This window comes from Adelges cooleyi, unplaced genomic scaffold (assembly GCF_023614345.1).
Source record: "Adelges cooleyi isolate 19-005CV unplaced genomic scaffold, UGA_ACOO_1.1 ACOO_flye_CR_arks_rails_tigmint_CR_PRNA_651, whole genome shotgun sequence".
NCBI classification, from domain to species: domain Eukaryota; kingdom Metazoa; phylum Arthropoda; class Insecta; order Hemiptera; family Adelgidae; genus Adelges; species Adelges cooleyi.
The window spans coordinates 15,189,102-15,242,187 of NW_026096352.1; the positions used below are offsets into that span (position 1 = coordinate 15,189,102).

Here is a 53,086-nt window from a genome sequence, read left to right on the forward strand (position 1 = left end):
ATATTCTGTTAGATTATTAATTTTAGATTTTATACGTAGATAACATAATTTGTTACACAGCTCGTTTACACTAATCGACGACGATTTTGATAACCGATATATGAAATAGTATATTATCATATAACTGTACAGGGTGATTATTTTATCATGAACCACTCAATATCTTACTGGGTTTAATTAATAATTAAATTTTTTTTTTCGATTTTTGATCACGAAACACATGCATCACAGTCATATTTGCACAAATAATAATAATTCAAAAAAAAAAATATATTCGTAGACGACAACGTAGTATTTTTTTTTTTTTTTTTGCATATAATTTTCATTTTACTATTGTTGAGCTAGCTTTTTCTTTTTTTTTTTTACCGCCGGTAAAATAATTTGCTGCTATATAAATAATGCAGAGAATTATGCTTTGGCTAAATATTGTACAATAAGTTTGCAACTTGAGAATATAAAATAGCCCTTTGCAAGATAAAGAAATTATTTTTTTAATTTAATAAGCTCATACTTCCTATCGAATACTTAAAAGAAAATCCAAAGTTGAATTCAACAAATGCTTGTTTAACATATTTTGATTTTCAGTTGCTTTTGTATTTAAATGTTTGACCTATTTTATTTTTTTATAATATTTTACAATATTTTCCCACAATTTGTATGGTTTTAAAGTGCACGGTTATTTTTCAACATGAAAACATGTTGTTAGCTAATGTAACATGTCGTTTTTTACAACGGCAGTTTCGATGTAAATAAATACAATGCCTCTAAGATAGTATACTTATAATTTTTAACGACTTAAGATTTAAGAACATAATTTACTTAACTTAGACTCTCAAAAAGTAAAAAAAAAATCATAACGATTATTTTAAAATTGGCTACAATTCCTATTAAACACATTATAACACTTAAGGAAAAAAAACCTAAATCTACTACAATCTATTAAACGCAAATTGAGTTGACGTATTAAAAATTATATTATAGCTGATATTATGTAACATAGTAATGTTGTTTCACTTTTAAATTTGTATAGCTTTATGCAACAGCTAACAAGTCATTAATTGTCTACTTGATCGTCAAACACTTGATATGAACAGCTACAGCGAATATAATTGGAGCTGTGATATTTTAGCTTTGTTGTTCTGTATTTTTTACTACAACATAAAATAAGGGAGGGGGGTATGTAGGGGCGGCAATACAACTTTATCTGGGGCGTCAAAACTCTTAAATATGTCTCTGAAAATTTAATATTTAGTAATTTATCTAATGCAGTGCATTAAGGTAGGAGCATATAGGGTTAGGGATACCGAGTGGTTACAGACCTTCAAGCAATATCATTGTTTAAGTGATAAAATCAATTTCAAAATAACGCATATCTAACGGGCACAGCTAATCCTCCTGTGCCGCCTAACAGCTAAAGTGTCTTTTGCGCCACATAATAACCTTAATTAATTGTTATTATTTTAATATTTCTAAAAAAAAAATGTAATAGTTAGGTTTATAATTTATAATATGTATTAAATACATATTTAAAAATTCATCTATAATAATTATTCTAACATCAGGGTTCTACAATGCAAGAACATAAAGAGTTCAAACATACACAAATGATAAAAAAAACTTTTAATATAATGTGTTCCACTTTATTTGTATAGTATGTTAAAGCATTTTTTTTTTACATTTATATTACAAAATCAACAACATATTTTATTGCATTAAACAGAGTTTTTGCTTACAAGGATTGTTTATTACATTCTTATGTTTTAACATTATAAGAATTGGCAACACTTAAAAAAATAGTGTATAATTTTATAGTGACAATTTAATTGAAAGAAAATTATTGCCTGATATAATTGTCGTAGTGTAAACTAATGAAAATACAAGCTGTCTTTTATAACAAATTTTATTTTGTTGCTTGCAGTTTTAAATGTTTAATTGTATTGTAGAACCCTATTGTTATAATAATTATAACGAATACCTGTGTTGTAATGATTAACAAATATATGTACTATATTTTATTATAGCAAAATTGTTTTATAAATATAACGAAATTATAAGGATTTTTTGTAAAATTTGTAGTACCATAATTAACCTTTTAAGGTTTACCATTATCAAAACGATCATAAATAACAAAACATTTTATTAACATTTTGTTTTATTTAAATAAACACAAGTGGATTTTCACAGCGACTGGCGTAACGTAAACAAATGATGAATTCATGTAGATATCTCATACTATAAAATTCAAAGGAAACTGCATACTTTACAAAAACAATTCTTATTGTTTCTTTTATTTTGTTTATTCAGATTACTTATTATTATTTTTTTTTAATTCAAGTTATTAATAATAACGTATTTTGTTCTGCGGTTATGTTTGTATTTTAACTTTTGAACTATTTTATTTCTAATCATTAATAATAATTTAAAAATAGTTATCCAAAACTTTTTATCGACCAGTCAACATTTTTAGTACATTATTCCCAATTTAAAAAGTTAAAGAAATGTATGCGTTACCATTTAAGTTTCAATAGTTGCTTTTAAAAAAAATTGAGATCACATTGTATAAAAACATTATAAAAAACAATTAAATTATTAATTAAACCCAGTAAGATATTGTGTTGTTCACGATAAGTGTATATCAATTTTTATTGAATATAACATTATTTTTCGTTGAGCCTCTGACCCGAATTTCAATGACACCTGCCTCATAGCTTATGAGCAGAGTTTGGCATTATTTAGTTTTTTAGTAATTTTTCGAATCAAGTTGATTATTAAACAAATAATCATATGAATAATGAATAAATTAACTATTATACGTGATTAATTCCATTTACTCATGACTAATTTAACTATTGGTCATGATTAATTTTTTCAATCATAATTGACTCAACTTTTTCCCATGATTATCATTTTCAATCATGATTAATTTAACTAATACCCATGGTTAAATTTTTTAATCATGATTGATAACTTTAATCATTGTTAAATGTAATTAATAAATTGTTTTTTATGTAGTACTCATTTGATTAGGATCATTTAATTACTTTATATTAATCAAGTAGTTTTACGGAAAACAGAAAAAAAAACACTCTAGATAAAAATGTCTTATTTTTAAATCTTTCATCTCTATATATTATTTAAACCAAAATGATGTGCTACAAAAAAAAAATATTCTATACATTTTTTTTAATTTTTGTTTTTAACATATTTTTTACCTATCACTCAAGGTTAAATAGTATAGATAATAACTAATAAATGTAATAACAAACAAACAAAAATCCTTACGTTCAAGAAATAATAATTTTACGTACAACGGCTACTCTCATATAATATATACATTTGTAATTGTTTAGTGTTTACGAACAACTATAACAAAATGTAATTTATCCAACATAAAGATAAATGAATAAGTTATAACACAATATTTATTGAATAGGTACTATACAACACTAATATAATTGAAAAACTATTTAAACTTGAGTGGGATTTTGTAATTTTACTGATTACATATTGATATAATTTTCTAAACAACTATTATAAATGTGACTTTAGTCCTACTTAAGTTTTCAAGTTAAAAAAAAATCATACATTATAATATTAAATGGTGAAAACAATCTACACCCAACTCTGTCTCCAGCTGTCTTTCTCTCACCTGAGTTGGTGCCACCGATCGCACACGAAAATGTGTGCTCGGCGTCATGCCAGGAATGCTGACAGTACACGCATGCTGGACTATCTAGACGTTTAAACCTGTAAAGGTATGCACCAAAACAGCCATGCCCAGTCAGAAACTGAGTCAGGTGATAACCATGTGATTCCGACACCCATTTTTTAGCACCAGGCAGCAGTCGACGGGTCCGAGAGCGCTTAGTTTACAAGATCCGATGGCTTGCTTTTGCTGCAGCGTCTTATCTGCAGCTCTCGCTTTGGCCTCCGCCCTCGCTAGGCCTTCCGCCACAAGGTCCAGTGCCCTACCTCGCTGTCGAACAAGTAGATAAATGGGAGTACGGCTATGGCAGAGACCGTCCTATAGGCACTTGCCACCCTTAACGCCATTGTATACTGCGGGCTCTAGATGGTGACCCTGTTGCGTTGGAACACTAGCGCACTGCTCTATGTTTGTAATGCGTATAACAACTGACTATGGACTACTGACGTCAGAAGGGCACGTTTTGCTGGTTTGGGTCCTCCAACATTGGACATAAGACGGCCAAGCGCGGCTGCCGTCATCGATGCCTTGTTCCTGACAGCCAGACGATGGTCGTGAAACCCCAGGTTAGAGCTCAGCTCAACCTCCCAGGTATTTGGTTGTCTTGCTAAGTTCTATACGTTCATTCTGCAGGAAAATTTCTGGTTTCCTAAATCTACTCTTGTTTATCATCACCATGGCCACTGTCTTTCAATGAGAAATTTTAAGTCCATGCGCCTCCATCCAATCGCCTACCATGGCTAACGCCGTGTTTATCGCGATCTCCAGCAGATCCGTCGTGATCTCATTTATATAGTTAATATGGACAGTGCGCGGGTAAAAGGGAATAAGTCCATTTTTACGAAAAAAACTGCATTCTATTTTCTGATAAGATTTTAAAGAGCTACATAGATTATGTTAAAAAAAATTGTAATATTCAATTAAAACCATTATTTATTATTATTAAACATGAAATATGTAAAATGTTTAATAAACTAATTGGACTATTTTTATGATTTTATAATAAATTTATCAGATAATGTTTTATATTGTAAGTTCTTTTGTAATTTAAATTTGGTTCAATATTTGTGTGTGGAACAAACATTTCATAATACTTAACTCAATGAATTTGGACTTAGTTGAACAAGGCCCACGCTTTTCTTTTTTAGTTAACAATTAAAGATGTTTAACATTATATAAAATTGTAGTTAATTTTCGGTTGTTTTCAAAGTAATTGAGATTTTAAATAAAATGCGCTTCAATTGATTGGTAAATTTTTCTTTTAATAAAAATATTTTTTACTTTTTAGCTCACTTTTTACTATTTTTTAGAAAAGCATGTTTTTAAAAACGTTGTTTTTAATTAATTAATTTTATTTTTTACTTTTTAGTCCTATTAAAGGTACTTAACTGTTGGTGAATAGATTACTAAATTAATTTTGGAAAAAAATGAAATTTTAGTGAAATGACCCCCACATTTGACTCTCTGTAGGGCGACCTGGATGTCCGAGTCCCAATATGATTACAGCGTATTGTATTGTCATCTAAAGTGAGTGTCTGTGCCAAGTTATAGCCCTATGCGACATCGGAAAGTGGGTTAAATTAATTTTGCAAGATTTGAAAAATACCCGTATAAACGTAGGTACGTACGTACGTACGTATTAGCGAGCTAAAGAAAAGCATGTAAAAATGACTATCGAAGAGGAGCATTCTGGCGTGCCTAATTTTCGATTAATTATAGCGATGAAATCACATTCAAATTAACGCTTTGATGTCAATCTGTGGACACTGCAACTCACAACCTCACATTACTACTTAAATAATACGTAGAGGACGTGTGGCCAAGTCGGCAAGGCGGCAGTGGGTTTAGCTCTCACTGTCGTAACCTGTTTGACAGTTGGTCACAGTTTGCTGGGCGAGCCCTCTCTGGCTAGAGCCTAACGACCCGTCCCGTCTAGAAACCATCTAATGATAGCAGGGTTGGACCTCAAAAGACCAACGTTATACTTACCGTACATGATGACGACTGAAGTTATATAATTGCTTTTTTTTTTTTTAATTTTAATAGTATTCAACTTACGCGTCTATATTTACACCGTCGTACAATGGAGTTCAATGGCTTGAGTCTTTTATCCGTGTTTCTAGTTAGTTCTTTGAATGTCGTTTCGGGACACGAGTGTCTTAATCTTTCGCCTATGGACGGTTTCGAAATGGAAAAGGTAAGTTCAAGTAATGCATTTGATACTTGATAGGATATATTATAACCAAATAAAACAATTGAATACCAAATTTGGATAATCCTAAACCAAAACTATGATAGTTATCGGATATGAAATTAACTGTAATTTTAAATATAGCTATATTTATTTAATTTGGTACACATATGACTTGTATACTAGTACTAATCCATCATTTTTTCTATAGTTGTATGGATCATGGTACGCCATTAAAACGACGTCACCATGTATTCGATGAATACATGAATTTAGTAATTCATTTTAGAAGATTTGAAAAAAAAAATGAAATTTTAGTGAAATGACCCCCCGGCATTTGCGACCTGGATGTCTGGGTCCCAATAATTTGAAGGAACATAGTATTGTCATCCAGAATGAGTGTCTGGGTTAAATTACATCCTTCTATGATATCAGGAAGTGGGTTAAATTCATTTTGGAAGATTTGAAAATTACCCGTACAAACGTAAGTACGTGTTAGCGAGTTAAAGAAGAGCATGTAAAAATTGGCCGGTACCCAATAGCTTTAAGAGTAGAGACCGTAGAGTTAGTTTCGAATAATAGTAAGACTGATATCAAAAATTACATAACTCACGAGCCATGGACATATTGGTTAAAAAGCACCCTGATAACACAGGGAAATTCAGTAGATAATAGGTAATGCCCGTTTTCTTCACTAAATTAAATAGGAAGCCAATATTACTACCGACTACCCTACATATGCCGAATGTACTCAAGTATTGACATTTGGCATTTTTTGTAACTTCCAACTTCCTGGTGCTAATAAGGTATCCAAGAAAGAGACTAAGGGAATTTTTAAGCTTACCAAAATTTTTAGTTAAAAATCGAGTAATATTAAAGGGATCTTTAGTATTAAACTGTTATTATTTAACTAAATTAGATGTATTGCATACAATCATCGACCTATAATTAATTATGTGAATCATAAGACACATTTTCTAAATGATTAATAACATAATTTACCCAAATCTAAAGAACCAAATTTACTAATAAGTAATATTGTAGTCCCAATTACGTACAGCAACAATGGTGCATTGAGGGCGAAAGGTAGGTAAATATAAATAACTAATTATGTAAATTTGAGAAATATACTGAATATTGTATTTATGCATGATTAAAAAAATATATTAATATATAATAATTTATACAAAAAAATGTTTTTCTTTATTATAATAGTTATACTTTAATTATAACAAAGTATAATGTAAATACAATTTTTAAAAAATAAAGGAAGAAGTTGAAAAAAAAGTGCATTGGCCGCCCAGTTTTGAACCGGTATGTCGTGTGTCAGAACACCATTTTCGATCGAATGAACTACAGATTTAGCGCTCTCTTTGGTTCGGCTATCATACTACTCAATTTCTGGCTCCCATTTATGAGCGGCTAGCTCTAAACACGGCTTGGGCTTTCTATGTGTATTTAATCAATGGTTTAGTTAAAACAGTAATTGTTAAAAATAACTAACGTCTGATAATTAAAAACTTAAATACTAATCTAACTTTACCACATATAAATGTTTAAAAATAAATCAAACTGTAAACAACATTACCCAAAAATGTTTTGCCTTTATGTTAAATTTTTTATTTACAACAAATAATAATTGACAATAATATAATATGTTTGAACATACTTGAATATTAAAAAAACAAAGTTTGTTAAACTTTTAATGTCTCGGCATAGATACACATTATAGTCATTGTTTGTAATTTGTACTCGTTTTATTTGTACTAATTTAATTTATTTGTTTCGTGACTACGTGAACATATTACTGTTCAACATTTGTAATTACATATATTTTATAAATAAATGTATTATTCTATACGCTTGACAAAAAAAAAAATGCGTAATACGTAAAAAATGTACGTCGTAAAAAAAATTGTAATACAAAAATGTACTAGAAGCACGGCTTAGATGTTAAAAAATCAAATATAATAGTATTGGCCCCTTCTCGTGTAACTGTACTCGAGGAACATAAACAATTATGTATTACTTATTTCTAAAGTGGAGGTGCTAAGCTCACCCAAGCCGCTTCCGAATCACACATTTAGTAAAATAGGCAGTAGTAATAGGAAAAATACTTGGGCAGTAAAATAAGTAAAATATTTAAAAAAAAAAAAAAAACAAATAACAAGTTCCAATTAATCAATATGTTTCAGTTTGGCGATATGTTACGATAAACAGCTAACTGCTGCTAAGTCAGCTACTTAATTACAATACTTAAAACACTTTGTCTGCCTCTCGGTTGAGCGGCTACCGAGGAATTCAAGCTAAACGGTAAATAATTGAGGAGACCTAGTAAAAGTTTGACAAATAACGATCCGACCGGTTGGGAAATTACAACAAAAAGCCCTGTGCGGATTGAGTATCATAGTTTGGAAAACACTAGAATACTCTTGAAACATCTCCGTCTGCTGTTCAGAAATGTCGACTTTAACCTCATTAGGTTACTCATAGAATATATCTATGTAGTAAATCCATGATAATGTACTGATAGACTGGAAAGAAGCTAAACGGTGTTTGGTAAAATGAGTTCCTACAAAAAAGCTGTACACATATCTGAAATTCTTGTGCAGTAATTGTATTTGCTGAATTCGCTAAATATTATTACCAAATCATAATCTAACTATGACCATACAGGTTGTTTCGTTAAGGACAAGACAAAGGCTAATGGCCAATTAAGATATTGCAATTATTTTAAGACAAAATAAGCGTCTCGTCCTTAATGAATCATTCTGTATATCTTCTATAAAACAGTAATTTATATTTTTAAATATAAACACTTGATGGTGACAATAATGCACAAACGATACAAATATTTCATGCTGTGGTGGTTTTTTTTATAATTTAAAACTCGTTTCACTTTTTGTTGTACTTTATTTGCACAGCTTATGGTTATGAGGTAGCATACATTTATATTATTTTATTTTTGATACACTAATGCATAGATTCTCGTTTACTGCTAAATCTAAAATGAAATAATATTTTATTTATCTTATTATAATGTTCTAAGATATATTTTTCTTTAGTAGTAGTTTTAATATTTAATTTAAAAAAAACTATTAGGTTTGTATGCACCAAGACGCTACGTTTGTGGATATTATCATAAACGATTTAACAATTTCACTACACTCTATTATTTTATTTTATTTTTTTATTTTAATAATACAATACAGGCCAAATCCCAGTAAAATATGAAATGTGTACATTAGTTAATTACAGTAAATAGTAGAATGTATGCATAATAATAATAAATAGAAAATGATAAAAGTGTCGAAAATGGAATGCTCAACGGAAAATAAGCTCATTTTAAAGAGAAAAAGAAGAGTCAGTATTGGCAATGCGCATAAGACGGATGATATTATACACATATAACTTGAAATTGACATCGATAATAATTTAATTTCAATAAATCCGCTATATTTTATTTTTAGTTATCAAATGAACAGTATAAAATATAAATAATTACAAAAATGAATTAAGCATTCTCATATATTCTCCTATATGTATACAACAAGAGCCATGACTCAGATTTCACCAAGCGATAACTTTAGAACCACTGGACCATCTTTCCCCAGTTACATCCCTCTCGATTATATAACACATGTTTTGATTATGATAATAATATTCTACATAGATACACATGCGTTATGTGCTCCAGGCAGAATTATATTAGCAATTTTTCTAGAATTTTTCTACAAAAAAGTTGACACTAAAACATAAAAGCTAAAAGCTACTGCAGTATGTAAATCAATTGATGTTCAGTAATTAGGACTTTTTTTTTCTTGTTAATTATTTTATATCTACTGCCGCCAAGTTTTGTCGACTAAAGCAAAATAGTTGTAATCTTTCAAACATAATAGCCTTTTTTTTGTAGTTTCCACAATTGGTGTAATAATTAGACCCTTCGAAAAGCAACCCCCGACCGCATTGTGCCACAAGTTTCATGGGTAGACACTATTTTTTATTATTTTTTTTTTTTTTTGGCTTTTTCAAGGTGTGGCTATAGTGTAGATCAGACTAGTGACATCCACATAAGTAGCTTTTTTTTTCCGATGCATTTCAATATTAAAAATCTCTTTTTAAAAAAATGTTAATATGCGGTGAAAAAGTCTTTGTTAAATTGGTTTTTGCGAAACACTTCTTGCACTCTGACAGTGTATTCAAGGCGTTAGAGTTTGATTAATTGTTCACGTTATTTGATTTTTATAAAAAAATGTATAACCCGCTATAGACGACACACACACGTGTACGTCTTGAACAATTAGACACTATCGCTTATGCGTTATACGAATATAATTATTATTGGCGTGAGTTATGAATATTCTCACCGAGTCGCATATTACAAGCATCATATTATTTTTGTCATTATTATTAACGGCATATTTGTTTTTGCCGAATAATAAATTTTATTCTGAACAAATACAAATTTATATAAAGTGGGAAATCGAAATGACTAGTCGACGCAGTCGAGTGTTGTACACCAACTTATAAACTCGTTTAGATTGAAGAATTGTTGAATTCAAACCAGACATCATGAAAACCGCCGTTCAATTGGTTTTTGTTTCGAGTGCAGTACTGCTGTCAGTTTTTTTGGGTAACGCACATTTTTTTTTTTTTTGTCATTTTATTTACAAGTTCAACATTCGATTAAGGTACAACTTGTTTTCTTCGGATTTCACCGACGCGTTTTACCATTTATTTTACAGGTACTGTAACCGTTTGTGACGCCACTATCTATGCAAATGGCGATATCGTAGTTTTCCTCGACCAAGCAGGTAAATATTTTGTACATTTTAATATAATATATTGTATCAAGTGTACGTTTTATATTTTATTTGAAAAATATTTATTTATTTATTTTTAGGCGCACAAGCAGTGAAGTATGATGGTATACAATTTTGTTTTATTTTTACCATGTATTGTTAACTATATACATTTTTGTTAATGTACAATTAAAATTCTATTCTTGTCGACAGGATCGAATATTTTAGAAAATACAAGTATGTTTTTAAAAATTATTATACACAACACTTAGATCTTCGATAAAATACTAATTTACTTGGAAAAATAATTGGAATTGGAAAAATAATCTCTTATAAAATTAAAATGTGTACTTTGCCTAACTACTTAGTCGTCTGCAATGGCCGACAACCTGTCTTGTTCTTGTTAAACTAAGTCACTATCTATATTATTCTTGATTATAGTACTGCGTTCAACGTGTAACTTATAAGTATTATTTATTTACTACAAAATATATTATAAGTTTTTTAATTTCTTGCAGGCGGCACTATTGTTGGATGTTTACCAGTAACGTGAGTATTTACAAATTTAGGTTTATAAAATCTCAATTATTTTTTCTTCCATTACATTTCCAACTATTATTAGGGTAATTTTTTTCGACACTACTCGCCAGACTCTATCTAGGTATATTTCAAGAAACCTAATCCTACTAGTATAGTTGGGTGTTTCATTTGCAATAATTAAATAAGTGCTAACAAAGCCATTAATTCATTGAGTGCACTATTTTTATTAAATATTAATAGCGTAAGAATTCGGAAACTATAAATAATCAAAGACCTTAGGAATATTCTATTATAGTAATTAAGTAGGTATTTAGATATTATACAACAAACTTTTAATTAAATATAGTTAAAGACTTTTTTCCAATATTGTTTTATCTGATTTGTTTTTAAACAATATTTTTTTAACATCATATATAATAACTGTTTAACATAAACAGATGTAATTTTGATCAAGTCTAGTAACTGCCAAGAATTTTAACCTTACCACTAGGGTTGCTAAGACCAATTTTTTTTTCAAATATTCTCCAATTCCTATCTGAATAGTTGTTACCTTTATTATATCCATAAATCTAGTGGTAAATTGTGAGATATCTCGACCTTTTCGTTTAATCGATTACCGTCCATAAGCTGAATTTATTAGGCGTAGTTCCTTATACCTGACCCCATTTATTTCTAAGAAGGGGGAGGGGAGGCCTGCCAAAATTGTCGAAAATTCCCCATGAATTAAGGTGACCGAGGTGACCATTGTTTTTTTTAATGTAGTCATCAAAATGTTGTATAAGTATGTCGATCAATTGTGGTCGAGACAACCCACAAGTACCGTGCATTTCGACAATAGGTATTAAAAATGAATATAGATATGAACTATGAATCGCTTGTTTTCCAGGGACGCTCGTCACGAATTTTATGCAAACCTGGTCTTAGGAACCGAGAAAACTTATGGCCGTGACATCTCACATATATTGCTGGGCATTGTTAAAGATATCAACGAAAAAAAAAAAGCTAAAGAGGAAGAAAATAAAGTTGAGAGTTCGGGTGTATCGGAAAAAAAATAAAACTAACTGTCATTGTTATCTAAGTTTGAATAAAAGCAACCGGTAAAAAAAAAAAGTTCATGTGTATATTTTTAATAGCTTTTCATTTTTACAAAAGAAATGTTCTTATCTCGCCTGCTTACCCTTACCAACTCATAGTACTTTGAAAAACAAATATACATAAAAATTGACTTAGTGTTATATCCCAGTACCGAGTACGGCTGTCACAGCCTCTTTTTATTCAGTTTCGATTTTATTATAAGAAAATAGTAATTACATTTTGTATTTGGTGTATAATCAGGTACTTAAACTACATAACATACTTGGGAGTTATGTAATTTATTTATTATTCAAGTCACGCTGAAAAAAATGTCAAATAATAACGTTCTAATATTATTTTGTGGTATAATAAATAAACAAACTTGATAAAAAATGTACTAAATGTATATATATGTATGTAAAAACCAATTTTAATTGTAAATTTAATCAAATATATACGTAGCCATTTAAGTTTAAAAAGTCGACAAAGCTTTGGAAAATAATAAAAAAAGGTAATGTCATGTAATATGTCATAACATAACAAGACATTGTGCTGGTTATTCCCATAAAAGGGTCAACAATGATTTACCTTTATAAACTGAAGTTATGTTACTTTGTTCACGTTCAGATAATAATATACTCTATCAAATATAGAGGGTGTAAGTGGACTTTACAAGAATGATATGGAAAAATTAAGTAAATTGAACGACGGACAAACGTACAAGTGATGTAAATTAATATATTATAAAAATCACCAGTTAAATAACTTAAATTGAATTAACCTTCAATGTGAAATTTGGAAATAGAATGTTTATAATGAAAAACAACACCTAAGGACCTTTTTAATTGATTTACAACACTAGTTTATACAATGTACATTTAAATATGATATAAAGTAACCCCAATTAATTTTTACCTAATTAAAATAAGTAAATTGTAATGTAATCTGTAACAATCCACGTAGGTACAAAGTAAGACATTTAAGAAAAGTAAGAAACAAATTTACTAATAAGTAATATTGTAGTCCCAATATTACGTACATCAACAATGGTGACTTGTGGGCGAAAGGTAGGTAAATATAAATAACTAATTATGTTAATTTGAGAAATATAATTTAAATTGGTAATAATGTGCATACAAATTCACAAGAACTCATATATAGTATACTAAATATTGTATTTATGCATGATTAAAAAAATATATTAATATATAATAATTTATACAAAAACATTTTTTTCTTTATTTTAATAGTTATACTTTAATTATAATAAAGTATAATGTAAATACAATTTTTAAAAAATAAAGGAAAAAGTTGCAAAAAAAGTGTACTGGCCGCCCAGTTATGAACCGGTATGTCGTGTGTCAGAGTTTCAAAAAACAACTTGTTTTTTGAAACGTATTCTGTTTTGCAAACAAAACAAAAACACTAAATACATTTTTAAATGTGAGTTGTAAAATGTAATAACTATTTAAAACCAATACATCCAGGGACGAGAGGAAGGGTGATAATCACGCTGCGTCAAAATAAAAATTATAAGCTATCGAGGCACTTAAGAGGGCGTCGCACCGCCCATTTTTAAGGCGTAAAGTATAGACAATTTTTTACAAAATCTTAATTTAAAGGTTAAACTATGATATGTTATTATTGGCTCAATAACTAGGACTCTATTTTGGTAGTTAATTATTTTTTTAGACTATCAGAGCATCCTTGAAAGCGATTTAAAAATGCTTTTTCATCTCTACATGTTTAAGCAGACTGAAAATAACTCGCTTTTAATTTTGTAATGGTTGCTTTTACACTAAAACCAAAATTAAGCGAGTTATTTTCAGTTGGCGTAAACATGTTTTTTTTACCACTGAAAATCACCGGTGCGTAATAACCTAAACTAGAAGTTGTGAACACACGTTATAATTATGTGAAATGAAGCATCTAAAATCGTAATGCGTAATTGGTTCTATACTTTTCTGTTGAAATTTAATAAACCATTATGTGTTACATGTTGTAACTTTTTTTTTATATTACATAAAAAGTAAGTGTTAACTCAATGTCATGTCATTATTTTCTAAAACAACCTGAACTTAACCTACAATGACATAGTTTTTAATATATTTATACATAACATAATAAGATAAGATTTGTTCGAAGTAGAACCATATGTTTTTGTACAAAAAATATCCTACATGCATTAAGTTGAAAAAAATAAACATTAAAATATATGTCTTTCCTATGGCAATATGTAGGTCTACAAAATGTTATCTAAATGTTATGCTTCAGTAAAAAAATTGCCTATACAATGCGCATTAATAAATACTAGTGTAGAGGCCCCTCAACTATTGTTTTTAATTTCCATACAACAACTTATAAATAACTATGTATTAACAAATGTTCATTTTATTATGCTGTGTCTATTAGCATCCCACACATACGCATGATTTATATTTATTAACACATTTTGCCCGTCCCCACGTTGCCGGCGTTTCAATAATCATAATTCGTATAATAATAGTCACTGGAGTTACTACCGACGTAGGACCAGATCTGGCCAAGTGAACCATTGTCCACTGGCAGCCACGGCTTACGCTTAATAATGTAGTGAAAAGACACCACCGGAATAACTTTTCGACGCAAATCTAGATACCGAGCAACGCCACCCCGCCCCCCCCCCATTTTCACCAAAGTTCTTATTGTTTTGTAGTAGATAATTATTCATATACCAAAATATCTACATAGTTTTAATTATTAAAAAAATATTACTTATTTAATATTACTGGTATTTATCATAAACACAAGTCAAGTCACACATCTTAAATACTTTTTACCGTCGTGGTTAGGATTTGCTGTCCCGCCATCTTCGGTCGGCGTGCAAACGAAGACGTTTCCAACAACTGCGGCCACCGGGACCCAAACCGAGCTGGGAAACGGATTGGACGTCCCCATCCGCCAACGCGACGAGGCAGCGTGGGCCGCATAGGCCACGGCGGAGGAACTGCTACTACATCCCGCGGTCCAGGTGGCTCACGTACAACGGGCAACCAACAACGTTGCCGCCCGGAGACTCGGTATGCCCCCGGGAAAATCCAGCCAATCGGAACGCCGGGCAAATCCCAAAGCGAGAAGTTCAGGAGCTGGACGCCGTGGTCATCGGACCAGAAGCCCGAAAATCTCTCCAAAAGTTTGTATGTGATGCCTCCTAGTAGTGACACTGGTCGGTAGTTTGACACGCGGTCCCTCGTTTTCCATGTTTTAGAATAGCTATATTACTTTTGCCTTTTCGAGCAGCAATGAGAGATGTGACGATTCCATGCCATTTGCCGCCTTGACTTCATTTACTGAGAAAGCATAGTGCGGGCTAGTTCTTTTTTTCTCATTTTGGCAATTTCGTTTCACAGTCTCTTTGTGTATTTTATCTATTTTCGCCTTGGCAACGTCCATGCGTAGCCAGGCTACCACATTGTTAGAGTTTTGTTGTTATGGTACTATATTGGGCAGGCTTAGGAAATTCCGAACCGAGTTTCCTTACCAAGTCCCAGGCTTGTCGGCTAGAATGGGTAAAGTTTAGGTTGGCAGTGGTTTTGTGACATTTATTTTCATTCATGCTTTTATTTTTTGTGTGTATAAGTTTTCTTGATTTAAATTAAATACGTTTTTTTTTTACTGATTCTGTAAATAATGAACATTTGACTCACTTTTCTGTTCATATATAAACAACAATTTGTCCCACATTTCCTTTGCTCTCTCACAATTAACATAAAACACTGTTCGCAAAAGCTTGTCATTTTGGAGGAAAGAATATTCCTTTTACTACTAAGATTTACTGAACACTATATTTAGATTTAAATAGAAGTTCTGCATTGTCAATTTTTTTTAAACTGGGAATAAAACTATGTGTTAAATTTATCATTTTTTTTTTCAGTCAATTGTACTATCTTAAGTAAAGAATATCCTTCTCGAGCTTTGTACTAATTTGACTATTTTCCAAAAATTTGTAGCTTAAGAATTATGTTATTGTAGTTTTATACATCATTATAAAGGCAATAACTTCATGCTTTTCTACAGAGCAAATATTGTTACCTCTTGATTTTACTTGCTGCGATTTTTGTAGCAAAAGCTTTTACCTTTTATGTAATATAAAATAGCTGTAACTTATTTATTATTGTTTAGAATTTTTATAAACATAACACAAGTTATAAGTACAATTTATTTAACTCTGAACTCTACTTAGTTTATCGAGTAGTAGGTATTTTATATTATAAAAAAATTATTTCTGTAGTTTTGTTGAATTCAATTTATATTTTATCGCAAAATCTACAGATTCCTATCAATGTGAAATGTTATCAAGTACAAGTGATACATTTCTTTAAAATTGTTTTTTGTAATTTTGACACAAACGTTTTTAACAATATACCTAATTTTAAGCCTGTTAAATCAGGCTATGTTTGTCCCGCTCAACACTAAAAGTCAATTAAAAAAAAAGTAAATTTAACCATACGATCATATAACATAATATGATTATCCGATTCGTTATTAACTGGTTTTATGGTGATTCAATAAATATAATCAACACATGACCACAAGAAAATATTTGTTAAAGCAGTTAAAAAAGATTTTGTGATTATTAGTATTTATGTGATATGTCAACATTTGAACACACAATTCGTGTCTGGGCTTGTCACTATAATAATATCATATCTTCTAAAAAAATTTGAAACTTGTAGGTACATATTTTATTGACTTTTTAATCTGAGAATTATTTGCTGAACATGTTTACTGGTTGATAACCGGTTTTGCATAAACAATTTTTAAGTTATTACATTTTTTAATTTAGGACAGGAGGAAGAGTTAAGTGTTGAATTATATTCATGTTAATATCTAACGCACTCCACCTGTCGCCCTACATTTTTAACTAGAATGACTTTAATAATAATTACTTAAAACTGGTTATCGAGCATTCAAAATTGTCAGTTAAGTATTCTTAAATTAAATATGGTACATATTATGTTACCATTTAAATTTCAAAGCTTTAGGAAATACTAATGTAACTAACAAAGTAAAATATAATAAACTAAAATAAAAGTAGTGAAAATAAAAGTTTCTAAAAAATCAAATTCAAGAAAACGCTTTGATGCGAGCCTGTGAACAATGGACTCCACTTTGTTATTTTTTACTGTTCTTGGTTTTAAGTTCTCATCTTTTTTAATCTGGCTATTGGCCAGATTCACCACCTGTGTATTGTTTGGCAGACCATTTATATAGTAAAACTTGATTTTGAGTAATACCTTTTAAAGTTGAGCCTCTGCCATTTCAATGAGATATTTTGATGATTACCTAATTTGTATTATCCGCACTGGGTTTGAGTCTGTGTGATATTTTTTGTACAGTCTACTCTACCTATTCTGTAATAAAACATTACATTAGAGATAAATTATTATTATTAATTGGTGTATTTGTGTATATACATTGATACACACACGGTTATAAGCATCCTTTTAAAATATTTCTGTTATAAAATATTAAAGAGACTTACTCAAGTTTCAACTTTATTATTTAACATGTTTACAAGCTTCTAAAACGTTTAACCGATTTAGCTTCAAATACTATTTGCCAAAGTTAGATGATTTTTTTAGCAAACTTACAGCTATTACTAAAAATATATATTTAATTGATCCAAAACGGGTGTAATAAGAAGTATTACAATATTAGATAATTTACTTAATAAAAGTAACTCGTTATATATATAAAAATAACAATAAAAGTTAGAAATTATTGTTTTTTTTTTTTTAGTTGATATTGTTTTTTTATATTAATTTATTTTTACAAGGTGACATCACAAGGTCATAGATTAACATCACTTGTGTATAATTTATAAAAACAAACAATTGCAAACAAATTACATTTTAAACGTGTTTACTATACTTCAGTAAAATCAGACTTTTTAAAAATAAAAAAGTACAAAGATAATCTAATAAACAATTATAAATAAAGTAACTTTTTAACATTTTTATTATACTAGTTAATTCGGAATTGTTAAAAATTAAAAATAAGAAAGTGTATTGTCACTTATCGTAATACAAATTTAGAATATAAGTAATTTTCTGCGTAAATGTTTAGTAATTAGGGTTTTTTCATTATTAAACAATTTTGCTTTTCATCTTCGCTGTCAATTATTTGAACTTCCAAGTCGAATAAGCTCGCTTTACGCTTCACAAGTTTTATATCATCTGGATGTGCGATTGAAACTGTAAATATATCATCGACACCATTGTTGAATTCTTCCAAATGTTGGTTAAATATATCCCAAAATTCAGGTGGCAGCATCTGATTAAATTCTTTTTCAGTATTTACTCCGTGTTTCTTCAAAGTAAAAAATTCAATGTTTGTATTGAACTCTTTGTCCTTTTCTAGTTTCTGTAGTTCGTCTCTAATTTGTACATCGTTAGGTTTTATTTTTTGGGCGTGCAAAAGTTTCTCTTTAGCATCGGCAAAACTTTTAAGCAAACGTAAAGCTTTACCCCAAGTATAATGCAATTTGGCATTGTGTTTAGAATAACGATCGGCATATTGTCTTGCTTCTCTGGCCATACAGCACACTTTGCTAAATGCACATTGTTTTAAATAACATATACACAAGTTTGTGTACAACTTGCACAAGTATTTCATTACTTCTGTTTCTTCGGCTTCCGAATGGGTCGTTATAATGTGCAACAGTTCTTTAGCTTTGTTGTATTTAACAGTAGCTCTTTCGACATTTTTCAATTTGAACAGATCGTTTCCTTCCGTATGGTATTTCTTCGCCTTGTTCAAGACTTTATCATATCTGTTAGGATCTCGTGCGTCCTCATCGAATGCCAAACTTTGTTCTTGCGAATAATAGTTTACCAGATCGACCTCAAAATGAATGGTTGCGTTTGCCGGTATACGAGGTGGGCAGCCCAATTCTTTGTACGCCAAGTCCGGATGAATTAAAAATCTAGCGTGTTCACCCTTTCTCATTGTTTTAATGGCGATTTCCAATCCTGGCAGCAGCTCACCCGTGCTCAGTGTATAACGATGTGGTCGTTTACCGTGTAAATACGTCACATCAAATGGTTCGACAATATTCTCAAAGTGGGCGATATAATGAACCATCACGATACTGTCTTCTGGCACAATTTGACCGACTCCTAAAACAAAAACCATTATTGTACTAAAAATCACAAAATATACATCATACATAAGGTTAATTTTGTTTTGTATTAGTATGTTTGTTGAAATCAGAAAAGTTGGTGAGCAAGACATCCTACTATTATGAAGGATAATTTTATTTTTAATAACATGCATAGTGGCAGTAATGAAATCACTCTCGATAAAACGGTCTGATGCGAATCTGTACGAATGTTGAATATAAATGAGGGGTGAAATTTTTACATTTCGACACTAATAAACGAAAAACCTAACTTAACCAAATAGAAAAACATTTTTTTTAGATATCATAAATATCTTTAGATTTGCCACATGGAATTGGTTCAGCAATTTAGCAAATATTGTGGATCGACAAAAATAAAAATAAAAAAAAAAGGTAATAATAATATAATCAATGTACAAACAATCCGTTCTCAGCTGCGCATCGACGCTAAATTACCAAATCAAATACCCAAAATTGAACTGGTAAAATAATAACAAATTGAACTGAAGGTAAAAGAGTTGCAAAAATATTTTAAACAAATGGAGAATATAAAGATTTACATGACGGAAGGAAGGGACTACAATCTGTTTTGTTTATTGTTACTTCATAATGCCATAACACCTAACTAATTATAGCAGCATGTGTATAAAGATACTAATTGAAATAATTAGAAAAATAAAGTCTTTCGATCCAGTCTGCTAAGTAAAATATTTGGCGCCTTGGTTATTTGAAAAAAAAATAGGCCCACTTTGTTTTTTAAAAATTTAGCCTGGCTTTTTCCTCTTAAAAATAATTTGTTCAGATTTGTTTTTGTCAAGTAGTATGTAAAATTGTTTTACATAACGTTAACATTTTAAGCCAAGTACAAGTCTATTTTAGGAAAGCATCCAACTGTATTCATTTTAAATATCAGGTAGTGTCTGATCCTTTGTCTCGAGTCAATTAGTTTTTAGTATCCGGTCTGGCCTGGCTAAATTAATTTTAATGATCAAGTCCAGCTCGGAATGACATCGATACTAGCCCGGCCAAGGTCCAGTCTAACAATAAAAACTATTAGGACTGACCCAGCCTGAGAAACTATTTTGTGCACTAAACAAAAGCCGTTGTTTACTATCAATCTTAGGGGTTGCCCAAAATGTATACGTTTTATTGGAAAATTGACATTTTGTAGTTCAATAAAAACATGATTTATTTACAATACGAGTCTAATGATTATAAGTCAAACCCTATATTGATAGTGAAAGTGCAAAAAAATCCAAATGATTTTAATTATTGTTAATACAAATTGTATTTGGAAAACAATATTAAATTACACGGTTCTAAATGTATTTATTGTCTATATAATTTTTATATTTACAGTTATACATGTTTTTACCATCTACACAGCTTGGCGTCAATTAGATTTTTTAATTTACAGTTATAAGTCCCGGAGGACTAGTGAATTTTTTTAATTACAATAGTGGTTCTTTTTTTTTAAATAATATAAATTTCTTAAGTTATATAAATAGTTGTACCTTCTTCGGTTATTTCTTTCAAAACTTTACGGTCGCCCGTAATATCCGTCATTCTAGAAGCCAATTCTGCAAATGGTTCTATGTTTTTTCCTTCTTCGCCTAATAGACTGAAATTAAGGAATTCACTAACTTCTTTCTGATCATAAGACCTAAAAAAATTATCTTCAGGGTTATCCATATTTGGCTCAACACTAAAAGAATAATCTGTCCTCCCCTGGACAAGCTGTTCGGCTGCATTTTTTAAAGTATTCTCTATATCTGGAGGTAACATAAAATCAGCCATTTCACTTTCAACCTATAGAAAAAAAATTCTCAATCATTATAAATATTTGAATAATGCACTGAAAACATTTAGGTATCTTAATAATGACAATAATAATAAGGTTATAGCACTAATGTGAAACTAGCAATTCCGTTGTAGCAACCTTAAGATCATTATTATTATTATTATTATTAAAACTATAAGTTGCGATATGTTTATGGAATAAATAATTGTACATTTAAAACATTACGGTCAGCCAAGTTATACATAAAAATTATGTTTAAAGGATAAAAACGTACCTTGTAGTTTGTAGGTATCCTTTGAATGGAAAAATTAATAACTTTATACGACAGCAGGAGTCAGGACTTGAAAACAAAATTGAATTTCAATAGCATAAAAAGATGTATCAGAATCATAACAGCTCGAAAACGAAAAAACTAACAACCGTGAACCGATCGTCTACAGCGTCTATATGATAAGAGCACAGAATAAACAGAAGGGAAACCTAGACCGGGACTGATAAGTGTGCGACATTTTGTTTTTGCCATAACCTCATCTTCTAACCGCGTCTGGTAACTATGTTAATAACCGTATATGATAACTTCCTATACGGAAAAGCGCGGCAGCCTAAAAAAATTGCAATTAAACTCGGTACGTTTTTAATACTATTGTAAAAACATACTAAGTGAGATATTGAGTAGCCCACGATAAAAAAAATTCACCCTGTATATATATATGTATACATATTAGTTCTATTCAAATTAAAAGTTGTTTTTCTCGATGAAATTTAGTATTGCCTCGAGCGAAATTTTGTAGTGATTTTTTACCGAAAGTCTCATCAACAATCACTGTTTTCCACCGCTCTTTCATTAACAACCTATAACTTTTTTAATTATCTGATAAAGTGAGAGAGAGAGAAGCAACTTTATTTAAAAAATCAAGCGGGCTGCCTAAAACATAGGTTGCCGTATAAGACACAGCATACTAGATCAATACAATAGTACAAAACACAATTTTTCTTTTAACATTGATGGTAATAATAGTAACACAGGTAAACATAGATTCTTTAAGACAAAAATTAAAAAATGAGTATTAAGACCAATAATCCAATAAATGGACGATTGATTAATATTCAATAGATATAATTTGGAAATAATTTAAAAAGTGTAAAAATGAATAATGATTCTAATTCCAACTATCTATGTTTAAAACTAAAAAAAGTTACAAGTCTCTTGAAACGCAAGTGCGGTGATTATAATATAAAATTAATTTTATCATATTTGTAAATAAAGTTTTTATTTGTTTTCTTAATCATTTATTTAACACACATAATTAATATAAAAATAACCATGAAGATAAACGCTAATAATAACAAAACATTTTTATCAGTCTTGGTATTGTCTTAGTACATATAACATAATAATATAATAACTTATAATCAGACTTGTAAATTTAATACTTATATCACATTTTCAAATATTCCTAAGTGGTATTCTTGAACTTTAAAAATATCTCCGCCTCACTAGTGGAAAAACATTACATATTCCTTTACTGGCATTACTTATGAAATATCTTGCTTTTTTCCAATAAATAGTGAAAACTGCTCTATTTAATGCTTCATCTACACTTGAACTATAATTTAACGTACAAAGAAGTCTAGTCAATAATTCCTAAGCTCCACAAGGTAAAATACCACAGTTCCCAAATCCATTTTTTAATATAGGTAACAATGAATATTATATGTTATATTTTCATTTTTTAATTAATGAAGTGTTATAAAAATTACTGGTAATTCAATTTTTGTTTCATTTCTTATTTTTTTTAAATATACAATAATAATTTTAAGTGTAATTTAAATAAATTTACAGTTATTACATTTTATATTCTTTACTACTTAATTCAACTATATTTTCTGGTAAACTTGATTAGTTTAAACCGTTTTTCAGACCAATAATGTCTAAATGTTAATAATTGTTGTGAATACCCAATGTAATAAAATGTTTTTTGTATTATAATATGCGATTTTATAATTTGAAATATTTATTTCATTTCTATACAGACTAGCATTTGAGTGCTCCGAGGAGCTCTTTATACAACTTCACTTTTTTTTATCATTAAAATAATGGCAGATATGAAAGTCAAAACCAATATCATCTCAGCTAAGCATTTAGTATACATTAGTGCACTTTAAGAAGAATTTCTATACTATTATTATTTATCACATCTATTCTGCACCATATATCGGTGTATGTACCTATACTATATGAGTATAGGTATTCAATATTTTATAGTATAAAGATTTATCAATGGAAAATTTTAATAATTCTATCAATTTGGTTTTCAAAATTTAAGTACTAACAAACATGTAATATTACATAATTAATTAATATTTTTACATGCATTTAATTAACTTGATTCAGAGTAGTCGACTAAACATGACCAAACTCCAAAAAAATATATTGTATTAAATACGTATGCCATTTATTCATATTCAAGTGAAAATCAGTACATATTTTCTAATAAAAAAAAGATCTAATTATAATACACTTATTGTTTAACTAATTTACATACAATTACTAAATATAGGCATAAATTATTATAGTTATGTCAATTTTTTTTAAATTGTTTTTACACAGTTGGTCATAACTTGATAAAAATTTAAATTGATATTAATAACTGTTTAGATTCGTTCATTTTCTAATTATTACCTAATATATAAATAAATAAAAAATATTGATCTTATAAAATCGATATTAAATATACAAATTTAAAAAATGCACACATTATAGCGTTAATTAAAAAATGCAAGAAATGTGTTTTAACACTGTCTTAAAAAAAAAAAAAAAAAAAAATAGGTAAATAACTTCCATACATTGGAATGTAGCAAAACTCAAGTAATTATTATTTTTGTTAAAATGATAATTCTTTTTTTTCCTCGTCTCACATAATATTAGTTAAAATAAATATTACCTTTATTTTCTTAAATTCTTAGCTGCTTTTTAAATAAGTGTCATAATTTATCATTTGGTCATTAAGTATTACAATTTTTTTTTTTTTTTTTTGTAGCTAGTTAAATATTATGTACAATTTTTTTTTATATATTTTTCGAACATCTTTTAAGTACAGATTGTTAATTATAGAAAGCATAGTGTTACACAATATACATCCAAAACGATACAAATACGATAAAAAATAAATAATATTATAGTCACATTCATATGTCCAATTACTCCTTTTGACCGTTGTAAAATACAACGGTAGCAACTAAATTTGGCATTGATTTAGCTGTTTACATCTTTATTTAGAGACGGAGAAGATGAATCAACATAGTCATATTTTAGAGCCAAGATCCGTAAGTCCGATCGTTACTGTACGACTTCCTGTCATAACGATTATCACTGTAGCGATCAGAATAGCTACCACGGTCATAATCGTCCCGTCTACTATCATCATAATAACGGCTGAAGCGATCAGAATAGCTACCACGGTCATAATTGTCCCGTCCACCGTCATCATAATAACGGCCTCGGCTACTATAATGATCACGACTTCCCCTCATCCGGCCATTGTAATTACTACTGTCGTCACTGCTGCAACTTTGACGGTACTTTTGGATTTCATGTCTAGGTAGGGCAGCCGAAACCCAAAGTCGAATACCTTTTATAGTGGGATCTTGCTCGAGAGCTGCATAAGCATCGTCAAATTTGGTGAATGTCACAAAAGCTATACCTCTGTTAGGATATAAACGAATTCCTGCTACATCTCCAAATTTCTTAAAGTACTCTTTGAGATCTTTACGTGTAATATCTTGAGTAAGTTGCTTCACAAATAATATCTTGTCCCCAGTCCTAAGTGAAGTCTAAAAAATATGAAAAAAAACTTTGACTTACATATTATATTTATATGAAATGCTATCACTTATCGTTGACTGATAGTAAATGACAACAAATTCAAATCAAATTTATGTTAAGAAAATTAAGTTTTAATTTTATATCGAATCAATCATGTTTGCTCAACGTGCCATATACACCAACACCTTACCCACTAAGCCACTTGTCTTTCTCGAACAATGGATCAATAAATTCTTTAAATACTCGCAACAACTACAGCTAACTGTATTTAATATGTATGTACATTTTGAAACTGTTTTGTCTTTGAAACTGATGATTTAATTCAATTAAAAACTTAAAAACATAATATTATGATAACATTAATAATTGTGTCATGTACGACATACAAGATCAAACAGCTTGATAAGGTGAAACGGTGTATTTATGAGTTTAATTCAAACTCACAATGATATTTATGTACCCAATATAATATTCAATTACACAATATTACCTCTGTGGTAGAAATGTCTAAATCACAATGTCTTCCATTAATAACATGTGAATCCATTAAACACCGCACTTGTGACTCTTGTTCCTTGAAAAATATGATCCCAAACCCTCTTGATCGGCCATCAACAGATTTTAAAACCTATAGTTTAACATATTAACATTAGGAGCAATATACTTTATCGTAACTATTGTTATAAACCTGAAATACAAGCTACAAACAATATGATTTTAAGCAAACCAACAAATACTTGGTCGCAGTTTTGCATTCTCTAAGGTAAACTTTTTCTTAGTTTTTTGGTAAAAACTAACTTTTGCCCTGCGTAGTTCACCATAATTACTAAAGTAACTTTCTAAGTCCTCGTCAGTCGTTTTCCAAGGTAAACCGAGTACAAGTAATTGATGATACTTCCAAACTGTTGGCATCGCCTCAGACTTCTGTTCTTTGGGTGCTCGCTTAACATCACTTTCAAATTGTTCATTCAATTTTCTCTTCTGTCCATTATCTGAACACACATATCATTTTTTTTTTTTTGCATCATTTACACACACACACATAGACACACAACTATAATAATAACGTTAAAACGTACAATAATATTGGAAAAATAACGTTAATGCTACTTGTTACATAATTTTACAATCAAAAAATTCTAAGTTTTCCTACCGTTTCCTTTTTACTGAAAAACACATGCTTATCAAACTATGTTACCATCCAGCCTATCAGGACTATTCGCTAGTCGATAAACTATAATAGTAGAATAATAATACAAAAATGAATAAAAAAAAAAAAAATTGTTTACCACACACCACTGAAAGCGGCAAACAGGTAGGTCGCAGCGTGACCACAGGCGGGATTTTCAAAGGCGCATGCTTGTGTTTTATTCACTCAAGTCTATAGAGGATAAATAAACGTGTCGTGAAAACTGGCTTGGAAAAAATAGTACAAACAAAATATACCCTTTACTTATTCCAAATAGAATACTTGATAGTTTGTTTTCTGGTAGAACATTTACCTCGATTGAATGAACAAAAGTAAACAATCTCACCCCACCCTTCCTGACCGGGTGGATACAGTTTGTCGTTAGCTATACGCAAAGCTCGTGTCCTGCCATTATCCGGGGCAACATACCTGAGACCACAGGCATCTGGATACTGAGTGTGCAAAGTAGACAACAAAAGAGTACCGTCTTCCTCCAAAGGAAAGTCGATTATTTCTCTGTCGCCATCGTTTGTTTCCGCCGACACTTGTACAAACGACATAATTATTGCAATTGCGAGCTTACTTAGTGTAAAAATAAATATGTTATAACGAATTTCAAATCACTCAAGGAACAACGGTCGTCGTGTCCACTTGGAAGTTTAAAGCGAAGTTCCAAATTAATAACACAGATTAATAAAAGATTTATCTAATCTGTGTTAATATGTTCAGCAAAAAACTTTATCAATACTACTGTCTCCTAACCACCAACTAAGATACTAATAATATAAGCACTGGAAACGAATGGTTTTTGCCGGTGACAGGCGATGCTGTCATGGAGTCAATAATAAATTTGTAATTTAGCGAATGTGGCACGCTCTAGTAGAACAAAAACGTAACACTTTCGTTCAGCTAATCGACATTCGACGGCTGCAGTGGACTGATTTGGACGGTTACATTACATTTTTTTTAATTGGTAAATAGTAATAAAGATTACATACTTTTGTAACAGCAGCTGTATCTACTGATAATTTATTTTTGACAAATCGTTGTGGTTTTTTTCATAACTAGTTTAGTATTGAAATAATTTTTGAAAAGTGATTTTTCCTTGGATTTATTACCTACGCATTTAACTATACAGCACTTTTTAGCACATTTTTTTTTATACAAGTTGATAAGTTAGCGCAAATAAAATGAACGATTCGCATAAAACATTGTTTTTGTTAAAAAAATATTTTATAAATTCTTAGGAAATTAAATAAACGTTGTTTTATAAACCATGGCCAGGGATTATGCTTTTGAATTTTTCCGGGCGTCGATGGGGTATTTTTCAACTCGCATAGATCGCTCCACAGTCGTTTATAATTCGGATTTATTATTGTATATTTCATGATGTCCGTATAACATTCGAACATTGCCAGGTATAATAAGGCCGTTGTGTAACCATTTTTGTATAACCGTTGCAAAAACTACGATTTTACAACCATTGAAGATTTATACTAATACGACCGACGGCTATCTGTCTTTGAATTATCTATGAAGCCGACGCCATATGCAATCATAGGCACAATCGGCAAACAAACATTATCAAACACACTATCAATGATTTAACAGTAACGGGTAAAATTAAAAATTATAAAGGCATAAACAATTAATGCTATAAGTGACAATACCGGAAGGCTGAGTCTTTTTAGGTGCTCACTTTCCCCCTCCACCATTATCAGTGTAGCCACATATTGTAAAAAATATACCGTATGATAATAGTTTATATTTGATAAGCCAATGTAAAATTTCAATTTTCTTTTCAGAATAATGCTATTTTGATTCCTTGATTCGGTTAACACCGTTATTTGGGAGGAGGGGGGAATTCTGAGTCAATATAAATTAACATTGACCTTCCGGTATTGTCATTTATAGTATTTGGCATAAGGTAGTTTATACAATACGATAAAGGTTAATATTGATAACGTTTGTTTACCTATAGTTTACATTGCATATGGCGGCGGCTTCAACTAATTTCAGGGTGATTATGGCAGAGTTTTAGGTATTAGTATATATCTATGTTTATAACCCTGTCTGGTGGTAACTCCCCCCCATACGGAAAACCGTAGTGACTTTGTACGAAATGGCGGCAACACACGAGTGAAATCGTGTGAAAAAAAATGATGAAAATCATGAAAAAAAAGCCAAATCATACGAAGGGTATAGGGAAAAAACCAGCAGTCACTTATTAAAAATGGCAATTTTTGTCATAATTGTCAAAATTCGTTTTGATACAAATTGAATCTGATCTTTATTTTTAAGCACAATTACAAACAAAAACTAAACATTTTTTTTAAGTTTTAAGTATTTCTTAAACATTTTAAAACATTTTTTAGCATGTTTTTCTTAGATTAGAAAAAAAAAATGACTGCTGGTTTTTTTCCTGTACCCTTCATATACATAAACATATTTTTTTTATAAAATGGTTTTGAATATTTCTCCAAAAACTAAGAAAGCCTTCGTGCCGACACCGGACTTGGATAGCGTTTTTTAAATTTACATATAATATGTTAGTTATTATTATTTATTTGGAAGTTTTCATTATTTGTATTGTTTTATTTGTTTTATTTAGTTGAACAAGTGGCGACCAAGTGGCGATCAATGAACATCTTCGGCGCCCATCGAGCTACCAGGGTCGCATGTCGATGCCTGTGCAAGTGGTGATTGCCGCCGTTCAACTTCGGTGCCGCGGCGGTGGCGGCGGCCACCGAGTACAGCCACGGCACCGCTGACCGCGAGTTTCTCATACATTCCTGGTACCGTTTACACGTACCGTAATCGGTATGGTTTTTGAAATTGAAGTAGGTAATGCCGTTTTCTTTATAAAACATTTTTTTTTTATTATGATTAATTTAAGATACCACTTTTTTTAATAATAATTTATTACTCTATTTTTACATCTTTCGGTTTTAGCGTAAAAGTACACATTTTATGAAAAATCAAAGATCAAAAAATATCTATTTAAGTTCTTGATAAACAATTTTTTTGCAAAGTTGTAAGCTTTTGAAAATCTAAAAGACGTTCAACGTACGATACGTTCTCAGTTTCTAAAAACTTGATCGAAAATCGCCATGTGAAAACTTAGATAATGTCTTGTTCGTTAAATTTGTATATAGATGTACTTTTACATGTGTCTTGTGACTAAGACATGTTTTACTTATTTTCAATATTTTGTATTACATGCTTTTCGCTTTAACTCGCTAACACGTGCGTACGTTTGTACGGGTATTTTTTAAATCTTGCAAAATTAATCAAACCCACATCCCAACATCGTAAAAGGCTGAAATTTAACCGGGACACTCATTTTGGATGACTATACAATGTTCCGTCATAAATTTGGTACCCGGACATCCGGGTGGCAAATGCCGGGGGTCTAATATAGGTGTCATTTCCAAAAATTCGGATTAAAAAAAAGCCAGTACAGTGGGGTCGGAGCATAGTGGGGACGGAGAGGTCACAGGTCTACAGATTTTATTATAACTGAAAGTTTTAATAAAAATGATTTAAAAGTGATAAAATAACTTTTAAATAAACGCTTCGATGCGAATCTGTAAATAGTATGTTCAAACCAGTTATAGCGGTTTAGAAGAAATCGTGTAATGTATCAATCAATAATGTACTTAAAATTTAATATTTAGTCTTGTGCAGAGTGGATACGATAAGGGTTAATCGTCTGTCTATAAAAATGTACTGTCATAGTTTTCATTACCTGTTGACGGTTGATTCACTCGCACATAGCAACCTAGAAACTGACTACAGCCAAAGTATAAATTTACCTTACTTTTGGGGTTTTCCTTAATAAAAAAAAAAATTTGACTACAGATTTTTGAGAAAATTGTATATGTTATAGTTCCATTTTAGATCTACCTTCGGCCTAGTTTTCAGATCTAAAACTATAAAACTGCTTGAAAAAGTGAAATAAAGAAAAAAATTTTATCTCTTCTAAGGGAAATTGTTTATGATGTTTTTTTGGTTTGTTAATGCTTATCGATAGTACTATGTCTAAAGAACAATTCATATAAATTTGGAACATTTTCGAAAAAAATTGTTATTAATTATTTTTAAAAAAGTTATAGAGCATCGTAATTTTAAGTTGAAAAATTTGTTAATTTGTTGGGTGTTTTTCTCGATTTTGATGGGGAAGGGGTGACTTTTTTAATTTTTGACCCGATTCAAGGTATGATTTCTGATCTATAGAGTTGCCTCACGAAGAAATCGGTTCAGCGGTTTACGAGATACCGTGGGTCTAGACAAAAAAAAACACATCATTAAGCCACTTATAAGTCGTATAACATCAAATGTTATTACAAAATAAATCTGTGTACCTAAGTAAAATGTTTTGATGAAATTAAAAAAAAAAACCCTAACTTTGGCTATAAATTGCTGTTGGTGTTGTATTTTATTTTTACATTTTCATCAAAAATATTTTACTTGGGTACACAGATTTATATTGCAAAAATAATTAATACTTATAAGATTTTTGTGTGGCTTTAATAGCATTTTTTTTTTTGCTGTGAAAATCCGGATTTTCGGATTACCATCACTGGGAAGCTAAAATTAGGGTTGATCGCCTATCTTTAATAATTTGTTGCCGTTGTTATGTATTTTAATTAACAATATAATAAAGATATTTTTAAATACCTGTTGGATTTTCCTTCAAAAAAAAAATTAATGGCAGACCTTAAGTGCTAAGACTTTGCATGAATAAAATAAATAAATAAAAACTTTCCACCTCTTTTGGGGGAAAGGGTTTATGATATTTTCTTATTTTAATAATAATAATAATAATTTCATTTACATTTGGAACTAATTGGAGTATTTTTAAAAAAGTGCCGTAGTTTTAAATTAAAAAATAAGTACATTTTTCGAGTGTTTTTGAAAGCAAATGGGGGAACTTTTTAAAGTTTTGGCCCAATAAAGTGCCTTTCAGGTACAGTTTTTGATCATGAAAAGAAAGGTTCATTGGTTTAGAAGATATTGCGGGTCCAGACTAAAAAACTAACTAAAATTAAAACATATTATTGTAGAAACAACACCTTCTTAGCTAAATCGAAGCTAAATAGTAATAAAAAAGACGTGTACGTCGTACAATATTGTTAATTGTTATCAACATTTTAAGATTATATAACCACTGCAGACAAAATAGGATTGCTTATAACTGACCAACAATGAAAACAAATAGTGAAAAACGTTGACAACAGATGCTGTAGCAGTGTGAATTGTGACGAATATTAAGTGTAATATTATGTACACTATACACAGTATACAAAGGTAAATATAATATAGTGTCTATTAGCACAGTTATGGGGTATATGACCCTCATAATTGATTAAATTTAATTAATTCCGATCAAGTTTATATCCAGGACACACCGTTATTTGCTTCATTGTAATAACTGCTCTACCAATAAGTTAGGTAGTATTCAAATATTAGTTATTACTCAATATAATATTTGTTTCGTTAGAATTTTTTTCTTAAGTTTGTTTACACGAGTATACTTAATGTACATAAATTAAAAATATTAAAATACAACGCTATTAAATGTGTATTAAATTTATTTAATATTTTTAGCCTATGTTATGCTATTCAGAAATAACCTATTTAAAATAAATAATAATCGTAATATAAATTGTATTTTTCATTTTAACGTGGATACCAATTTTTTACCTTGGAAAAAAAAATCTGTGTATAACTTAAAGGGAGTTCGTCTAACGGTCTTGCACTGGAAAACCGTATTTAATGGATTTTTAAATCCGACTGAATTTAAATTCAATACGAAATACGATCCGGTGACGGGTAATGGGTTTTTGGGAATTAGGTTTGGCGTATAGTTTCCACGGTGTACTTAGGCCATATTATAATATTAAATCTGCGGTAGGACGACGAAAGCTCTGGCTCAAATAAAGCTGATAAAGAAGGTAATTCGATTTTACCTTTTCCGGGCGTCAGCCGACAGCCGAGACAAATAATTGAATTGGTTGGTTGGAAAAAAATATATATATTTACTAAAATGTGAAATATTAAATTATGTATTATACTATACTTAAGCTAAGTAGGCAACGACTGTACTTTCTTCTATAATGTAGCACAAAAGGTAGTATTGATATTATAATACCACGATGACAAAATGTACCTTGCAATATAATTATTTATTTTTCCAAAAGCACGACTACTAATGGATATTTTCAACACCGAAAATGTCAAACCCCAGAGGACTTTGGTGTTTTCACATTAACATAGTCCCCGCAAATGTCAAACCACATTAGGTACTTGGGTATTTTTACATTACATCCGTTTAACATTAGATTTTGATCTGCAATATTTAAAAATGTTAATTCACCCCGAAACTCGTGGAAAAACTCTTTATAATAATAGTTCTATACAACCATAATGGCGACCCAAGAAGTTGTGACAATATTGGGTGGGCTCACTGGATAAAACTAGATGAAAAAATACATATACATTTTCAGAGTTTGCCACGTTAGAGTACACTAGTATTTGCCACGTAAGGAAAAACGACTATTTATTTTTATTTTTATGACAAACATTTTAATTATACCCGTCAAACGTAGTAAAACTAAATTAATTAACCGTTAATTGCTGTTGTTGTTGTTCGTTAGAAATTAAAACAATACCTACATAATTGACCAAAACATGTTTTTCCTACTTACAGGAAGCCATTTTTTTCTGTAATAAAAGGGATAATATTTACTCAATCCCCCTATATTTACCTTATATAATTTTAGTCGTTCCAACTATGTATTTTTCCCGTGCAGGTATAGCCACTAGATCAATTTTTACATAGGTACACCCAATTTATGGATCACAATAGTTTGTCCTGTTTAATAATAGGCTAAACGTTTAATAAATTCCTTTCTCATCGTTCCCAAAATCGAATAATACACCTTAAAAATGTTATTCAAAATCGACTGCGGAATTTTTTTACTTAAAAATATGACACGTTAGTACAAGTCAAACGTTACTGTTATAATCGTATTGTCTGTGTGGGGTTGTAATGAACAATATTTTTAGTTATTTCTCTTGTGGTGTCCTTATTGCCCAACGGTTTGTTTCGAGGAAAGACTAATAATTCGGTTCAATATTCTCGTTAGACATCCGTTTACTTAACACACTCCAAAACCATTGGTTTGTTTTAGACAAGGGGCGAATTCGCTGTACTAACCAGATTTATAGATAGTACAATTATTATATAATAAAACTATAATATTATTTAATAATTTTTTAGGTACCTAAAAATTGCCCAGGTTTGCTAAAAATGATTGCCGACCTAACCAAAAATCTCCCAATAATTTTTTAGCCGCATAGCTTTCACATTTTTTAAATTATCATTTATATAAAAAACTGAAAATTATTTCTTTAATTGTTTTCGTCTTCCTCTTATCCCAAGCGGTCGATCAGGTCGATAAATTAAATGCCAAGTATTGTAACGCTTAATATTAATGCTTAGGCTATATATTTTAAATAATATTTAAGATCGCTGAATTAAAAAAAAACAAAATAATGTAACTCTTTTTGTCAAAAATATACATTGCCAACAATAAATACCTAACAAGAGTAAAATGTTGTTCGAATACATTTTTTTTTTCAAATTAAATTTCTAGCTTATTTGCCAATCATAACACGCGCTCGTCCATTTTAATGTTTACTCGGAGATACTTAAATTATTTTAGTCACTGTCCTTTATTATAAAAAAACAATTATTTTTAATTTCGCAAAATCAACACAGCAACTTCCTCATTGCTTATTAACAAAATAAAATATTAGTAAGTATTAAAGTACTCAAAATAACGTTGAACATTTTTGAAATATTATAATATACTACGAATGGTATTTAAAATTGCGTAAAATCATCACAGCAATCGCCTTATTACATATTTTATTAACATTGACGAAACAATGTATCTTTTTGGATACTTCATATGTGTTTTTAATATAACGAAATTCGACGAATATAATTAAAGTATTTGGCGTAAAATGTAATAATGGTTTGTCGGAGTCCATTCCCACTTTCTCTTCGACTCGAAATCGAGTAGGTATATTTATCATGTTGACACATATAAAACGTTAACCCTATACAATATAACCGGGAAAATATAACCACCACACACAGTGGTGCTGATTTTGCCTGGTGATTTTTGTTGTATTCAAGTGGGTCTTTAGAGGGTCCTATTAAATTGAACGTCGCCATATTGTAAACGCGCAGTAAGCGTGCACAAACGACGAATACTAATAAGACCTGGAACCAGGTCGACAGAAGCTGTTGAATCCCGAGAAAAAGGGATTTACGGCGGGGTGGTTTCCAGTTACCCACCGCAGCCGCCGGGTGGCCGGATTTTTGTCCCCGGGGACCAGGCGGTTGCCGCCACCCAGCGAGTGAGTCAGCCTGCGCACCAAACCTAGATAAAATCAATACCTACTCAACCCGAGTACCGTCGGGTCATGAGACAAGACGTGCAACGGAATAAACGTAGGTAACAAAATATTCATTAACTGTACTTCGCAGTGTACGGTACTATAAGTAAGATGATTGTCTCGGTACTGCTAATAGGGAAACCTTTTTTTTACACGAGTAAAAATCATAATAACCGTTGTTTCATGTTGCATAATCTTATTCACTGATAATCGCGTGCATAAGTTGTACGTTTTGCTGTGGCTTTTGTCTTGGAATATTGCTCTCTAGATTCCTATATATATATGTATAAATAAGAATTTAAACAAAACAATTAATATATACATGCAGGGCGAATTTATGGGGGTGCCTGAGGGGGCTCCAGTCCCCTCCCTCCCGAAATTTCACGAAATTTGTTTAATCTGCCTATGGAGACCTATAGGATATAAATTCAATATTGTCGTTTTAAAAATTGTTAGTTTTAAATTTTACCATCGTATGTACCCGTTTGGGTTTTTGAGTTGACAGTCACGTCTTTTCGTCCAAGTATTTTGGTCGTAACGATTAAACCGTACACTGTACGCCGCCCGTATGGCCACTTTAAATGTTATCAGTAGCTGTGATTGTTATTATTACCCAAAAGTCGTGACGGCGACGACAGTAGTCGGTTTTTGTCGTTTACAAAAATAACACTGCGATATTTGTACCGATAAATGTACCTTAACACGTTGAGCGCCACGAGACCCACACTTGGGTCTCACGTTTCTATACCCTTACCGCCAAGGGGGTTTTGACATGATTGACTAACAAAAATGTCCAAAAAAAATTTTGCTCCAAAAAAGTATTTTTTAATCCTTCATAAAGTCGTAAATGACCGTTTTTAGTAGAACATTTTGAAGCTGATATTTTCACTGTGTTGTTTAAAATATCTATGTAAAATGTCAAATGTCTACATTAAATTTTATGTACGACACTTTCCTCTATTCAGTTTAACATGTAATTCGTACTACACGAAGAGGGTCGGCTGTACACAATATTTAGCATATTTTGTGACTGGGATTAAATTATGTACTGTAACGCGAACTCGTTTGAGTATTATTTGTAGTTTTGTTTGACAAAATACCCGTTAGAAACAAACCAAAACGATAGGGTTGGGAAAAAATAACCCTTTCTATGGTAAACAATGACTCTACACACAGATGTTTGAAACATTTAGTCTTTTGTGGTTAAAAAAGGGATTACAACGTGTTATTAATATACTGATCAGGCAGCATTTATGGGCCGATAACAATAGCACTTATGGTATATAGTTTGGCGATCAGACGCGCGCTTGTCAAAAAACATCTTTGAATTAAAAAAAAACCATCTAGGACAGATTAAGAAAAGAAAAAAAAGATCAGCGTTTCCTGTATAAGTAATGTGTTATCACCAGCTGTTATTTACGTATATGAATATCGAGTATATTGAAGCATATTATTACACAAATTGTATCTAGTTGGTACTATGGGGAGGGGCGGAGGGTAAAAGTAGAAAAAGTTTACTTCTTCATAGTTTGAAAAAACAAAAAAAAACCATACGAGTTTTTACGTTAGAACTTTTACTGGCTATAATTTCAAGAAAACGAGTCGGGTCGAGTTGAAATTTATAAGGAATATTCATTTAGTATGCCCGCACCCGACAATTGTATCAAATTTAAATTATACCTATTTCCTGCCCCCTAGAAGGAAAGTGCAATTTTTTTTGTTTTTGTGGGTTTCTTAGCAGTAATTTTAAGACCCTCAAGTTGAAAATTTGTTAGTAGTTAGAACTCGTATGTATCCATAACATATTAAACGGAAAAAAAATTCGGCACTACAATTTTTCTTTAATTGTCGGAAAACGGTGTTTTTCGCAGAATTATTCGTATAGTTTAACAAAAACACCTATAAACTTAAAAAAGTTTTATCAAATCATTACAATTTTATGTAGATTTATGCAGAATTATACTATTAAGTTTTAATACTCAAGTACCCCTTTTAGCTTTTACTTGGGCGTTTATTTTTTTTAGGCTGAGTGAAATTTAAAACTTATATTAAATTCGCAATCACCGACCCCCAAAAACATATAATTTAACCACATTTGAAGTGTTTTACACAAAAATCCAGAAAAATGCGGTGAGAAACGAAAAAAATAGTGTTATTTCGTTCTGTTGGCATCATCGTGTTCACGAACGACATTTTGTTGCTCGCTCTTATCTGCTCCGAAATGTAATCAGTTGATACATCATAGATTGTTTCAAATATTATTTTTAAATCTCGTTTAATAAAAACAATTCTGGTTGTAACTTGTATTGCAGAGTAAAACGTTTAAGACGTAGTTTGATGATTACATTATTAATTTTTATTAATTTAATAAAAACAAATTTGTCGACACAACATAATTAACTGAATATAGATTTTATTAAGTCACAGTTGACTGTTAATCTAAAGTCGTTTTGAACGGAACTCTACTTTTTGCGGATTCGACTGAATTTAATTTAAGTAACTCCAAATTATTGGCAGTCATTTCGTGATAAATGATAACACGAGTTGATTATACTATAGTTTTTCTAATTATCAATTTGCAAGACAGAAGAATCTTCGATCGTGACCATATTGTAAATTACGTATATCGATTTTTGCAAAAAAAAAAAACCAGTACAATGAGGTCGGGGCATAGTGGGGACGGAGTATGGTAGTCTTGGGGCTTAGTGGGGACGGGGAGGTAACAAGTTTACAGGAATTTTTAAATCCGAAAGTGATAAAATCACTTTCGAATAAACGCTTCGATGCAAATAAGTAGTTGGTATTTTCAAGCCAGTACAGTCCGAACCAAGCACAGTGTAAACCAGCAAAGTTAGAAAGTATTAAATTGAGGTGCTATATTTACAAATATAATATATCAAAGCGTTTATTTGAAAGTGATTTTATTCAATTTCATCACTTTTATTTTTAATAATTTTAGTAGACCTGTGACCTGGTTTTTTGTATTTCAAATCAGTTTTACAATATCGACATAGAAATCCAAGTGCGTACGATAGAATTTTATTTTTTTAGAAATTATAACGAGAAACGTACGCCTCGAACTTTCGGATGATATTGAAAAATATGTATACGTATCAATTTAACGTAAGACGCTCATTATCTCGGATAATAATTAAAATGTTATAGGATTTTGTTCATCGACCAGTCAAAAATGTCAGCAAATTATTTTCCTTTCAAAAAGTTAATTATACACAAATTTATTGTAAGTCTGAGCGGCAGGCAACAGCGGGTAAATGTGGTAGAGGAAAATGAGGTTAATGTTTAAACACAGTTGTTAAGAAAAAAACACGTTAAACTTTATTGTAAATAATTGACCAATATTACAATTAAAAAGGTCTCGCGGTAATCCGAGAACGACGTCGACGCGACTGACGACCGGGTAAATCCTAATATTGTTTGGTAACGTATCGGGAGGAAAGAACCTCTAAATATATATATATATATATATAACATTACTTTATCAAATACAATCTAATTTGCCTAAGTACAATTCCTTACCTATGCTCCTTGGTATGTAACGAACAAAAACCTCTACAAAGACTTGAAACTACCAACCATTCAACGAACTGGCCAAAGAATAAAAAGGCAATGGCCCAGGGACCTGCTAAAAGCATAAAATCTTAATTATTCTTGTCAGGTGGCACTGCATAGGAAAGCCTTCCTATTCTAACATTAATGTCACTTTGCCATTGCCACCAGACTTACTTATCATACATATTATTCTGTATAAATTGTAAATAATTTAAATTTTCAATAACAAATTAAAACCTCTCAGCGGACGCGCTGTTAATAATTATAATATTGTTTGTACTTATTATTTTTTTTTCTTAGATCGGTATCCTTGTACAATATGTTTTGTGTGTACCTACAGGTAACATTATATTGCTTTCATTAATTGCTGTATTTTATCACAGTGTACTGTAGCTGATCATAAGGAGTAAAATGTTATAAGTTCTGTTAAATTAACGTGTAAGGCACAGTGTGGGTAAATACATTAATATTTGATAGAAATCAACCGGATGCGCGATTATGGGCTTTATATTTAGTATTGTTGTAAATAATTATTAGTTGTACAACACGCGACGCGCGTGATGATGTTATCGCAAAATGGGCGCCCGCTGGAAAGGCAAATCGAGCGCTGTATGCGCTCTCCGTGTCTTTATAATATATTCTCTGCGGGCAGATCGTACCTACCCCGGATGAAAAGTCGTCTGAGGCCATTATTGATCATTTTCTGGCCAAGACGCTCTGACCTGGCAAAGGTGCGCAGAAATGTAATTGTATAGGCGAAATCTGTGCAGAGCGCTCCGTGCGTCATTGTTAAATAATCAATAGAAAGCAAACAAAGTGTATGTGCTTGACGCCCCGGTTAGGGCTTTTCAGTGTAGAGGCTGTACGTGTGGCGTTTGCTTCTGTCTCGTCGAATCGCTCTTCGGTCTTGGGCTGCTCTCGGTCTCGGTCTCGGTCTTGGTCGTTGGACAATCGATATTGATCACACAAGTATTGCCGACAAACAATAGAACAACTTTATAGTCACGCTAACCAACTGCTACCTGTGGAATAATATTCTACAGGTAGGTAGGTAGGTACCTACCTACTGCCGCGTAGGTAAGTATTCATTTTTTTTTTTTTACAATAATTACTCATTACAATATCGAAAATAATACACAACGTAAACGCAACTAAAACTACATTTTAGGGGGTCCTAACTGACTATGTATACCTGAGCAAACATAATTCTTATCTTCAGATTATTTTTTAAAATAATATATATCTGAAAACAAAACTATTGTAAAATAATAACAATTTGAACAGAGTATCGAGTACGTTATTGAAAAGTGTTGCGTAAAAAACCGAGGAATGGAGTTTGAATTTTTTGTGGGGTGCTATTTAGAGTCTGGGCATGATTAAGTAGCTATATAGCACCCCCCCCTCCCCCTAGTTGCGCTTACGGTCCGTGTACGCGTTTTTTCCCCCATTTTAATTGTATTTTCAATACGAATAATTTAACAATAATAATATTGCGATTTTTTAATTTAATTTTTCGTAGTCTACCGTTTCATATAATAAACGTTTGTTGGTATTTTAAGGGCGGTCTACCGGGCGTTTGCCGTACCATACCGCGTACCGTTTCACAGAGTGGAAAACATCAGGAGTACAGAACAATAATCGTATGTGTATTTTTTTTTTTTAGTTATTTATCCTATTTCATTATTATCGGGGATGTATCCGGGGCGTTGCCGTTGCAATTACAAACAATTTTCCCAAGCCCTGCAACGGAAAACCGATTTAAAGCTCCGCGCAGCTTTTGGATTTTATTTCCGAATTACATGTTATTATAATGTTAGTGATTTACTAGTAGAAAACTAGTAGATCTTCAGTAGAAAATTAAAAACAATTCTATTTCAACGGGGCACAGATGCTCCTCAGCGCTGCTCTGCGCCTTCCTTAATTCCTCTACGTTGGCTCACAGAACTAAAGATTCACCTTTGGTCTGTTTTGTAAGCCCAAAAACGACTACGCCTAAAATAGGGAAATGAAAAAGTCACTACCCTTTCCGGGGAAAAGGGTTTATGATGTTTTTTCGGTTTGTTTATCAACGTTTAAAGATAGCGTACAGTGTAATAAGAATGGTATCAAGAATATTTCATACAAATTTGGGACTACTTCGTCTGTTATTTAAAACTTATTGTTATACAGTTATAACTAACCGGATGTTATTGAGGTATATAATATATTAAGATATATATGGTCGAATATATGTAAACTTTTTATTAGCGTTTTTCTCGGCGTAGAAGGTAAATGGATGGCCGAACTTTTGAAACTATTTTCCCCATCAAACAACCTTTCGTGTACGATTAATTCTGATCTATAGAATTGTTATACGAAAAAATTTCGTAAGGATAGTTGATAAGATTTCTGGTGATCTATATGCTATCGGAAATCATGTTTTTGTCGAGGCCTTGCGAGAGTTGTACATTTTTTTCCCCTTAAGGATTTGAGGATAATACTTTCACTGCATAAACACTCGTAGTAGAAATTACAAACACTAACAATAAGTAATTGTTAAATTACTGAAATAGAAATGAAACTGAAATCGAATTGTTAAGTAATTGTTGTAATTATATTTAAGGCTACCCGACGTAATGGACGCCCAGGAAATGGATACTATGGAGGAGCCTCCGACATTGGATGAGATTTACGACGCTATCTCCGTGATAAACAACAAAGGAAGTAGCACTAATAAGTTGCAGGCTGCTTCGCAATTGCTCGAAAATGTGCAGAAATCGGCAAGTGCCGTTACGAACTCCTCGTTGTTAGCTCGGTACCGGTTGTTTGACGATTGATGTTTTTTCCCAATGTTTTAGAATTTCGCTTGGAAGGTCGCCGAAGAGTTGATATCACGAAAAATCAACCACGGTTCGTGTTTCTTTGCGGCGCAAACGATCCAATCAAAACTGATAAACGAAACTAACGAGATACCGCCAGAGTCTCTTAAAGCGGTACGAAGTTCTCTTTATGGTTATCTAGCAACGCTCGACGTCAACAACGACGATGACCGCGTAATTTCGATCCAAGTAAGATATGTCGAAACAACTACTCGGCTAGTTTTAGTTTTGCTATTTAATAGTTGTAATAGGAAATTCAGGAGAAAAATAAGCGTTTGCGTTGATAGCTTACTAATTGAAATAATTATTGCCCATGCGAAAATATTCCACTATAACACCGCACAAGTGAATGTTTTGTGCGGTGTTATAATTAGTATAAGTTGAACAGATATTTCGGTTAGTGTTTACACAAAAGACTATAAAACACGTCATTATTTTTTTTATTTACTAGGTACAACAAAATATAATATTATGTTATTATAATTTCATTTTTTTTTCTTTAAACAACTCGAATAATTCAAATTTTTGTACTATATAAGATCGTATAGGCGAATTGGGGACGACATTTATGACCATGGACGGGAGAAGGGAGATTTATGTATTTACATTAATGTTGGTAACGATGTTAAACAATTAAAATTTATTGTCATTGATCAAAACTAATTTCACCGTTCATTTTTTATCGTATCCGCCCAAATTTATCCAATGTCTTTTTCATGTTCACACGTAAAGGCGATTCTGTATGCGGTCTATTTTTTTTTTACGTTTTAAACCAAAAAGCCAGACAGCATTTTAAGGGTGGTCCGATATAAATATTCTGTAAATACAAATATACGAGTTCTTTGGCAACTTTACCAGGTTATGAAGGAAACAATTCATTTATGATTTTTTTGCTTTTGTTAATCAAAAAAAAAAATTGGGTTTTAATATTGAAAAAATTGAAAATTAACTTTAATCAATTACAAGCAGCTGACATTTTTTTAAAATAAATATCGGCTTTCTACATAACGTCATAATAAAGTAGCCAAACAAGTCGAATATCTTTACAGAATTGAAATTGGACCATCCAATTGATAGTGGACATTTTGTCTGGCTTTTGGATCTAAAATACGGCTTAAATGGCTTTTTTTACTCATGGAACAAAATAATATTATTTAAATTACAAATAATATCTCGAAGCTCTTATACAAATTAACCGGTCAATCATTTGACATGGTCGAAGTTTATTAAAACCAATTTATTTTTAATTAAACATTGCCTATAAAAAACTCCTTAAAAACCGACCGCATACAATTCCCTTGAAAGAAATGTACTCCACACGTGTATAGGTATTTGTATTTTATTTATTGTCGCTGTGTAACGATCACCGACATGGGACTACACGAATCGGTGGAAGGGAGGGTGTGAGCGGTAAATCCTCCTCTCAAAAACCTCACGTTGAACATTTTTTTTGGGTGGCAAATTTGACGACCCCACGCCTATGAGCGTAACGTTCGAATAAAATGGTGTTTCATTTCCTTTCGATTGTATTAACCGGTTAAAGAGAACAAAATGTATTTATAGTGTTTATTATCGGGGGGTAATGTCAATCACATGTTAATTGTTTGCATCATAAGTGTGATTGTTTTTTTAGCTATGCGTCGCGTTGGCTCGTGTCATTATCGAATTGGGATCGTGGTCGACCGCGACCGCCGAAGTCGTATCGAGATACGAAACAATGACCACGGTATTCCTTGTCGAGTTGCTGTCCGTGTTGTCCGAAGAAGTGCATACCCGGAGCATGCGCATAGCAGTCCACCGGTGCATGCCGCTATACACGGAATTCGTTCGGAACGTGCCGATCGTCAACGAATTTCTGGAAATGTGTCTCAAGACCGAGCCCAACGACGAACGGTTGAAAAAGGTTTCTTACAAATGTTTCGCAAACTGGTTGAACATCGATTGCGTGTACTCGTCGACGGTGTGGAACAGCGCCGTACTGGTCGAGGTGTTCAACATGTTGTACACCAACAATGTAATTGATGATGATTAATAATCAAAGAATTAACTTGCACTATTATCACAGAATTATAACAGAAGGGAATCTCAGAGCCATTCCAAAAAACCGGTCAGACATATTGACAAACGGGCAGTGACGCCAGAGCGCAGATATTTCCTTGTTTTAAAAATGTCTGCGCTACTTATGACTACACTGTTAATTTATTGAACTTCGTACAACAATGTCATCTCCATTTCTCGCGTTTGTCCGCAGTGTGAACAGTTTAGTCAGAATGAACGAAAAATGAGAATTTCCCTTCACCCCTATCAGCGCACTGCCCGTTTCTCGATCATATTCAACATGTCGGACACGATATTTTTATCTCGTCCCATAGAAGCCCATGTAAAAATTGAATAGTTTCCTTGCTGTTTGTTCTGTGGTATTATACTTTTGTGTGAAAAACACGATTGCTTCCCCATTCCATTTAGTGTTCGCTCGAGATCCACGGAATTGCCGCCGACACGGTAATCGCATTTATCAGTACGCTGACCTACAACTTCCACGATCAAGCGGAATTGCATGTCGAAGTTTTGTCTTCGATTAAAAAATTCGAGAAAGCGTACGCGGAGTGTGTGACCAACGACGATACGGAAAGGTAAACGGGGATAAGTACACAGTATGCATTTTTTTAAGCAGCCAAGTGTACCTACGTATTGTAGTAACACAAAACCATATGTTGGACAATACGATAATCGGTTGTTTGTTTTAGATGCAAAAACTACAGTAGAATCTTTACGGATTTGGCCGAAGTGTTGAACGTCACGGCGATACTGAAAACCATCGAAGACAATTTCGAACCACATTACGCAATCAAAACGTTCGACTCAGTACTCTTGTGTTCAAACAGCGATAAATTCGAGGCAAAGATATTGTTTTTATTATTATAAGAGTTTAATGAATATGCGAAAACCACTGCCTACTAGAGCTGTTGTTTATTAAATTCAATAGACGTATATTGAACATACGTTAAACGACGCCACGCACTCGCAGTTGGCAACCCTGCGCGTTGTACGCGAATCTAAAACAGGAATATAAAAACAAAAAATGTTTACAAGCCAAAATTTACACTATAATTTTTTTTTTTTATAACCACAACGAACGTTGATTACAATAATTATCCACAATATAAGTAGTCAGATAACTTTGTATTTTTTAACCTAATTTTTTTTATGTTTTTTACAAGTTCATACGTGTATTTTAAAGTATGATGCCTTTTGGAACTTTACAGACGTTCTTACGAAACTATATAGGACTTATACTTTATTCTATATCGTTGCAGAAAGGCATAACTCAACATTGAAAATGCTTTTTATTAACTAATTTTTTTCACGAGTTCAAAATCGGTTGGGCCGTCTTGAGGCCTATTATGGCCATATTATGTTTAATTTATCGAAATCTCGTATAGAATCTCGTAAATTAAAAAAAAAAAATAATATTAAAAATGATCAAAAATTTAACATAATAAATTAAGTATGTTTTTATTTTTAGGTCGCACAAGTAACTTTCCACGTTTGGTCAATATTGGCCGAAGAGTTGAACCTCAGACGCCACCCTCAGTTAACCGAATTGTACAAACATTATTTCGATAACTTGCTCCCTGCGCTGTACAAGCATTGCGTGATCGACATCCAGACAGTATGATGATTAATGACAAATAATATTATTATATTACAAAGCCGATTGCGTAGCTATGATGATAATAATAATAATAATAATAATAATGATTTTCTAGGTGAATCTGTCGGAGGACAAAGACGACGATATCGCCGAAATTAGAAAGGCGTGTTCGAGCGTGATCAAAGACATAAGCGTTGTCGGCAGTACGTCGTATGTGTTCAATGAAATGTACCGAAAATTGCAAATGGAAACGACCACCGACGAAGCGTGGAACCAAAAGGAAGCTGCGCTGTTCGTCATGCAGGCTGCAGCCAAAAATTTATCACCGTAATAATAGTGTCAAATAACAACAATAAGTCGACAAGATTTCTCGATTTGGTTTATATTTCTGTGTTTTTCTGTAGATACGAAAATGACGTGATGCCCAAAGTGGTCCAGGCTATAATAAACATGCCGGACACGGTTCACATAAACATAAGGTACACGTCGGTGAGGCTTTTGGGAGAACTCGGCAATTGGATCGCGCACGGACCTCAGACCAGATATTTGGGTAATTGTTTGGCCCCGACGATTTTACCGACCGACCGATCATTAAACCATAGCGACATTTGCCAACTTTTTTTTTTTTTGTCTTGTCCAGAGCCGGTATTGAATTACCTACGGTACAGCATACAACAAGAAAGTCTGGCCACTGTAATTGCCCAAACTATGCACAACATATGCGACAGTTGTCGTCTGCCCATGGTGCGCTACATCAACGGTGTCGTTGAAATGTTGGGCATAGTGGACGGCTTGGGTTTGTCGAACGACGTATCGATTGGACTGTTGAAAGGTATTAGTTATCGTATAAGTGTATACGATATTTTGTATTTTATTCTCGAATACACCTACGACTATTATAGCGATTGTGACGTTTGTTTATTTTTCAAAAGGCTTGGCTTATGTTGTTTCCGAAATACCCGATGCGCATCGTTACAATTCAGTGAAAACCCTATGCTGGAGACAACTCAGTCCATTGCTAGCTTTGGCCGAGGAGGTTTGTCTTTTTTTTTTTTTTGAAACGATAATTGCTTTTCGTTCAAAGTGAAATAAAATCGTTTCATTTTCTTTTCTAAAATTGTTGTACATCATACGAGTGTATATGATATAAAATTTGTATTGACAGGTTGACCCGCCGGCAAACCCTGTTGCCAACACTCCGGCCGATCCTGTTTTTTGGATCCAGAGACTTTTGGCCGTTTTGAGATGCTTGCACGTCAAGAGGCACCGCAATAACGATCCATGCGTAGTCGCTGTTGTGGAGGTTGTAAAATATTATATTTATAACAATGCGATACACCATAATTATTATGGCGATTTTCGAGTTTCTAAAAAAAAATATTTATCTCGATATATTTGTTGTCGATTAGATGTGGCCGTTCGTGTCGAACATATCCGAAAGATACAAAACCAAGGCTCGGATAACGGAATACATTTGTCGCTGTATTAAGCGCATGACCGGATTGGTGAGCCGTGCAACCATAACACTCCTGGAGCCGGTCGTTACACAAGTAAAAGAGCGGCAGCACGACTTAAACACAATAATATTATCACATCATTTACCTACCTGCCTACCTACATATTGTATTGTTTGAAAAAAAAAAAACAAAAACAAATATATTTTTCGTTTGCAGTTGTCCAATTTGCACAAGGAACACATGCACGTTTGTTATTTGTACATTGCGTCGAATTTGGTGGAGGATTACGCCGAGTCGTTCCAAAACGAGGTGCTGGAGGCAGAGTGCCATTTGATTCTGTTGAAAATGATCAATTCGTTTCACGAACCGGCAATCCAGTTGATGAGACAAGAGGGCGGTCTGCAAAATCACCCGGACTTTATCGTCGGGTTTTTCCGGATGGCCAACAGGTTCGCGCACAGACCACACGTTTTCATAATTACTCTTGTTATATTGTACTATATTTTACTGTTCACGCGTTATTAACGTAATTGTAATAATTGTACTGCAAAATGTTGTGTATACTTACGCGCACGAATCGTTGGGTTTTTAGGGTCGTCGGCAAGCTTCCCCAAGCGTTTTTGCGGTCGGCCGAACTGGAAATCGTCGTCAAATGTGGTGTGGCGACGTTGTCGGTCCATCACAAATACGCCAACACCGCGGTAGTCAAATTCTTGGTAGACTTGTTCGCCGCCGGCAATCCCAGACGAGTAAATTGCCGCACAGTAAATAGCAGCGCAAAAAACCACCACGGAATAAACACACAAGGCATTTTCAATAGAGCTGTCGAACAGTTTCGTAGAGCACAAATGGTGTCAGACGTATTCACGTAACACAGCCAGTGATGCGCCAGAATATGTGCCTTATTTTTTCCCCCGTCATTTATGGCTGCACTGTCGTCGACCATTTTCCGCATATTTGTTTAACAGTTTAGCCGGGACAAACGGAAAAAAATTTCCCTACACTAGCATTGCACGGGGGCCATTTCTCGGAAATTTTCAAAATGTCGGACATGATATTTTTATCTAGGACCACCCGTATATTGGATAGTTTCTTTTCTGTGTTTATTCTGTGTGTGTAATACAACCAAGTCTTAAACGACTTGGACTATTGTGATTGTATGACGGTTTGGGTGACTATTTTTTTTATTCCCGCAGGTAGACATCGAGCTGGACGTAGCGGCCAGGAACAACATAATGGCAATGTTCTACGCGGTCGGCGAACAGTTGATAGAAGGCTTATTGAATATGGCCCTGTACAACCCACACGAACGCCTTTTGCCGGAATTAATGGAAATCATCATGGAGCTTTTTTGCTACGATGGTGAAGTAAGGAATTGCGTCGACAAGACGTTGTAGTTGTTGTTGTTGCTGTGTTGTAATTATTATCGATATTGAATAACATTTTTTTTTCCAGAAAGCAATGGATTGGCTTAGTAACGCCGTGGTAAATTTACCGGAAACACTTCCGGACGGTCGCCCGACGGCCGACGCCGAACAACGTTTGACTTTTTTGACTATCGTCTACAAGTAAGCAAAACCCGTTAAAATTGTGTTCACAAATTTAAAACACATTAAAAAAAAAAAATGTCGAAATTTGTTATAATTATTCAACGAATTTATCTATTAATAAGTAGTACAAGTATTAAGTAGTAGTATAAGTAACGTTGGCGCGTTATTTGCACAACAGCTGTCTAAATATTGTTACCGGAGAATCGGTTTTAGAGTATAAGAACAAAACAGAGCGGTAATTGTGAAAAAAAAAACGTTTAAGAATAATATATTTAAAAAACGAAACGTGCATGTAGATACAATTCCGGATGTTAGCCTGATAGTGCTACGCGTTAACCCAATTAAATGAATACAATTTTTTTTTTTAAAAGTTTTAAAATCTTAAAATAAATCTTTACAATAATTACACAAGAGATCAGTAATAAATATGATACATACAATATCTAGTGCAAATAGTGTAAAATAACAATTATTATCGAAATCACCGTAAATTCGATTTTGAACGAATAATATTATAATTGTTTCAATTATCAATCTTTTTACAATAAACATTTTTACTATTTATACATACCTATTATAATTTCGATACTCATTTTCAAATTGTTTTTGTACGTACAACAAGGCTTTTAATTTCAGCTAAGAAATGTATTTGGGTAGTTAGGCGAAAAAAAAAAATCTGATATTTGTGGTTTTCTTATTAGATAAGGGAAAACATTTGCGTGTCTTCTACATGAACACGCTCGTCAGTTGTAATAATATAATATATTAAATTATTATTAATGCAATAAAATCAATTATTATTAACAATATACGGTATAGAACAGAAAAACAAAATAGGTATTAAGTTCAATTCTATAGGATCTTAGACAGCGAAAATTTAAAAAAAAACGACCGTGTACATGTTTTTTATTTTATTTTATGGATTAACTCTAAACTATAGTGCCTAGGTACATTAAATAAGGAACTTTATTCCAAAAAATATATTTTTATAATATATTATATTATTAATTACCTATACATATTTTATTAGGTGAGATACTCGATCAAGAGATCTGAGATTTCACATCGTGTACAATATCAATGTAAAACTTTTTTTTTAATGAATGTATTTTTTTTTCTTTTTTAGACATGAACATCAGATATTCATGTGCCACGCATTGCGAGCATTCCGCGATTGTTTCCAGTAATCAATCAATAACGCGGTGCCATTGACATGCTTCTTATTCTCCATGGTTTAAAATAATATAATAATCATTTCGCTTGACTAGATATAGTATTTCGGGTTTTTTAACGTTTCATCGTGCTATCGAACAACGTATTATATTAATGCACCTATTGTATACCTACCCGCGTAGGCAATTTTCGACAATTAATTCTTGAAATTAAAAAATGACACTTCTTAGCCGTGTGTGTTTATTATAATATTATTACCTAGTAATAATATTAGATTAGGCAGTTTTGAAAGTATTCTACTTACTCAGTTTTAATTATATAAGCAAATATTTAATCATAACTTAAGCATAAATGTAATTTATAATAATATTTTAATGGTTTGACTACTTATACATTTTAAAGCAGTATATTTAATAGTGTTCTACTTTCTTATTTATTATTCTATAAACAAATATTTAATCATAATATGTGAACGCTTATATAAGAAATGTAATAGTATTCTACTTAGTCTTTCCTAGTTCTTTTAACAAATATTTACTCATAACTTAAATATACCTAGATTAGTATTTGAGAAATGCATTTTATTCCAAAGTTACACATTTTGTGATTTTACCAAACACATTTTTGTCTCTTTTATTAAAATAATCGAGTGTTATTTAAAATTTTGCACGTTTAACTACTTTTAAATTTTAACACAGTTTTAAAAGTATTCTGCTTACTTATTTCTTATTCTATAAACTAATATTTAATCATAATATGTGAACGCTTATATAAGAAATGTAATAGTATTCTACTTAGTCTTTCCTAGTTCTTTTAACAAATATTTACTCATAACTTCAATATACCTAGATTAGTATTTTAGAAATGCATTTTATTCCAAAGTTACACATTTTTTGATTTTACCAAAGACATTTTCGTCTCTTATATTAAAATAATCGAGTGTTATTTAAAATATTGCACGTTTAACTACTTTTAAATTTTAACACAGTTTTAAAAGTATTCTGCTCACTTATTTCTTATTTTTTAAACAATTATTTAATCATAATGTGTGAACGTTTATTTAAGAAATGTAATAGTATTCTACTTAGTGTTTTCTAGTTCTTTTAACAAATATTTACTCATAACTTAAATATACCTAGATTAGTATTTGAGAAATGCATTTTATTCCAAAAATACACATTTTGTGATTTTACCAAACACATTTTTGTCTCTTATATTAAAATAATCGAGTGTTACCTAAAATATTGCACGTTTAACTACTCTTAAATTTAAACGCAGTTTTAAAAGTATTCTGCTCACTTATTTTTAATATTCTTTAAACAATTATTTAATCATAATGCGTGAAGCTTATTTAAGAAATGCGTTATATTCCAAAGTTACACATTTAGTGATTTTACCAAAGACATTTTCGTCTCCTATATTAAAATAATCGAGTGTTCTGCTTAACTTATAAATTATTGCAATGTTTAACTACCAATACGTTTTAACGTAGTTTTAGAAGTACCATTCTGCTTTCTTATTTTTAATTATATAAACAAATATTTAATCATAACTTAAGTATAAAATATGTAATTTATAATAATATTGTAATGGTTTGACTACTTACACATTTTAAAGCACTTTCAATAGTATTCCACTTGGTCTTTTCTAGTTCTTTAAACAAATATTTACTTATACCTAACTTAAGTATAAATAGATAGGCATTTTAGAAATGCGTTTTATTCCAAAGTTACACATTTTGTGATTTTACCAAACACATTTTTGTCTCTTATATTAAAATAATCGAGTGTTACTTAAAATATTGCACGTTTAACTACTGTTAAATTTAAACGCAGTTTTAAAAGTATTCTGCTCACTTATTTCTTATTCTTTAAACAATTATTTAATCATTACTTAAGCATAAATGTAATTTATAATAATATTTTAATGGTTTGACTACTTAGGCATTTTAAAGCACTATTAATAGTGTTCTACTTACTTATTTCTTATTCTATAAACAAATATTTAATCATAATGTGTGAACGTTTATTTAAGAAATGCGTTATATTCCAAAGTTACGCATTTAGTGATTTTACCAAAGACATTTTCGTCTCTTATATTAAAATAATCGAGTGTTCTGCTTAACTAATAAATTATTGCAATGTTTAACTACCAATACGTTTTAACGTAGTTTAGAACAAATATTTAATCATAACTTAAGTATAAAATATGTAATTTATAATAATGTTGTAATGGTTTGACTACTTATACATTTTAAAGCACTATCAATAGTATTCCACTTGATCTTTTCTAGTTCTTTAAACAAATATTTACTTATACCTAACTTAAGTATAAATAGATAGGCATTTTAGAAATGCGTTTTATTCCAAAGTTACACATTTTGTGATTTTACCAAACACATTTTTGTCTCTTATATTAGAAATAATATCTAGTGTTTTATTTAATTTATAAATTACCTATTGTAATGTTTAACTACCCTTCCATTTTAACGCAATACTAAAAGTATTCTACTTAATTATTTCTAGTTCTCGGAGTGATCGTTTAATCTATCTTAACTATATAAATGTAGTTTATGAAATATTGTAATTTTTCGCTACTTATACATTTTAATGCATGTTAATTGTATATTATTCGTATAGCCCTTTTCGAGTTTTATAAACAAATAGTAAATAACAATTCAAGTATAAATGCATATTTTAGCATAACGCTTAAAGTAACTATTCTACTTACCTACTTAGTTTTAATTATATATAAAAAAAAAAAATTAATCTTACCTGGAGTACAAAATATGTAATTTATATACTACTTATACATTTTAAAGCAGTATTAATAATATTTCACTGTGATTTTACCCCAAAGACATATGTTTGTCTCTTATATTAAAATAATCGAGTGTTGTTTAAAATATTGTAATGTTGAACTATCCTTACATTTTAACGCAGTTTTAAAAGTATTTTACTTACTCAGTTTTAATTATATAAGCAAATATTTAATCATAACTTAAGCATAAATGTAATTTATAATAATATTTTAATGGTTTGACTACTTATACATTTTCAGTAGTATTAATAATATTCTACTTACTTATTTCTTAAACATATATTTAATTATAATTTAGGAACGCTTATTTACCAAAGACATTTTTATCCCTTATATTAAAATAATCTAGTGTTTTGTTTAATTTGTAAATTATCTATTGTAATGTTTAACTACCCTTCCATTTTAACGCAATACTAAAAGTATTCTACTTAATTATTTCTAGTTATCCAAGCGATCGTTTAATCTAACTTAACTATATAAATGTAATTTATGAAATATTGTAATGTTTCACTGCTTATACATTTTAAAGCATATTAGTTGTACATTCTACTTACTCTTTTCGAGTTCTATAAACAAATATTAAATAACAATATTCAAGTATAAACGTATATTTTAGCATAACGCTTAAAGTAACTATTGTACTTACCTACTTAGTTTTAATATTATAAAAAAAAAATTAATCATACTTGAAGTATAAAATATGTAATTTATAAAAATACTGTAATGGTTTGACTACTTATACATTATAGAGCAGTATAAATAATATTCCACTTACTTACTTCTTATTCTATAAACAAATATTTAATCATAATGCATGAACGCTTATTTAAAAAATGCCTTTTCTTCCAAAGTTACACTTTGTTATTTTATCGAAGACACACTTTTGTCTCTTGTACTAAAATAATCTAGTGTTTTTTTTTTATTTATAAAAACTGTAACGTTTGAAAACTTATAAATTGTAATTCACTAAAGTATTCTATTTACTTAGTTTTAAAATTAACGATCAACAAATAATTAATCATAACTACATTTGAATGCAGTATTCTCTAGTTTATCATCGATAAATTTATAATTTTTCTTATTATGTTCCACTACTTTTACACTTATTTCAAGTTCTACAAAAACAATAATTTTAACATAACTTAATAATTACCTGCAAATGCATTTATAAGAATTGAGTTTCATTATATAAATATGCATTTTGCCAAATACATATTCGACGCTTATTATTATAACATAA

At 31.2% G+C, this 53,086-nt stretch overlaps 3 protein-coding genes and 1 pseudogene across 3 annotated transcripts; 2 read left to right on the top strand and 2 right to left on the bottom strand.

Moving 5' to 3' along the window:
- Positions 1–10,384: 10,384 nt before the first annotated feature.
- Positions 10,385–12,332, top strand: LOC126844567 (uncharacterized). Its single transcript, XM_050582855.1, has 6 exons — positions 10,385–10,530; positions 10,643–10,711; positions 10,801–10,824; positions 10,913–10,936; positions 11,218–11,248; positions 12,126–12,332. Exons 1-6 carry the CDS (start codon positions 10,470–10,472, stop codon positions 12,292–12,294), a joined length of 378 nt encoding a protein of 125 aa, XP_050438812.1. The 5' UTR covers positions 10,385–10,469; the 3' UTR covers positions 12,295–12,332.
- Positions 12,333–18,152: 5,820 nt separating this feature from the next.
- On the bottom strand, positions 18,153–21,708 carry LOC126844388 (inactive peptidyl-prolyl cis-trans isomerase FKBP6). Its single transcript, XM_050582544.1, has 3 exons — positions 21,551–21,708; positions 20,990–21,284; positions 18,153–19,473 (listed from the first exon to the last, which is right to left on the bottom strand). The coding sequence occupies exons 2-3, from the start codon at positions 21,270–21,272 to the stop codon at positions 18,425–18,427; spliced, it is 1,332 nt and encodes a 443-aa protein (XP_050438501.1). The 5' UTR covers positions 21,273–21,284; positions 21,551–21,708; the 3' UTR covers positions 18,153–18,424.
- Positions 21,709–24,401: 2,693 nt separating this feature from the next.
- LOC126845007 (TAR DNA-binding protein 43-like) lies at positions 24,402–27,125 on the bottom strand (annotated as a pseudogene).
- Positions 27,126–40,948: 13,823 nt separating this feature from the next.
- On the top strand, positions 40,949–49,040 carry LOC126845008 (transportin-3-like). Its single transcript, XM_050583580.1, has 17 exons — positions 40,949–41,092; positions 41,171–41,380; positions 42,825–43,205; positions 43,658–43,824; positions 43,939–44,089; positions 44,718–44,864; positions 44,962–45,173; positions 45,251–45,396; positions 45,487–45,678; positions 45,779–45,882; positions 46,012–46,152; positions 46,256–46,351; positions 46,520–46,752; positions 46,896–47,052; positions 47,500–47,670; positions 47,759–47,871; positions 48,980–49,040. Exons 1-17 carry the CDS (start codon positions 40,949–40,951, stop codon positions 49,038–49,040), a joined length of 2,826 nt encoding a protein of 941 aa, XP_050439537.1.
- The last annotated feature ends 4,046 nt before the right edge of the window (positions 49,041–53,086 follow it).

Excerpts from the sequence above, each read along its gene's own strand:
- LOC126844567 (XM_050582855.1), top strand. The coding sequence starts at position 10,470 with ATGAAAACCGCCGTTCAATTGGTTTTTGTTTCGAGTGCAGTACTGCTG. Across the intron at positions 10,531-10,642 it reads ACTGCTGTCAGTTTTTTTGG|GTACTGTAACCGTTTGTGAC; the intron begins GTAACGCACATT and ends TTTATTTTACAG. Across the intron at positions 11,249-12,125 it reads GTTGGATGTTTACCAGTAAC|GGACGCTCGTCACGAATTTT; the intron begins GTGAGTATTTAC and ends CTTGTTTTCCAG.
- LOC126845008 (XM_050583580.1), top strand. The coding sequence starts at position 40,949 with ATGGACGCCCAGGAAATGGATACTATGGAGGAGCCTCCGACATTGGAT. Across the intron at positions 45,397-45,486 it reads ACCTCAGACCAGATATTTGG|AGCCGGTATTGAATTACCTA; the intron begins GTAATTGTTTGG and ends TGTCTTGTCCAG. Across the intron at positions 47,671-47,758 it reads TTTTTTGCTACGATGGTGAA|AAAGCAATGGATTGGCTTAG; the intron begins GTAAGGAATTGC and ends TTTTTTTTCCAG.
- LOC126844388 (XM_050582544.1), bottom strand. The coding sequence starts at position 21,272 with ATGGCTGATTTTATGTTACCTCCAGATATAGAGAATACTTTAAAAAAT. Across the intron at positions 19,474-20,989 it reads GAAAGAAATAACCGAAGAAG|GAGTCGGTCAAATTGTGCCA; the intron begins GTACAACTATTT and ends TTTTTGTTTTAG.